The sequence below is a fragment of the Triticum urartu genome, chromosome 1A, assembly GCF_056163025.1.
Source record: "Triticum urartu cultivar PI428250 chromosome 1A, HENAU_Tu73, whole genome shotgun sequence".
In the NCBI taxonomy this organism is placed as follows: Eukaryota; Viridiplantae; Streptophyta; class Magnoliopsida; order Poales; family Poaceae; genus Triticum; species Triticum urartu.
In genome coordinates, this window is record NC_141873.1 from 392,382,703 (window position 1) to 392,454,791 (window position 72,089).

General features: G+C 44.4%; 2 protein-coding genes and 1 pseudogene across 2 annotated transcripts; 2 read left to right on the plus strand and 1 right to left on the minus strand.

Moving 5' to 3' along the window:
• The first annotated feature begins 29,122 nt into the window (after nt 1-29,122).
• LOC125514019 (uncharacterized protein At5g01610) lies at nt 29,123-33,851 on the plus strand. The gene is made up of 3 exons (XM_048679269.2): nt 29,123-29,337; nt 30,598-30,652; nt 33,319-33,851. The coding sequence occupies exons 1-3, from the start codon at nt 29,251-29,253 to the stop codon at nt 33,687-33,689; spliced, it is 513 nt and encodes a 170-aa protein (XP_048535226.1). The 5' UTR covers nt 29,123-29,250; the 3' UTR covers nt 33,690-33,851.
• A 183-nt stretch (nt 33,852-34,034) lies between these two features.
• On the plus strand, nt 34,035-38,608 carry LOC125514005 (cell division control protein 48 homolog E pseudogene; annotated as a pseudogene).
• A 561-nt stretch (nt 38,609-39,169) lies between these two features.
• LOC125514011 (cytosolic endo-beta-N-acetylglucosaminidase 1) lies at nt 39,170-44,080 on the minus strand. The gene is made up of 11 exons (XM_048679258.2): nt 43,362-44,080; nt 43,117-43,254; nt 42,740-42,849; nt 42,537-42,648; nt 42,351-42,458; nt 41,932-42,044; nt 41,780-41,861; nt 41,129-41,209; nt 40,716-40,771; nt 40,352-40,487; nt 39,170-40,073 (listed from the first exon to the last, which is right to left on the minus strand). The coding sequence occupies exons 1-11, from the start codon at nt 43,821-43,823 to the stop codon at nt 39,339-39,341; spliced, it is 2,133 nt and encodes a 710-aa protein (XP_048535215.2). The 5' UTR covers nt 43,824-44,080; the 3' UTR covers nt 39,170-39,338.
• Between the last annotated feature and the right edge of the window lie 28,009 nt (nt 44,081-72,089).

A 72,089-nucleotide genomic window follows, 5' to 3' on the forward strand; every position in this document is an offset into this window, starting at 1 on the left:
GAAACGATGAACTCATGTTTTCATTCGAACAAAAATATGATGTTAGGTAATGTAAATGTTTTCAAAGAGCACACGGTTCACTCACGAAAGCCGTGTGTCCACTAAATCGTGGCCGATGCACCCCCCCCCCTCTGCCACGTGCACGATCTGAGTCATGCGTTCTGATTGGTCAAAACCCAAACCCCACGGATCGTACGTCTACACCTTTGGATTCTCCTTGATCGAACAGCAATCCTCATCCCTTTCGACTGCACATGTAAATGTTTTCAAATAGTCCCTCCCCAAAAAATGTTTTCAAATAGCACACGGTTCACACACGAAAGTCGTGTGCCTACCAAACTGCAGCCGATGCCCCCCCTTTGCTGCGCGCGTGATCTGAGTCGTGCTTTCTGATTGGCCAAAACCCAAACCGCACGGATCGTACATCTGCACCGTTGGATGCTCCCAGACCGAACGACAATCCTCATCCCTTTCAAGAGGAAATGCAGTCCGACTAGGAATTGATTTATATGCCAACATGCATGGTAAATGCCAAAAAATGTCTTACATATAGCACACGAGACCTGAAATACGCCAGCAAACCAAACCCGTGGTAAAATTGTGGTTGGTTTACGTGGGAAAAATTTAGAGGAGAAACGATGAACTCACGTCTTCATTTCAAAATTAGTACATCTTCATTTCTAACGAAATTATTTTGTTTGTGCACACGAGCGCTTAGAGGCAACCGTTTGCATAGGCCTTTCCGCGCGCGCGACGACCGTGGATATTTTTCACCCTTTTCATGTAGGTCGCTAACACTCGGAGTCCCCAACACCCCCCTCCCCCTGCCGTCCTCACCCGCGTTTCACTCAACAAGTCCACCCAATCTCCTTCGCCAGTCCCCCTCCCCCAGATCCACAGCAGAACCCTCTCCGGCACCGCCGTGCTCACCCCGGCCGTGTGCCCGCGCTTTGGCGTCAAGCCTACCTCCACTGTTGTTCCCAACACATGACGGCCCGCGCCTCACCGTCTTCGTTTGCTCGCCAGCCACCCTCGAGCATATCAATGCAGTAACCCTCGCTTCTCCTGTGGTCCGGCCGGGTTTGCATTAAGAAGCCTGTTAGTTATTTCTCTCCATCTCGGTGAGGCATATTTCCTCGCAATCCCTCTTCTAATTTCGTCTCATATGTTCCCAAATTGTCTCTAAAATAACAAAGAGTGTATATATATGTTCATTATTTACCTTCCTTACTACATATAAGTTGTATTTGTTCCAATAAGTTACTGCCTATTTACTGATCATGAGCGCCCGAGTCACACAAACTTAATAAATTATTTATACATTTTCTAAATTATTACATGGCATGTTTAGAAAGCTTGATACCAAGTTGTTAGTTTATGCTTATCCTCCTTTCCTGAGTTTCGCATGTGTTCTCTATAGATGCCGAGTAGCAGTGACAACACTCATGGTTCAGGCCATGTATCTTCATCTGATTCGGACAACCCTAGATCTTCAGCAGATTATGAGGGATCAAGTAGTCTTGAACGGGATAGAGCTGCAGCAATTACCCTTCTAGTCAGGACATGGAGGAACGCTCCAAGGAAGCCTACACACCAGCCTAAAGGTGTATATGAAGTAACCAAGATTGATTTAAAGTCTTGGGCTCCAACTAAACTAGATAAAGCATGCATGAGGTTCAGGAGTGTGTGTGGATTTGTTGGCAGGGCAAGGCTCAACATTAATCTTTCGGGGTTTTGTAAGGCTGACATAGAAACATGGCGAAGGATAGTCCGGGAGATCATGGATCACTTAAACGTTCCAGAGCAGTGGAGAATGCAGGTGGAACACGCTGCACTGAAGAAGACTGGGGATGCTTGGAGAAACTGGAGCACATGTTGTACAAGAAGTACTTGAGTGAAGGCAAGGACCCAATCCACGCATACCCCCAAATCACAAAGGCAGACTGGGCAGAATTCAAAAGGGTCAGGGCAACTAAAGAGTTTGCTGAGAAGAGTTTCAAGCAATCGGAACTTTAGAAGAAGAACATACACCCTGATGTCTACTACACAACCTTCTTCTTGTAGACGTTGTTGGGCCTCCAAGTGCAGAGGTTTGTAGGACAGTAGCAAATTTCCCTCAAGTGGATTACCTAAGGTTTATCAATCGGTAGGAGGCATAGGATGAAGATGGTCTCTCTCAAGCAACCCTGCAACCAAATAACAAAGAGTCTCTTGTGTCCCCAACACACCCAATACAATGGTAAATCGTATAGGTGCACTAGTTCGGCGAAGAGATTGTGATACAAGTCGTATATGGATGGTAGATAAAGGTTTTTGTAATCTGAAAATATAAAAATAGCAAGGTAACTAATGATAAAAGTGAGCACAAACGGTATTGCAATGCGTTGAAACAAGGCCTAGGGTTCATACTTTCACTAGTGCAAGTCCTCTCAACAATAATAACATAATTGGATCACATAACTATCCCTCAACATGCAACAAAGAGTCACTCCAAAGCCACTAATAGCGGAGAACAAACGAAGAGATTATGGTAGGGTACGAAACCACCTCAAAGTTATTCTTTCCAATCAATCCGTTGGGCTATTCCTATAAGTGTCACAAACAGCCCTAGAGTTCGTACTAGAATAACACCTTAAGACACAAATCAACCAAAACCCTAATGTCACCTAGATACTCCAATGTCACCACAAGTATCAGTGGGTATGATTATACGATATGCATCACACAATCTCAGATTAATCTATTCAACCAACACATAGAACCTCAAAGAGTTCCCCAAAGTTTCTACCGGAGAATCACGACAAAAACGTGTGCCAACCCCTATGCATAGGTTCATGGGCGGAACCCGCAAGTTGATCACCAAAATATACATCAAGTGAATCACGTGATATCCCATTGTCACCACAGATACGCACGGCAAGACATACATCAAGTGTTCTCAAATCTTTAAAGACTCAATCCGATAAGATAACTTCAAAGGGGAAACTCAATCCATTACAAGAGAGTACAGGGGGAGAAACATCATAAGATCCAACTATAATAGCAAAGCTTGCGATACATCAAGATCGTATCACCTCAAGAACACGAGAGAGATGGAGATCAAACACATAGCTACTGGTACATACCCTCAACCCCGAGGGAGAACTACTCCCTCCTCGTCATGGAGAGCACCGGGATGATGAAGATGGCCACCGGAGAGGGATTCCCCCTCCGGCAGGGTGCCGGAATGGGTCTAGATTGGCTTTCGGTGGCTATGGAGGCTTCTGGCGGCGGAACTCCCGATCTATTCTGCTCTCTGATCGTTTTAGGATATATGGATATATATAGGCGGAAGAAATACGTCAGGGGAGCCACGAGGGGACCACAAGGGTGGAGGGCGTGCCCTAGGGGGGTGGGCGCGCCCCCTACCTCGTGGCTCCCTCGTTTCTTTCCTGACGTGCACTCCAAGTCTATCAGGTTGCTTTCCTTCCAAAAATAAGTTCCGTGAAGTTTCAGGTCAATTGGACTCCGTTTGATTTTCCTTTTCTGCGATACTCTAAAATAAGGAAAAAACAGAAACTGGCACTGGCACTGGGCTCTAGGTTAATAGGTTAGTCCCAAAAATCATATAAAATAGCATATAAATGCATATAAAACATCCAAGGTTGATAATATAATAGCATGGAACAATCAAAAATTATAGAACGTTGGAGACGTATCACACCCCCACCGTATGGGTGTGGCAGGATACTATGGCATGAAACAGATATGGGAACAGGAGGATAAAGAAGTACTAGCGGCGGGTGGGAATCCGTCCTTTAGTGAAATCAGGGGCAAACGCGCCCGAGACTACTTGCGGGCATGTGCAAAGAGGCGTGATGACGGAACTTATTACTTTGAAAACGCACGTGACACCAAACTGTATGAAGTGATGTTAGAGGCTTCCAAGATCCCTGGAAGGTTCTACATGAACTCAGGGCCATGTGACATTCTGTCCATTGCTCTGGAAACAAAAGAGCCCCCTGGTCGTGCAAGGGGTATAGGTGTTAATGTCCCGCACAAGAGGGCTTTCACACTCAGCAAACAAGAGAGGCTCAGCATGAAAAAAGCGAGGAGTGAAATGAAGAAGAATGCATTGTATGAAAGGTTGAGCAAGGAGATTTATCCGGCTGTTCGAAAGGATGTTGAGGAGTCAATGATGATGCAGAAGACTCTAACACTGACATATAGCCAACAGATGGGAGGGGAGACGGGCATGGAGGATGCTACTTATTGCGCGACAACACTGCACAAGAGTAGATGTGCATCAGCTGACCCCAACGACACTAAGACTGCAGCTGCTCGTGATGATGCTATATTTGATCTATCTGGAATGAAAGACGGACTGAAGGGTGTGCTTACACATTATGAAGGTACATTAAAATGTGCAACAACCTGGGTTTGCCCACCCTTCTTGGAAGATGGCCTCTTCTTGGACAATGTGCCATTGAAGCCGGGCTGTGTGAAGTGCTACGTGACTGAAGTAAAGCCTGGATTCAATGAATTTGCCCTGAAGAATGTTCTAGGAGACTTTGATGAGCAAAGGACCTTGGGAGAAACACTGTTACATCACATCTAGTGGCCACGAAAGGAAATAGAGTTCATCGATGAGATCCCTGAAGCCCTCCAAGAGAAACCACTGTTGCCCCTCAACTGGTGACGCTCTCCTTGCCACAGTAGCTCTCGCGGGCTAATGCATCAACCTGTGATCCGCCGGCCTGACTTTGTGGCGTACAGGCCATGTCATCCTCCGCCCCAAAGCAGCGAGTGGCAATGCCTAGAACAGCTGAAGACGCACCACCGGTTCAGATGCTGGCCGCTGAAACAGCAGGGGGAGACCCAGCTGCAGCACATGCTCAGCAGACCAACCTGGTGGAACAGACTGCTAAGCAGTCTGATGCTTCAGAACCGCATGCTAAGCAGTTTCTAGGTCCAGAACCGACTGCTCATCAGTCCGTCGGTTTGCAGTCGCGTGATCAGCATACCAATGCGTCAGCACTTCTTGCTCGGCAAACCAACGCGTTGGCACGGCCTCCTCAGCACACCGACAAGTTGGCACCACCTGCGCAGAAACCTGACATAGCTTCAACGCATGGTCAGCAGTCCGATGCCTCTGCTCATACAGCCCAGCAGTCCGTCACAGCAGCACCGCCAGCTCAGCGGTCTGACATAGATAAACCGTCTGCTAAGCAATCCGTCCAAACTTCACCGTCTGCTCGGCAGTCTACCTTGTAGGCAACCAGACGTTCTCTCATAAATGCTTCAAGTACCAAGAAGGAAGTGGCCAAAAAGGCTACACCCACGACCACGAGGAAGCGCAGCGGGAGAGTGAAGAGGAAAGAGAACGATTGCCTCTTACTTAAAGCACTCATCGCCCAGAACCAAATTAACATCAGCTTGTTCGAATCGGGGAGTAATATTATTTCTGATGCCATGGATGATGAAGAAGTACATTTGTTGCTTGCTAAAAGTAAAGGGGACGTACTTGAAGCACGCAATTACGTCCATGGCCATCCATTTCTTGTTGGCGAATACTTTGATGAGTGCAGCTCCAGTTGCCGCGAGTTACATGAATATTGCATGGATCAAATGTCAGCAGGTCTTCATGGTTTGCTAGTCCACTACAATAGAGATCATTTCTGACACGATGCTGGTTCCATCAATGTGAGTTCCGAGGACTTACATCTCTTCTTCAACTTCAACGTGCTCGATGCCACTCTTGTTAGATGCCTGATTTTGTAAGTACTTAACAAACTCTTATCAACTTCTCCATACAAGGCTGTAAATGTTAAAGAACCAACTGCATTTTATTCCTCTCAGGGGATTGAACACGCAAAGAAGAAAAAGGGAGGGTGTGTATTTCATAGATCCTGAATTAGCAAATGGCACAACAATACATGGTAAGGACCTACGGGACTGGGCCGTTAACACGATCGTCCGTCTCTTCGAAAACACGTCCCATGCAGAATCATTTCTCTGGCCATATCATGAACGGTAAGTCAAGTAAACAACCACGCACACACTTATTGTCTTTCAGATTTCGACATAATTCGTAAGTTCATGGCTTTCTTAATATGTAGCGATCACTGGATATTGGTATTCATTGTTCCAAACAAGAACACGGTTTACTACATCGATTCTCTCAGAGAGTCAACAAACGCCCAGGATCTGACGCATCTTCAGCAATTCATGGATAGGTATTGAATTCTATGATGTTGAAATTAATTTTCATATCTGGTTCAATAATTGATGTTGTCAAAATTCATCATCATTTGCAGTGTGCTCGCATCGTGGAAAACTAAACCAGGGAACCTGTTCAAGAGGGAACTATGTAACGGCCCGAGACCGATGCTCTAGACGCCTTCCATGTTTTTCGTTGTTGCCGTGTGTTTTATTTGTTTGTTACATTCATCATGTCATCATTTGCATTTCATCGGCACTCCGTTGGTGTCATATGTTCAAAAGCTTGCATCCGTTCGTAGTTGCCGTGTTCCCCTTTGCCTTCGTTGACCGTTTTGAGACCAACCGGGTTTTTCGAGTCCCTCTTTTCTGACCACCTAGCCTCACTGCACAGGGCACAGACCCCCCTCGCGTGCGTCCGAAACTCCACCGAACCCGAACTGGGTTGTCGTTACCGATGGGTCCGGATCATCTCCAAACATCCCTAAAGTATCTTTGCTTCTTTGTTGGACTCTCTAAGTTGTTTATCTCGGACCATCCGATTTTGATCGAAGAAACCAAATCGCCCATCACCTAGATTTCCCTACCTATTTATAACCAGACCGAACCCTAACCCGAGGAGCCGTCCCATCCATCCCATTCCTTCCGCCGCTACCCGCTATCACCTCCTCCTTTTCTCCACCAGGCCAATCACCTCACTCTGACCATCTCCCTCGATTTGCGACGTCGCCCAATGTAACGCCCCGAGACCGTTGTGCCAGTTGTCGTCCAGTTATTCGCCGTTGTTGCCATGTCATTTGCTTGCGTGTTGCATCTTATCATGTCATCATGTGCATTGCATCATCATGTTTTAAAATTTGCATTCGTCCGGGTTCTCCGAGTTCTCTCCGTTGTCCGTTCTGAGCCCAACCACACTTGCACGCGCCCGCGGCCATGTCCGAGATAGTATTTTATAAGTGGCCGGAAAAATGTTCTCGGAATGGGTTGAAAGTTGGCATGCGGTGTTGTTTTAGTGTTAGTAGGTCGCCTGCCAAGTTTCATCGCATTCGCAGTTCGTTTGATAGCCCAACCGTTAAATTATAGCGACATTATAGTCGGTCTAACGTCGGACGTTTTCGGTCTCCGGAAACAGTCGCCGGGCCTCCCTCTCTTCTCTTCTCTCAGCTCGAGACCGTCTGCACAGTCTACCTCTCACCGCCAGGCCCTACCTAACCTCTCTCGTCAGTCCGCGGACCTCCTCCCGCGCGCGTCCGAAATCTGTCCCGGACCCGACCCAGACTGTCGCTACCGTTGTGTCCGGATCATCCCCGAACGTCTACAAAACATCACCATTTTCTCATTTGGTCTCCCTAGCCTATTTTTCTTGACCGCCCGATTATGATCGGAGGGACGAGTTAACCCCTAACCTAAACTCTTCTGATATAAATATCAGATCAAACCTAACCTATCCTGTCCCATCCATCCGTGTCCGCCGCCGCCACTGTTCTCTCGGGATCTATCCCGCATCCTCCTCGCTTTCATACTTCCACCAACCAGAGCAGTGCCTGTTCTATCGACCCATCCATCCATCGATCCCCACCAACCCCCCGCTCCTCCTCAGTTTCCACGTCCGACCAATCAGCCTTTTTATGCCCGATTCCCAGATCGAGCTCCCGAGCTCCTCAACGTCGCCGTCCGGCGAGTCACCAGACCAGCCCCGACGGAGTTGCCTCGTCCCGCGCCTCCCTTCTCTTCTGACCCTCCTCCCGTTTTCCTTCTTCCCCTGCCTCTCTGTGTAATCTCCCTCTCTCTCTGTACTGCATCGCTGTAGGAACGACGCCATGGCCGTTGAATGGAGCATCGCCCTCCAGCTTCCTCGCAATCTGCGCCAGGTGCCCCTTCCCTGCACCTGAAATCAGCTGGTGCCACCATCTTCAGTGACGGGCTCTCGCCGGCCGGATCCGACGCAGTCCCCGCGTCCCCGGCCATCTCCGATGTTCCCGCGCCTGCGGAACCCCTCGCCAAGTTCCCCTCCTCGAGCCGCTCCTGTCCGCTGCTGCTCTTCTTCATCAAGCCCACCGCCACCGGGAACGGGCTTCCCGCGCCCTGGATCCATTCGTGCTGAGCTTCCCCATGCCTGAGAGCCCGCGACGGCCTTCTTCCTCGTCAGAGTGCCCCGTTTCCTGCCTCCTCTGCAACCGGGGAATCCTCTGCTCGTTGTGGTCGTGGGCACGTTGACCACTCCCTGCCTCCTGGTTTGATCACGCCAAGGCCCAGTGCCAAGCCAGTCGGCCTCCAGATCCACCGAACTGGGCCGCCTCCATCGACAGGCGCCAAGGCCCAGCGCCGCCCCAGCTTCATCCAGCCCAGCGCAAGGCCCGAGGCCCAGAAACGCTATCGCCGGCCTCCTCTGCTTCCAGCTGGGCCAAAGCCCATGGTGAGCTGCCCCCACCTATACATCGCACTGGGCGCAACATGCTATTCCGCGCCCATGCTCCTGTTCTAGGTTCGGCCCGCGATTTTTTTTCTAGCGCCTGGGATTTTCCTAATTATCCAGAGTTTGCCAGTTTTGCAGAAAAGCCCTTGTGGATCATGCATATAATAACTCATAATTGGTGCATCAGATTAAAATGAATTATATATGAAAGTTGCTTAGAATTTTGTCTAGTTTAATAATATCCAGCTTTCATCCATGTTTAAAATGTTTAAAATGTTGTTTGCATATATTTGCTCCTATGACATGTTAAAATGCTTTAATTCATAACTAAATAACCGTAACTCGGAATTTAATAAACTTTATATGTAAATGGGGTAGAAAAATGCCTAGATTTACTTGGTGCACTCATCTTGCATGTTTAACAACTCTAAAATAATGTTTAGGGCAGAACAGTACCAAATCTATAATATGCTCATGAGGAGTTTCCGGAATTGTTGTTCGTTGCTTCCGGCCTCATTTAAACTTGCCTAGATTAGATAGTTTTCATTTGCTTCACCCTCTTGACATGTTTAACAACATTTAATATTGTTGGGTACATAAACAAGATCGAAACTAAATAACTTGAATGTGGTGTTTCGTCAATATGCAACTCGTTGCATATTGAGCTCCACTTAATTTGTAGGATTGTTTTGTGCATTTTGCCATGCCATGTTTCATTAAACCGGACATGCATCATACTCGATTGTGCATCATGCCATGTTGATGTGTTGGTTGTTTACTATGTTGTTTGCTTCTTTCCGGTGTTGCTTCTTCGGGTTGGTTCCGATAACGTCGTGTGTGTGAGGATCCGTTCGACTACGTCTGTTTATCTTCTTCATGGACTCGTTCTTCTTCCTTGCGGGATTTCAGGCAAGATGATCATACCCTCGAAATCACTTCTATCTTTGCTTGCTAGTTGCTCGCTCTTTTGCTATGCCTATGCTACGATGCCTACCACTTGCTTATCATGCCACCCATATTGTTGAACCAAGCCTCTAACCCACCTTGTCCTAGCAAACCGTTGATTGGCTATGTTACCGCTTTGCTCAGCCCCTCTTATAGCGTTGTTAGTTGCAGGTGAAGATTGAAGATTGTTTCCTTGTTGGAACATGGAGATGCTGTTCCTTGTTGGAACATGTTTACTTGTTGGGATATCACAATATATCTTATTTAATTAATGCATCTATATACTTGGTAAAGGGTGGAAGGCTCGGCCTTATGCCTGGTGTTTTGTTCCACTCTTGCCGCCCTAGTTTCCGTCATATTGGTGTTATGTTCCCGGATTTTGCGTTCCTTACGCGGTTGGGTTATAATGGGAACCCCTTGACAGTTCGCTTTGAATAAAACTCCTCCAGCAAGGCCCAACCTTGGTTTTACCATTCGCCACCTAGCCTTTTTTTCCCTTGGGAGTCGCGCATCCTGAGGGTCATCTTTATTTTAACCCCCCGGGCCACTGCTTGTCTAAGTGTTGGTCCAAACTAGAGCCACTTGCGGCGCCACCTCGGGGAAACTTGAGGGCTGGTTTTAGCTGTACGTAGTGTTCATCCGGTGTTGCCCTGAGAACGAGATATGTGCAGCTCCTATCAGGATGTCGGCGCATTGGGCGGTCTTGCTGGACTTGTTTTACCATTGTCGAGGATGTCTTGTAACCGGGATTCCGATTCTGATCAGGTCTTCCCGCTAGGAGGTCTATTCCTTCGTTGACCATGAGAGCTTGTCATGGGCTAAGTTGGGACACCCCTGCAGGGATTTGAACTTTCGAAAGCCGTGCCCGCGGTTATGGGCAGATGGGAATTTGTTAACGTTCGGTTGTAGAAAACCTGTAGTTGACCTTAATTAAAATGCATCAACCGCGTGTGTAACCGTGATGGTCTCTTTCCGGCGGAGTCCGGGAAGTGAACACGGTGTTGGAGTTATGCTTGACGTAGGTTGTTCTAGGATCACTTCTTGATCATAGTTTCTCGATCGTGCTTTGCCTTCTCTTCTCGCTCTCATTTGCGTATGTTAGCCACCATATATGCTAGTCGCTTGCTGCAGCTCCACCTCATACCTTTTACCTTACCCATAAGCTTAAATAGTCTTGATCGCGAGGGTGCGAGATTGCTGAGTCCCCGTGGCTCACAGATACTTCCAAAACCAGCTTGCAGGTGCCGATGAGTCCGTGCAGATGACGCAACCAAGCTCAGGAGGAGCTCGATGAAGATCTTGTCCTTTGTGTTGTTTCGTTCTAGTTGATCAGTAGTGGAGCCCAGTTGGGATCGATCGGGGACCTTTGTCGCATTTGGGGTTCTTCTTTTATTTTGGTTCCGTAGTCGGACCTTGAGTGCATTTGGATGATGTAATGCTTTATTCATGTATTTGTGTGAAGTGGCGATTGTAAGCCAACTATGTATCTCTTTCCCTTATGTATTACATGGGTTGTGTGGAGATTACCTCACTTGCGACATTGCTTTCAATGCGGTTATGCCTCTAAGTCGTGCTTTGACACGTGGGAGATATAGCCGCATCGAGGGCATTACAAGTTGGTAATCAGAGCCTTCCCCGACCTTAGGAGCCCCCACTGCTTGATTGAATTAGCGGACGAGTTGAGTCTAGAAAAAATGTTTTGAGTCATTTAGGAATTATATATCAGAGAGTTTAGGAATTCTTTTTACTCCCCAGTCCCTTCATCACTCTAGTGAGGCATCCTGACGTAGAGTTTTGACTCTTCTCTTCTCAAATTTCACTAAAAAAAATTTAGGATCATGCGGGTATCTTGGAATCGTTCAGATGGTTTTGTGACGAGAACATTGTTCTTGGTGCCTCCTGTTCCCGGGAGTTGAGCTCTGAGGTGTTGTCGTCACAATTTTATCATTGCAGTTCTGGAATACCTGAGTTTAGTACGCCGACATCGAAAATCTCTTTTATGCAGTTGTTGGTGAGATAACCTCGACGCCACCCAGTACTGGGGCGGGAGTTCGGGAGTATTGCCATAACTCGTATAACGAATGCTTTTCGAAGGTTGAGGTAGATGATTTTCGAAGGTTTCTTGGTTATGTGTTGAAGGATGGATACAGCTGGATGTAGGATTTGCTAGTTTTGGGTGAGATATTATGCTTCCCCTGTATCCCCAACACCTGATTGCATAACCGGAAAATTCGGGAGTTTATAAGTGGGAATTCAAGTAGCTCTTAGGATATCTTTCCGACAGATGTATGATATGAAATTGGGGTTCGACGTCTAGTGGTCCGCCTATTCACGGTCGGTTTTACAGTGGTCTCGTTGTGTCTTAAAGAGTCCTTGGCTATGCCGACTCGGGGACGCTTCGTATGTCATGTGCACTGCCTTGTACATGATGGTGCTGTACGATCGAGCCCATGTAGGCCCCACCACGAAAACTTCAGACGAAATCTCTATCATATGTTTGTTCCGGCTTATTCCGCAAGCCAATCCTTTGTTTTGTTTTGAGTTGTGGTATTCGAGTTGCTTCAAAGTCAAATGTTGATTCCATACCTTCCCCTAAATGGTGTTCTCATACTTCGATGTGAATACTAATCCTTCTCGATCATCGAGTTTGTCATTTCAATTTCTTGTTTAACCGGCGTGTTTTCTCTTCAAGTGTATCCGATCATTTCAACAACCGCAAGATCAAGTATCAGTTCTTCTCAACGGTGTTCATTTCATCCATTCCAAATTGTCTTTGTTTTTCCCACCCTCCCTCCCTTTTTTTTTCTCCAAGGATTCAGATCTCTTAATCAATTATCCATTTATTGTTGGAAGTCTCTCCATTCTTACCCGGTGGTCCTCAAGAAGATGTTCCACTAGTTCATCATTCTTCGTGTTTTTTCTTCTCCGGTGGATTCAAGTCAAGCTTTGTTGATCATATCCTTTCCTCGTTTCAATGTTTTCTCATACCGGTGCACCTCATTACCATCCACTTCTCGCTATTCTATTATTCCGGAGTGCTCAAGATTTTTCGAAGATTCATGTTACCACTCTGCTTTCGTACAAACTCTTTTGAGGATGTTATATCATTTAAGCCTTTTAATTCAACCGGTGCAATCTCTCTTTTCAAGCAATCGTTCTACGGTGTTCCTTTTGAGTGGGCCCTAACCCACAGGTCTTTTCCCAGGATCTTACCTGACTCTTCTTATTTTCCCGGAGCTATCCTCAAATTTCTTTTCGAAGTTTGACGTAAGAATGATTTATCATCAGTCAAATGCCTTCTCCTAGATCTTTCACAATTCTTTTCATCGTTGGCTCAACCTCTTCGCTTTTGATTCTTCCGGAGTGCCTAAACAATTCTTGACGGTGTTTCTCGTCGTCATTCTCAGATTCGGAGACCGAAGAAGAGTTTCTTTTAAATCTTGCCCCATTCTCTGCCATCCTCTCATAATTGTTTGATTATGAGAATTCGTTTCACCTATCCGGAGATATTCAAGAGTCTTCTCAGTTTGATCATCCGGAGTCCATAATTTCAGGTTTTTCATTCTCAGCTTTTAGCTATCATTCTACAAATTTTACCGGTGCATCATCCGAATATCCTCTAATCGGCTCGTGATCTCTTCGTTCTCATGTATCTAAATCCTCTCAAGCATCTTCGTTCATTTTATAATTCTTCCCAGCGATTTGTGCCTTTTTCCAATTCCATTTTCAAATTCTTACCGGTGATTCACCCCTTTTACTTCGTTCGTTTTCAATTCTTACCGATGGCTCGTTCAAGATTTCTCTTCCTTTGTTATTGTATCGATTCATTTGTTATTTCTATCCTAACGGTGGTTCGTGCAAGAGTTCTCGTCATCCATTATCGTATATATTCATTTGTTCTTCCCAATCCTACCGGTAACTTGTTGAAGACATTCTCAAGTCATGCTATATCTATCTTAATCCTTTTTAGAGGGATAAGTAGTGTGCCAAATCCATTGTTTATCATCAATGTAATTGATGAAGGATAAGCATAATGTAATTCTTATTCTTGTTTTTCACCCAAGTGATTAATTCCTTATTCCGGAGGTTCATCTTATCACATTCTCGGTTCGAAATGCTTATCTTTTCTTTTCCGGAGTTCTGAGGTTTTTCCATTTTATCTCGTCGCCAAGCTCCATCTAAATAATCACAAGGCTTTACCTTGTGTTTTCAACTTCTTTTCCCTTTTGTTTGATCATCCTTTTGTTACCGGAGTTCATCATGGATGCTCTACATGTTGGTTCATCAAGCACGTAATTCCTTCTCGAAGTGCCCATCGAGATTATTTTCAGAGGAACTCAAGCATTCTTCATATTGTAATCCGGAGTGCAATTCTTTCTTCCGTATCATTGGAGGTGGTATTATGTCATTCTTGATAATTTGAGTTCATGTTTCATGATTCAAAAGTTGTCAGGAATGAGGTATTTTAAATCCATCAACCTCTTCGTTGGAGTTATCTGGGTTATATTTCACCTAAAGCTTCTCCTAAGGATTGTCGCTATTTATGGTGCTCATGTTTGATCCAAGTTCTTCATTTATCCTACCCGGGGAAATAAGCTTCTCAACTCCTTGTTGACATCAATCCAATCTTTCGTTTCCGTTAGTGGCAGAATTTCACCTCTTGATTTTGAGTTGTATTCCATAAGACCGTATCAAGCTTATTCTTTTCGTTGTTGGTTTTCCAACAACTCCGTTCTAGAATTTGTTGTAAGCGTGCTCCCTCGAGGTCGTGTTTCCCTTCGTTCATTCCATTCCATTCTTATCTTTGTTCCGGAGGCATTGTGATATTGCTTTCTTCAACCATCATCCTGTTGCCAAAGTTTAGGTTCTTTTCATGCTTATCCATTTAACCGGAGTGCTTTCAACTTCATTTAACTCCGTTGTATTCTTTTCTCGGAATGGCTTAACCTCTTCAAGGTTCGTGGTTTCACTCGTTTGTCAAAGAAGCAACTTAGTTTTACCTCTTCTCTTTCTCTTCCGTTTTTCCCTCCGGTGCCATTCTAGATCTCGGGACGAGATCCTCTCGTAGTGCTGGAGTGTTGTAACGCCCCGAGACCGTTGTGCCAGTTGTCGTCCAGTTATTCGCTGTTGTTGCCATGTCATTTGCTTGCGTGTTGCATCTTATCATGTCATCATGTGCATTGCATCATCATGTTTTAAAATTTGCATTCGTCCGGGTTCTCCGAGTTCTCTCCGTTGTCCGTTCTGAGCCCAACCACACTTGCACGCGCCCGCGGCCATGTCCGAGATAGTATTTTATAAGTGGCTGGAAAAATGTTCTCGGAATTGGTTGAAAGTTGGCATGCGGTGTTGTTTTAGTGTTAGTAGGTCGCCTGCCAAGTTTCATCGCATTCGGAGTTCGTTTGATAGCCCAACCGTTAAATTATAGCGACATTATAGTCGGTCTAACGTCGGACGTTTTCGGTCTCCGGAAACAGTCGCCGGGCCTCCCTCTCTTCCCTTCTCTCAGCTCGAGACTGTCTTCACAGTCTACCTCTCACCGCTAGGCCCTACCTAACCTCTCTCGTCAGTCCGCGGACCTCCTCCCGCGCGCGTCCGAAATCTGTCCCGGACCCGACCCAGACTGTCGCTACCGTTGTGTCCGGATCATCCCCGAACGTCTACAAAACATCACCGTTTTCTCATTTGGTCTCCCTAGCCTATTTTTCTTGACCGCCCGATTACGATCGGAGGGACGAGTTAACCCCTAACCTAAACTCTTCTGATATAAATATCAGATCAAACCTAACCTATCATGTCCCATCCATCCGTGTCCGCCGCCGCCACTGTTCTCTCAGGATCTATCCCGCATCCTCCTCGCTTTCAGCCTTCCACCAACCAGAGCAGTGCCTGTTCTATCGACCCATCCATCCATCGATCCCCACAAACCCCCCACTCCTCCTCAGTTTCCACGCCCGACCAATCAGCCTTTTTATGCCCGATTCCCAGATCGAGCTCCCGAGCTCCTCAACGTCGCCGTCCGGCGAGTCACCAGACCAGCCCCGACGGAGTTGCCTCGTCCCGCGCCTCCCTTCTCTTCTGACCCTCCTCCTGTTTTCCTTCTTCCCCTGCCTCTCTGTGTAATCTCCCTCTCTCTCTGTACTGCATCGCTGCAGGAACGACGCCATGGCCGTTGAATGGAGCATCGCCCTCCAGCTTCCTCGCAATCCGTGCCAGGTGCCCCTTCCCTGCACCTGAAATCAGCCGGTGCCACCATCTTCAGTGACGGGCTCCCGCCGGCCGGATCCGACGCAGTCCCCGCGTCCCCGGACATCTCCGATGTTCCCGCACCTGCGGAACCCCTCGCCAAGTTCCCCTTCTCGAGCCGCTCCTGTCCGCTGCTGCTCTTCTTCGTCAAGCCCACCGCCACCGGGAACGGGCTTCCCGCGCCCTGGATCCATTCGTGCTGAGCTTCCCCATGCCTGAGAGCCCGTGACGGCCTTCTTCCTCGTCAGAGTGCCCCGTTTCCTGCCTCCTCTGCAACCGAGGCATCCTCTGCTCGTTGTGGTCGTGGGCACGTTGACCACTCCCTGCCTCCTGGTTCGATCACGCCAAGGCCCAGCGCCAAGCCAGTCAGCCTCCAGATCCACCGAACTGGGCCGCCTCCATCGACAGGCGCCAAGGCCCAGCGCCGCCCCAGCTTCATCCAGCCCAGCGCAAGGCCCGAGGCCCAGAAACGCTATCGCCGGCCTCCTCTGCTTCCAGCTGGGCCAAAGCCCATGGTGAGCTGCCCCCACCTATACATCGCACTGGGCGCAACATGCTATTCCGCGCCCATGCTCCTGTTCTAGGTTCGGCCCGCGATTTTTTTTCTAGCGCCTGGGATTTTCCTAATTATCCAGAGTTTGCCAGTTTTGCAGAAAAGCCCTTGTGGATCATGCATATAATAACTCATAATTGGTGCATCAGATTAAAATGAATTATATATGAAAGTTGCTTAGAATTTTGTCTAGTTTAATAATATCCAGCTTTCATCCATGTTTAAAATGTTTAAAATGTTGTTTGCATATATTTGCTCCTATGACATGTTAAAATGCTTTAATTCATAACTAAATAACCGTAACTCGGAATTTAATAAACTTTATATGTAAATGGGGTAGAAAAATGCCTAGATTTACTTGGTGCACTCATCTTGCATGTTTAACAACTCTAAAATAATGTTTAGGGCAGAACAGTACCAAATCTATAATATGCTCATGAGGAGTTTCCAGAATTGTTGTTCGTTGCTTCCGGCCTCATTTAAACTTGCCTAGATTAGATAGTTTTCATTTTCTTCACCCTCTTGCCATGTTTAACAACATTTAATATTGTTGGGTACATAAACAAGATCGAAACTAAATAACTTGAATGTGGTGTTTCGTCAATATGCAACTCGTTGCATATTGAGCTCCACTTAATTTGTAGGATTGTTTTGTGCATTTTGCCATGCCATGTTTCATTAAACCGGACATGCATCATACTCGATTGTGCATCATGCCATGTTGTTTGTGTTGGTTGTTTACTATGTTGTTTGCTTCTTTCCGGTGTTGCTTCTTCGGGTTGGTTCCGATAACGTCGTGTGTGTGAGGATTCGTTCGACTACGTCCGTTTATCTTCTTCATGGACTCGTTCTTCTTCCTTGCGGGATTTCAGGCAAGATGATCATACCCTCGAAATCACTTATATCTTTGCTTGCTAGTTGCTCGCTCTTTTGCTATGCCTATGCTACGATGCCTACCACTTGCTTATCATGCCACCCATATTGTTGAACCAAGCCTCTAACCCACCTTGCCCTAGCAAACTGTTGATTGGCTATGTTACCGCTTTGCTCAGCCCCTCTTATAGCGTTGTTAGTTGCAGGTGAAGATTGAAGATTGTTTCCTTGTTGGAACATGGAGATGCTGTTCCTTGTTGGAACATGTTTACTTGTTGGGATATCACAATATATCTTATTTAATTAATGCATCTATATACTTGGTAAAGGGTGGAAGGCTCGGCCTTATGCCTGGTGTTTTGTTCCACTCTTGCCGCCGTAGTTTCCGTCATACCGGTGTTATGTTCCCGTATTTTGCGTTCCTTACGCGGTTGGGTTATAATGGGAACCCCTTGACAGTTCGCTTTGAATAAAACTCCTCCAGCAAGGCCCAACCTTGGTTTTACCATTCGCCACCTAGCCTTTTTTCCCTTGGGAGTCGCGCATCCTGAGGGTCATCTTTATTTTAACCCCCCGGGCCAGTGCTTGTCTAAGTGTTGATCCAAACTAGAGCCACTTGCGGCGCCACCTCGGGGAAACTTGAGGGCTGGTTTTAGCTGTACGTAGTTTTCATCCAGTGTTGCCCTGAGAACGAGATATGTGCAGCTCCTATCAGGATGTCGGCGCATCGGGCGGTCTTGCTGGACTTGTTTTACCATTGTCGAGGATGTCTTGTAACCGGGATTCCGAGTCTGATCGGGTCTTCCTGCTAGGAGGTCTATTCCTTCGTTGACCGTGAGAGCTTGTCATGGGCTAAGTTGGGACACCCCTGCAGGGATTTGAACTTTTGAAAGCCGTGCCCGTGGTTATGGGCAGATGGGAATTTGTTAACATCCGGTTGTAGAAAATCTGAAGTTGACCTTAATTAAAATGCATCAACCGCATGTGTAACCGTGATGGTCTCTTTCCGGCGGAGTCCGGGAAGTGAACACGGTGTTGGAGTTATGCTTGACGTAGGTTGTTCTAGGATCACTTCTTGATCATAGTTTCTCGATCGTGCTTTGCCTTCTCTTCTCGCTCTCATTTGCGTATGTTAGCCACCATATATGCTAGTCGCTTGCTGTAGCTCCACCTCATACCTTTTACCTTACCCATAAGCTTAAATAGTCTTGATCGCGAGGGTGCGAGATTGCTGAGTCCCCGTGGCTCACAGATACTTCCAAAACCAGCTTGCAGGTGTCGATGAGTCCGTGCAGATGACACAACCAAGCTCAGGAGGAGCTCGATGAAGATCTTGTCCTTTGTGTTGTTTCGTTCTAGTTGATCAGTAGTGGAGCCCAGTTGGGGTCGATCGGGGACCTTTGTCGCATTTGGGGTTCTTCTTTTATTTTGGTTCCGTAGTCGGACCTTGAGTGCATTTGGATGATGTAATGCTTTATTCATGTATTTGTGTGAAGTGGCGATTGTAAGCCAACTATGTATCTCTTTCCCTTATGTATTACATGGGTTGTGTGGAGATTACCTCACTTGCGACATTGCTTTCAATGCGGTTATGCCTCTAAGTCGTGCTTCGACACGTGGGAGATATAGCCGCATCGAGGGCGTTACACCCAACCACTGCAAAGTCGAAGCCTCCTCCTTCCTGATCAACCCAACCATCACCCGATCCTCTCGGCCTCCACCTCTCCAGCAGCGCCCGCAGCCAGCTTCTTCCCCGAGTTCCCCGCTCCCGTGCGTGTCCAGCACCAAGGAGATGAGCACCTCGAGCTCTCTGTTGTGTTAATCACGTCGCTAGTTTATTTGTTTTTCTGTTAAGTGGGCTACATTAGTTAGTAGGCCCATCAAGTTTGCTTATTCATTGAGATTTGCTTTGGGTCAGAGGCGTGATGCGTTCACTCTGCGACCAAGGGTTTAGCGCTGGGTTTGTTAGGCCATGCCGTGGAGATCGTGGGATGGCGCGATCGTAGCGCGGCGTGGCGATGGAGCCGGGTCAGCCGGCGATCCGCATTGTAAGCCCTGAATAAGATGAAGAGAAAACAGAAAAGCTGGGAGCCAGTTTGGGCACAGCGCAAAAAGAAAAACCTGAGCGTGTGTGCGTGTACCGTTCTTGGTCTTCCATCTCTGTTAGCGCGAGCGAGTTGCCGATTTGCAACGACACTCTCGATCCAGCGCGCAGGCGCCCGAGCGCCTCCTCACCTTGTCCCCGCGCCACTCGTCGCTAGAAGCCAGCAGGTCGCCGCACCTCTCCTCCGTCTCCTTCCTCTTGATCTCTCTCTTACCCGACTCCCCTTCCTCTCAGTTTGCCTAAAGGAGGAGCCCCGCCTCCGCCCGAGGGCCTCGCCCGACCTCGCACACCTCCACTGGCCGGTGACCTCACCTGAACCTCTTCGACGAGCAGCCCGCCAGGCCAGGCCAGTCCGCTCCGTCCGGCCGCCTCCTGCCGTCCCCATCGCCATTGGACTGCACCGCCGCACCGGAGCTCCTTCCACGACACCCGTGCCCGAGCTCCTCGCAGCCCCAGTGCCATGACCTCGCTGACAAGCAGCACACAGGCCCGTCGCCCTTGCTCTCCGCTTCCCTGGTCTCTCTCTTCCTTCGCCCTCTCAAGTCTCTACTGCTCAGTCCCTCTTCCCTCGTCCGCAGGAGACCAACGCTATGGCCACCGCTCCATTGCTCCGAGACCAGCTATCGTTCCTTGCTGGCAGCCGTTGTTTTCCTAGGCATCAAGCCATGTGCCTCCTCTGCATCGTGTGAAGCCGCCAGCGCCAAGTCCCGCTCCCCTGCGTCCTCTGCATCGCAGCCGCGGCAAGGCCTTTGCTTCTACTGTGTTGACCGCGCCTCCCCTACCTGCCCGTTCGATCTAGCTGCATCGCCCCGAGCCGGCCTCTTCTCCCTGTGGGCCACGCAAGCACGTTGTGGCCCAAATCCTTCAGTCCGCCCCGGCCCAGCCTCTGCACCAGCGGGCCGTGGCCCAGTGGTGAGCACTCTAGCGCCCCCCGTGTGCAGCCTGCCACTATTTTGGCCCGTAGCGAGTCTCGGCCCATGTCCTGTTTTTTTAGTCTCTGCAAATTTACTATATCTCCAGGGAATAACAGTTTTACAGAAAACCCCCTATTGTTCATGCATTTAATATCTCACAAACCATGCATCGGATTAAAATGATTTTAATATGTATAATTCTTAGAATTTCATGTACTCTCACAATATGCCACTTTCATCTATGTTTAAAATGTTTAAAATTTTACTTGATTAAATTTGCTCAAATAACATGCTAAAATGGTTTATTTCATAACTAAATAACCGTAGCTCCGAATTTAATAATCTTTATATGTAAATGGGGTAGAAAAAATGCATAGATTAACATGGTGGCATTACTTTGCATGTTTAACTACTCTATAATATGGTTTAGGGTAGAACAGTACCAAATTGCTACATTTCATATGTTTTTTTTCTGGAATTGCTGTTTGATGTTTCCGGCCTCATTTAAACTTGCCTAGATAGGTAGTTTTATTATGCTTCATCTCTTGCCATGATTAACAACATTTAATATTGTTGAGTAGCTTAAATGAGAGCAAATTAAATAATTGAATGTGGTGTTTTGTCAATATGCAACTCGTTGCATATTGAGCCCCACTTAATTTGTAGTGTTGTTTGTTGCACTTTGCCATGCCATGAATCATTAAGCCAGACATGCATCATACTTGATTGTGCATCATGCCATGTTTATGTGGTGGTTGTTTACCATGTTGTTTGCTTATTTTCGGTTGTGCTTCTTCTCGATAGTTCCGGTTGTCATTGCGATTGTGAGGATTCGTTCGACTACGCCCGTTCGTCTTCTTCATGGAGTCAATCTTCTTCCTAGCGGGGTTTCAGGCAAGATGACCGTCACCTTGGATCTCACTACTATCTTTGCTATGCTAGTGGTCTTGATGATATCGCTATGTCGCGCTACCTACCACTTGTTTATCGAGCCTCCAATTTCCATGACAGCCTTTAACCTTTTTACCCTTCCTAGCAAACCGTTGTTTGGCTATGTTACCGCTTTGCTCAGCCCCTCTTATAGCGTTGTTAGTTGGAGGTGCAGTTGCAGGTTGTTCCATGTTGGGACATGGTTAACATGGGATATCACAATATCTCTTATTTAATTAATGCATCTATATACTTGGTAAAGGGTGGAAGGCTCAGCCTTATGCCTGGTGTTTTGTTCCACTCTTGCCGCCCTAGTTTTTGTCATACCAGTGTTATGTTCCTTGATTTTGCGTCCCTAACACGGTGAGGGGTATGGGGCCCTGTTGACAGTTCTCTTTGAATAAAACTCTTCCAGCAAGGCCCAACATTGGTTTTAACATTTGCCATAATAATACTTGCACTAAATAATTAATTTGCATAGGGCGTCATGAACACGAGTTTTTTTCCTACATAGCAGGGGGGCCAGTGCTGATGGTGTTGGTCCCAAACGGGCAGCCCGCAGGGCCACCTCGGGGAAACTCGAGGGCCGGTATTACTCGTAGCTTGTCCCATCCGGTGTACCCTGATAACAAGATCGCGCAACTCCTATCAGGCTAGGTTGGTGCATCGGGAGGTCTTGCTGGACTTGTTTTACCATTATCAAAATGTCTTGTGCACCGGGATTCCGAGTCTGATCGGAGGGTCCCGAGATGGAGGATTGTCTCCGCGGATCGCGAGCTTGTCATGGGCTAAGTTGGGACACCCCTGCAGGGTTTAAACTTTCGAGAGACGTGCCCGCGGCTATGTGGCAGATGGGAATTTGTTAATATCCGGTTGTAGAGGACTTGAAGTAAACTCGATTAAAAAACGCCAACCGCGTGCGTAACCATGACTGACTCTTTTCGGGGAAGTTCGAGAGGAGAACACGGTTGGGTTATGTTTGAACATAAGTAGTTCAGGATCACTTATTGATCATTACTAGTTTGCGACCGTTTGCGTACTTTCTCATCTTACTCTTGTATTTATAAGTTAGCCACCATACATTGCTTAGTCGCTTGCTGCAACCTCATCACTTATCCTTTTCGTACCCATTAAGCTTTGCTAGTCTTGATACCCATGGTAATGGGATTGCTGAGTCCTCGTGGCTCACAGATTACTACAACAACAGTTGTAGGCACAGGTAGTGCGAAGCTCTGATGTGAGAGCGATGCTTGATTGCTTTTGGAGTTCTTCTTATTTGATCAAGGGATAGGTTCCGGGTCAGGGAGCCTGGGATTAGCAGGGTGGATGTCATTCTTCTTTTTCGTTTGTGTTCATCCGTAGCCGGATCCTGCTTTTATGTATGATGATTGATGTGTATTGATGAACTGATGTATTCATGATGTAGCTTGTGGCGAGTGTAAGCCTTTATCTTGTATTCTCATCTATTCAGTACATGGTATGTTGTAATGGTATCCACCTTGCTAGGCGCTCGAAATGCGATAGTGCCCCAATCATGAGTTCATCATGTGATTGGGATAGAATCGCATCTTGGGTGCTACAAACTACCTCTGCAGCACGAGATCGTTTCTACGGTAACACACCGAAATCCGTTATTTTCGGAAAATTTATCCAACAGTCTGCAAATACCTTTCCTTACGCCAGTCAAATGTTTAAGCTTCTAAATAAACCTCTTTCTATTTTGTCTAAAGAAAAAATAATACATCTAACACCGGTTAGGTTGTTCCTAACAGGACAAATACATGACTAATTTTGTACAAAAAATTTCAATGTCCTCAGCAAGAAGCAGGGACCAACCTTTGTGGATACTATGTTTGCAGACACATGATCTCCATTTGCAAATCTGCTGATAGTTGTGACGATCCTCGCGAATTAGTACCAGTAAGTCTATCTTAATTAATATCTTCTACTCCACTCATATGGCACATTCTGATCTTAAAAATACTACAGCTCATCTTAAAACCGAGGACCCCTGAACCGCTCCCGGCTGGTGAATTGTTGATGGTTTGGAGATTTATCAGCGACTTCTTCCTGGATCACTACATCAATCCCACTGGTGATAATGAAGATTTCAGCATGCCTTCTCCTGAAACATTGAGTAAGAGTTAGCTGCTAAAAATATAACGCATGGATCCATTGTTTTCCATCTGATGAGGTCTTCGTATTTCGTACACTATGATTAATTATGTAATGCATATATGTGTGAACAAATCATTGGAATTTAGCTACCATATATTCAATTGCAATTGTTGCAAAATCTGATGAATGTTCTTCATGTGGACACTATTTGTTCAATTCAATATTGTGGCGAATTTGCTTTTTGCATGCCGATTCAAAATGGGATATTTTTGTTTATTTGTTCAATTGAATATTGTGGCGAATTTGCTTTTTGCGTGCTGATTCAAAATGGGATATTTTTGTTTTAACCTGGCAATTGCTCCGCACACGGTTCAACTAAATGAGTGTGTGCGATCCACATCGGAAAGCATACGTCAATCGTAGCGGAACCGTCGGTGATACACAGCAGATCACAAACGATTTGCTGCGCTATTACATGTGCGTAGGGTCTCCGGAACCCTTTGTGATATCGCGTTATCGCACACGGGAACTAGGATTAAACCGTGCCGAATGCAAAATACAATCCCAGTCGTAATTTGTCAGGAAACATGTGGGATCCCAAACGAAAAGCACACGTCACTCTTGCGGCAACGTCGGTGATACTCAACAAATCACAAACGGTCTGCAGTAGTTGTATGTGTGCGAAGGGGCTCCTGAACTGTTTGTCATAAAACATTATCGCAGACGGTAATTGTTGGCAAACGTGTGTGATGGAGTTTAGCATGGCAAACGGGTTACGCAGAAAACTCGTGTGCGATGGGGCACAAATCGTGCACAGTTCATATGTTGGCTCGTGTGCCTTACATACTGTTTCCCAAAAGGTTCATTACGACAGACCGCATGGTTTCACTGCGTCATTAGAAATGCTTAATCACCAATACCACACGTGCGAAAAAATTTAGTGTGTGCTGCATGGCACACGATTACATTTTGGAAGGCTTCTGGTCACTGCTCCATACCCCCGACGGTTTCTGAGTCATGTGGCAAGGACACCTTATCGCACACACTCACTTGGCGACGGTCCCAAATGCTGTCGCGGAAAGGGGTTAAAAACCGTTTGTATAGCACTGACGCGTGCCAGTGATGATCGAATCCCCCTCCAGTAGGATGCCTGAAAAGGCCCCAAGATGGGATCTCACGGGAACAAAAGGGTGCGGCAGCGTAAAAGTATTTTCGTGGACTCTGATAACCCACAAGTATAAGGGATCAATTGTAGCCTCTTTCGATAAGTAAGAGTGTCGAACCCAATGAGGAGCTAAAGGCAGAACAAATATTCCCTCAAGTTCTATCGACCACCGATACAACTCTACGCACGCTTGACGTTCGCTTTACCTAGAACAAGTATGAAACTAGAAGTACTTTGTAGGTGTTTTTGGATAGGTTTGCAAGAATATAAAGAGAGCATAAATAAAAAGTAGGGGCTGTTTAGATAAAGACACAACTAAGTTAGTCTCAGTAAAGAGATTTTTGTTACGAGAAAGTTATTTGTCCCTAGGCAATCGATAACTAGACCGGTAATCATTATTGCAATTTTTTATGAGGGAGAGGCATAAGCTAACATACTTTCTCTACTTGGATCATATGCACTTATGATTGGAACTCTAGCAAGCATCCGCAACTACTAAAGATCATTAAGGTAAAACCCAACCATAGCATTAAAGTATCAAGTCCTCTTTATCCCATACGCAACAACTCCCTTACTCGGGTTTGTGTTTCAGTCACTCACGCAACCCACTATAAGAGAATCATGGACGTATTGCAACACCCTACAACGGGGATCCCTCACGCTTGCGCGACACGGAGAGCACCATAGGACAGCACCAATAATAAAACATGCAACTCAAACCAATCTTGATCATCAAATAGCCCATAGGACAAAACGGATCTACTCAAACATCATAGGATAGCCATACATCATTGGGAAAAAATATATAGCGTTGAGCGCCATGTTTAAGTAGAGATTACAGCGGGTAAGAGAGAGGTTACACCACTGCATAGAGGGGGGAAGAGTTGGTGATGATGGCGGTGAAGTTGTTGGTGAAGATTGCGGTGATGATGGTGGGCCCCGGTGCCACTCCGGCGCCACCGGAAGCGAGGGGGAGAGAGCCCCCTTCTTCTTATTCTTCTTCCTTGACCTCCTCCCTAGATGGGAGAAGGGTTTCCCCTATGGTCCATGGCCTCCATGGCATGGGAGGGGCGAGAGCCCCTCCGAGATTGGATATGTCTCTCTCTGTTTCTGCATTCTCATATTCTACCCCTTCACCGTTTTATATATTCCCGGAGATCCGTAACTCCGATTGGGATAAAATTTTAACACGATCTCTATCCGGATATTAGCTTTCTTGCGGCTAAATAAGGGCATCAACCGCCTTACGGGGTGGCCACGAGGGTCAGGGGCGCGCCTACCCCCCTAGGACGCGCCCCCTGCCTCGTGGCCCCCTCGGGCATCGTCTCGCGTGGATTTTTCTTCCCAAAAATCATATATATTCCAAAAAAAATCTCCATCAGTTTTTATCCCGTTTGGACTCTGTTTGATATGGATATTCTACGAAACAAAAAACATGCAACAAACAGGAACTGGCACTGGGCACTGGATCAATATGTTAGTCCCAAAAATAGTATAAAAAGTTGCCAAAAGTGTATGAAAGTTGTAGAACATTGGCATGGAACAATCAAAAATTATAGATACGACGGAGACGTATTAGACTCCTCTGAGGGTTTTGGAATATATGTGAATATATAGGATGAAGAGGTAGGTTAGGGGATCCCCGAGGGGGCCAGAAGGTAGGGGACGCCCCCCCCCCCACCTAGGGCGCGCCCTCCACCCTTGCTGCCGCCTCATGGCTCTCCTGGCTTGGACTCCAAGTCCTCTGGGTGTCTTCTGGTCCAAGAAAAACCATCATGAAGTTTTATTCCGTTTTGGACTCCGTGTGGTATTCCTTTTCTGCGAAACTCAAAAATAAGGAAAAAACAGAAACTTGCACTGGGCTCTAGGTTAATAAGTTAGTCCCAAAAATAATATAAAATATCATAATAATGCATATAAAACATCCAAAAGAGATAATATAATAGCATGGAACAATCAAAAATTATAGATATGTTGGAGACGTATCAAGGTGATACTTGAATGAGTATCCTATGGTGTGGACATCTCGTGGTGTTTATCAGTTCTAAAAGGGGTTATGAACTCTGAATCAAGACCAACAGTCTTGTCAGAAATCAAAGAAGTTGGAACAATATAGTTCTTATGACTATCATCTCCATTTGTATTGACATCTATATCTACACCAATCTTAGAAGCTACAGAGATGAAGGAATGATTATTGAAATTAGAGAAGTAGGGGGCATGGCTAGTGATCTTACTTTGTTCTTTGAAGACCTCCATGTTTTGTACTTCCTTAAACTACTGAGCCTTCCGAAGGATGGTTATGTTGTCTCCAGCATGCCTAAAGCTCATTCTAGAGGCTTGCACTGGTCCCCATCTCTCTCTTTTGCCAATAATATTTGCAGAGAGGTCTAGGAACTCAGCTTCATAAGGAGGCTAGATCTCTCCCTCTGCTCCATCTTTGACATTTGCGGAGTGGTTTCCTGGTGCTCTTCACTTGTTCCATTCCATTCTTCCCCAGAGCCAAATTCCTCATCAGCCCAACCTTCCATCTTCCTAAGCAGGTCAAACCCATTTTGCATATTTCCAAATTCCCCTAGGAGAAAGTCTAGGGGTTTTGGTTTGGTGTTCTGCAGGTTCTCTGGGGCCTGGTTCTTGAGCAAGGCTGTGGGAGTTGGAGGTACTAACTCATCTTGGCAATGGTGTTTTGTGGGGGTTTTGGTGTGGTTTCCACCCCAGAACCATTGCTGTTTTCTTTTTTAGCATTAGCATTTTTGAGTCTTGTGAAGAACATTTGCTCCAGAAGAAGGGTCATTTGTTGTCCCAGGGTCCTTGGCCACTTGGTTAGTAGCAATTGGAGTCTTTTTATGTCTCAACACTTCCCTCAGCAACTGGTGTCTCTACTTCTACCTGAATTCTATATAGTTGTCCATGGATACCAAACACTCTTTCTCTTGGGATTTTGGAGTAATCCTTACAGGAAATCTTGACTCTAACTATCTCATAGAAGCTTTGGAAGTTGTATTGCCAATCCACATCTAACAACACACCAAAGGTGGAGGTGATTTGATCCAATAGGGACCACTCACACCACTTTGGATTTAGTTTCGTGAGTTTAAGCCACACTTCCTGAAGATCATCCTCAGCAGTCACATTTCCAAGCCAAACATCCACCTTGACAATGGTATTCTATTTTATTAAACCAAAACAGGGGTACCCAGTCACCTGTTCAACATTTATCTCAGGAGGAAAATTGACCAGGAATGTCTACTCATCTAAGGCATTGGTGGGTCGTGGGTGCGTCAGGCTGCAAGTGGAGGTGGGATTAAGTGGGACTAATTAGCCCATCCCACTTAATTTACTTTAGTGGGTGCCCATTGGAAAGAAAATAATAATAATCGGGCTAACCCACCTATCCCGTTGGGAGCCCACCTTTGTCCTGTTAATTAGAGATCGACCCTGGTGGGTCGTGCCCCAAGGAGCAGGGAAGAGGACGGTGCCGCAGCTTGGTCCGGCCGTCGCCAGTCCGCCATCGCACCCCTGCTTCTTCCTCCTCCCACCGCGCCACCGCCGGCGGCCTCCTCATCACCGAGGCCACTCGCGTTGCGTCGGCGCTGCAGGACGAGGAGCCATCGCTGTTCAGGAACATGCCAGGGATCTGGGCGTCGTGAAGCTCGTAATGGACGCCGTGCACGCCGAGGGCGCTGTCTTCTTCTGCTAGCTCCAAGACGCCGGGGCCGTCGTCAGCGATGCCATCCGGCAAAGGCATTAGGTGAGCCCCCAGGTGAGCTTTGAGGGCCGCCGCGAGGAACTCACGTCGCCAAGGAGGGTGGCGGCCGAGGACGCGCCCGACATCATTGACGCGTTCAGACGCGTCGCCAGGAACACCACCGATGTCGATGCGTGCGCGGGAGGTCGTTGTTACAATTTTCTTCAAGTGAAGGAGCCCAGCTCCCCTGTTTCAGTTCTAAAATCAGATATCAACCTTACTGTGCCATGGCAGGCTTCGACGATGGCGAGCTCCAACCCATCAATGGTTATTTCGTCGACGACGACGGCGGCCCGGAGAGGCAGTGCTGGGTTGCACCGGAGGTGGTGGATGCATGCTGCTTTGAATGTGTTTTCAGATGTGACCATATTGCTCTGTACTGGCGTACTACTGTTCAGTAAACTGCTCTGATTTGTTAAGTGAGAATCCCATTTATTCCCACTTAAGCTATGTTTATTTCGGTGGGATGCTCACTTTTTCAACACCAAACTGTATTAGGACTAGGTGGATTGTGGTGGGACTTCCATCTATAGTCCCACCTGCAGCCTGATGGGTGCGTGTTCATGTATTTGGTCCTTGTGTTGGAGTTGCATGATGAAACATAGATAGAACCGGCGTGGTAGGTTGGAGCCTCGGAGGATACCACGTCAGTTTCGTGGCCTCCTCCTCCTCCATCCCGTGACGTGCCACCCACAATCATATGCTAACCTGACGCCGTCAACTTCTATAGTGTTAAAAACAGATAATGTCGTTACCAGAAAGACCAGGCCCACAGACCACCCCTACGGTCACGAATCTCAACGCATCATTGACCGGCTTGCATACGCCCAAGTCCATACACCGCGTGCACAGCCGCGATATCTCCGCGACACCGCCGCACGACTAGCCTCGTCGTCACTGTAAAGCTTAGATAAAGTCCGGTAGGTCGCGGCAGCGCTCTCAACTCCATCGCCTTCCTCCGATTCCGGCGATCCAGACCGAATCCGGCCGATTCGAGGCGGACTGGGGGTTCGGGGCGGGGAAGAGGGGAGGAGGGGGAGATGGACCAGGTGCTGAACAAGGTGGGGAGCTACTGGTTCAGCAAGAGGGCCAGCAAGGAGATCGACTCCATCGGCGACGACCTCAACGTACGCCCTCCAATCCCTGGTCTGCATTGCGCTTACACTAGGAAGGTCTCCGCCGTCTGCGCCGACGCCTAGTCGCTAAATCGAGGATAAGCTAGACTAAATCGAGGATTATTCGCCTGGGTTTGCCACGAGATCCGAGATGTCCAGGAGGATGGATAATTTCGATTTGTGCATCGTATTAGATTAATCCGTTTCCTTGCGCCGCGGAGATATGATTCCATCTTTGTCTTTCCAGGGTTTTCAGCTGGGAGATTGCTTCTAGATCTAAGTAATGTATTTATTGTGTCATAATTCTCCAACCAGTGTTGAAGTTCCTTGGTAATTGACTCAACTAGATTGGGTTTACAGGGAAAGATGTGATTTAGCATGAGCCTTGTAGTAAGCAGAGTCTACCTGTAACCTCGCATGGGTAATCGATTTATCATTTATGTTAGGCTGTAATAGTGCGTGAATATGCATTCGCCTATTCGATCTATCTCATGCTATTTAAATGTTTCCAGTACTAATGTAGACAGGATAGTATGTGCAAATCTTGAATGTGCACATCGTCTCTCTCCACTTTATCTTGTGGGTCATACTAAAGATGTTTAGCTCGATGTTTCTTTGCTACATGTGTATTTAAACTTGTAGTATTTATGATAAGAAGAATGTCCATGGTTTCCTTCATAGAGTTACAAATCTGATTGACACAACAGAGGAAATTCTTAACCACTTTCCTATAGCATAAGTATAACTAAAGAACCAATAAATAATTATTGTTTCCAGCTCATGCTACTGGGTTAGGCAACCTCACATTCAGATTCCTGAAACTCTGACATGATTGTTACGACTTTTGACTTGAGGAATAATGCATGAAAGACACGCAAAACAATGCTACTATTTTTTTATTGGAATCTAAGCTAATGAATCGTTAGAAATGAGTTTATATACCTGTACGAACATCACCTCTGAAAGTGTGTCAGGCTATTTTGGTGCAGTGCGTCCTACCAAATACACATGTCCGCAGCGATGCACATGAGTGATAATACTAGTTATCTCTGTTATGTTCTGCTGTTAGCTTTGTAGCATTGGAAGATTTTTATTTTACAGTAATTTATCTTACTTAAATGTGTTTTCAGTATCAATATGAATGTACTATGTGAAGCATCTCCCACTGTTTTGATGATTTACGTTGTATTTCCAGACCCTGCTTATAGGAAAGCCAAAGCTCTATATGCATTTCCAGCTTCTAACATAACATTATGTACATTTTGAATCCAGTCGGTCTCTTCCAGTATTGGCGGGGGAGCTAAATGGATGGTGAACAAGATCAAAGGTATGCCATGTCTACTCTGTATTTTCTAATGGCAAACTATGTTGTAGCAAATACCAAATATCCATACGATATTACCTATATGGTATACTGCTGGTACAACACTCCAGCAGTATTTAAAAGTTTACTATTATAAGTATGGCACAATATACTTCTTAGTATATAAATTTTGATGAAGCTCATTAGCTGATGCACATCGATATCTAGTATTGATAGAAAATAGCAATGCTTGTTTACACTTCATAACTAAATGGGGCAGCCTGGTGCTATGTTACATGGTACGGGGATACGAATACGGGGATACGGGTACGGCGATACGGGAAAACGGCATTTTCTGAAAATAGACTTACGGGGATACGGCGAGTATATGTACAAATGCGCAAATAATTCAGTGGTTCAAGCAGCAGCACACAACAGTAGTTTAGTACTGAATAATTAAATAAAACATGGAATAGAAATATGAAGTAAATGTGCTAACTTGAAGGCCAAGGCGTCAAGCTTCAGATGATTCATCTCCTACCATCTCTTGCTCAAATATTGGCTGCGGCTTCACGATCTTCCTCGTGAAGTTGCTCGAGGACAGGATGAGCAATCTTGTTACATATCTTCACACCAGAACCTGAAATCTTCAAAAGATGTGCTCTCACTCTTGAATAACTCCCTAGGAAAACCTCATCACAAAAGTGGCATTTAAATCTTGAAATTCCTCCACGACCAGAGTCACCACCAGCAGTGTTGTATCTTGTAACATGAACCCACAGGGGATATTTAGGATTGGTATGCTGGTTCTCCTCAGCGGCGTTACTCCCAGAACGACAAATAGAGCATGGACAGATCGACATAGACGCCATTCCCTAATGCTGCGGCACTGCCGGCGGCCCAAAAGAGAGATCAGCCCGGCGCTGCGTCTCACTGCCGGCGTCTGGCGGGAGAGATCCGCGAGACGCTGCTTGCTGCCGGCGGCGCGGACAGATCGCAGATGCGATGTGGCAACTGCCAGGTGACGGCGGCGATACGAATGAGTCGTGCGTGAGGGTTTGTTTTAGCGATCATATGTCCATATGAGGCAGCCCACGTCAGCCTCCTGATGGGCTGTGGTTCAAATCTTTACATCCCTACGTATCCCTGAGGTATCCCTTCGTATCCCAGCCGTTTTGCAATTTTTTTCCTTTTTTTTTAATTCAGAAAAAGTGGATACTTCGGGATACGTGTATCCCCTGCGTATCCATGCGTATCCCCGTTCTGGCCACGTTTTTTGCACCGGTACGGCACCTCCCAGCCGTATCCCTGCAACATAGGCCTGGTGCATGTAGCTCCCGCTGGTGCAGGGTCCGGGGAAGGGTCTGACCACTTTGGGTCTATTGTACGCAACCTTTCCCCACATTTCTGCAAGAGGCTGTTTCCAGGACTCGAACCCGTGACCTCTTGGTCACAATGCAACAGCTTTACCGCTGCGCCAAGGCTCCCCTTCCACTTCACATCTAAATGGGACTTCTTAAAATTGTGATTTATGTCTGGTTGTGGTTTATTTACATTTTTGATATTTCTGATAGCTGTGTGTTAGTGATATTGAGCAATGGCCATCTATAATTTTAAGGCGCTAACATGTGCTCCCTCCATTTCAGAATAATAAAAAGATGTATTTTTTAGAGCTGGGCACACAAATTTAGTGTTGGTGACGTGTCTATATGGCCCATCTCTTTTTCCTCACAAAGTCATTAAGTTCTCCTTTTCCTCCACAAAGCAAGGCCTTGCAAGCACACTCTTTTTTATGACACTTTTTAAGGGCAAGTAGGAAGACATTGACTAAAATTGCATTGGAACTTTGGAAGTGTAGGACAGTTATTTTGACAAAACTTGGAGAGGCTAAACGGACGTCTATTTTGAAACGAGGGAGCAAGAGGAAACCAAGACATACTCAGATAATTGAAAATATATCACTTACCAGTTATGCACCACCTTTTTAGGGATAAAAAATAATAGCAGATTGTTCATTTTATTGGAGTAAATCTGGAAGGGGCGGCATTTGTTAGTTTTTGGAGCAGTACAAGGTTTTGACGAGTGAATGCCTTGCAGGAAAATATCCACTCATATTTCATATGCCATGTGGTCTAGTACCCAGTTAATTCTGGTTCCCTTTATGTGATAACCAAAAATGTGGGTTTAATTGTATTAACTAGAAACAAAGCAGTATCATGATGATGTATTCTTGAATACCAAAGGCATGCCAGAATCATCCCGAAACTCTGATGAGTTTATGCTCTTATCGGCAACCCTAGTTGTTGTATTATTTTGTTTGCTTTAATGATCATCAATTTCAGGTGACATCTTTTGATTGGCCAAAATGTCAGTTTTGGTAACCATGAGTCACATCTATGTAAAGTAATGCTAGTAAGGGTCCATCTGCATTGCGAGCAAGGCGTTACATGAGAGATTACCTTGAGGGTCATGTTCATGATCTTACTATGTCTCCCCATCTTTTTATAGACATAGCCACTTGTTTTGTTCCTTTCTCTCTGTCTGATTGTCTTGCAACAAAAATTGCTTCTGAAGCAAGCAAAATAGGCAAAAGCTTTGGCATGTTGAGAAGGCTGAAATTTCCAATGTTTACTGGTCTTTTTCTTCAAAAACACGTTTGCTGACCTGAGTACAACGTGTCTTGGTCGCAGGGAAGCTGCAGAAAGCATTACCAGATCTTCTCAAAGAATATGACATGCCAGCAGGCCTCTTCCCACGGGACACAACTAATTATGAGTTCAATGAAGAGACAAAGAAGCTGACAGTGTACATCCCGTCAGCTTGTGACGTCGGGTACAAGGACTCATCGGTGGTGCGGTTCTTCACCTGTGTGACCGGCTACCTCGAGAAGGGAAAGCTTTCTGACATCGAGGGCATGAAGACCAAGGTGCTTGTATGGACCAAGGTGACCTCCATCAAGACCGAGGGCTCAAAGGTCCATTTCACTGCCGGCATGAAGAAGACCCGCAGCCGCGATGCGTATGAGGTTGTCAGAGATGGCATCATCATAGACAAGTTCTAGAGCATACCTGTACCTGGGCTGGCAGGTGCAATGTAATTACTTAGATATGCTACATTGGAATCTGTTGTGCTATCGGATCGGCCTATTAACCAACTGTGTTGCTCAAATCTCCCATCCATGACTTTCTCTATATCTTGACAATGTGTGCTTGTTTTGCTGTCATCCTGATTCTTACACCAGACCAGAAAGGGCGACCGGACCGGGGCGCCATGTTGTATCCAGTTTTTAGTTTTGAATTCCTCTTGATCTTTGGGTGTGATGTGGCCTGTAAACGCCATCAAGTTTGGATGCAGGTGGCAATGCAGGAAATGGAGAGAAAAATAGATTATGGGTGTGATTTTTGCTTGTTTTCTAGGGGAGGGCTTCATCGACCTCAAACCGTGCTTGTGCTCTAGTCTCTACATTTTTGCTTGTTATCTGATTGAGGCTTTGCCCAACACATTGCATCCTTGTACGTTTTGTTTGTTGCTTTTTGGCCCGGTAGATGACTTTGTTAATTCAAAGTTGGTCGTTGTAATTTTATTTTGGGCGGTAGATGACTTTGTTAATTTAAAAGTAGGACCTTGAGCCTTAGTTCTACTCTGCGTTCGGAATTACTTGTCTCGGAAATGGATGTATCTAGAACTAAAATACGTCTAGATACATTCATTTTTGTGACAAGTAATTCCGAACGGAGGGAGTAGTAGAAAATAAAACAAACAAATGCATATTATAACAGATCATAAACGCAAAATACTATGAACTGCCTAAACCTAGAGTTTGCAAACAGGAAAATGTCAGAAATGCGCACCAATGCGCAGCTGTTATGATTTGCATATTGCATATTTGCAAAGCTTAGAACACACTCCCCTCTCTTTTCGCCTCCTCCTGCTATCCACCCATCATCTGTACGAAAGCCAGATCGAGGCCGCCGCTTCTCTTTCTCAGCCCTAATGATAGGAACCGAGATCAATTCGAGCGCAAGCACACAAGATAATCAAGAGAACCGGGGAATCAGAGGAGTGATTGGGTTTTAGATACCCCGAATCATGTCACACATACAAGTTCTCTTGGACCGAGCTAATTCTACCAAGTAGCTAGGGTTCTAGAGCTAGTTACAATATTTGAAGAAAAAAATGATGCCCGATCCACGGCAGGAAATGACCCACGGCAGTTAACTGAAGGGCAGTGAACAAGCTTCAGTTATTAACTGTTAAATTTGTCGGACGGTAAACAGGAGAGCTGAGCGTCAACGTGAGCCGTTCGTTGATCTGGCGAGCTTCAATCGTAGCCATCCATCGAATCGTTGTACTTTTCCTGAGCTTGTTTCTTCAGTCCGTGTCTCGTTGTCGATTTCTTCAGTTATCTTCAGGTTCAGATTAGCAGGGTCCTGAGCCTGACACCGAGTCCTCCTCGATCGACCGTCTCCTACCTGGACTGGAGTGGACTCTCGTTCACTTCCCATGGCCAAAGAAGACCCACTCCGCCGGGACGCCGGATTCCTCCTCCCTATCAACTCGGGCTATACAACTCCGACACCAACCCCCTGCTCCAGGAACAGGGAGAAAGATGCTATAAAGGGTCAGCCGATCTCCTCAACTTCCTCCTCACATCGCACAGCGAGATCAAGGATCCAAGGATCGTTTACCCACTTTCCCAAGGAAAACAACTGAATCCAATCGAGACAAACGCGCGTCCCATCCCATGGCGAGCCAGGGCGACGCGAGCGGGAAGAAAGACTACTCCACGGCGATCCTGGAGAGGAAAAAGTCGCCGAACCGGCTGGTGGTCGACGAGGCGACCAACGACGAGAACTCCACCGTCGCCCTGCACCCGGACACCATGCACAGCCTCGAGCTCTTCCACGGCGACATCGTCCTGCTCAAGGGCAAGAAGCGAAAGGACACGATCTGCATTCTACTCCCAGACGACACGTGCGACAAGACCAAGGTCCGGATGAACAAGGTCGTCAGGAAGAACCTGAGGGTCCGGCTCGGCGACGTCGTCTCCGTCCATCAGTGCCCGGACGTCAAGTACGGGAAGCGCGTGCACGTACTCCCCGTCGACGACACCGTCGAGGGGATCGCCGGAAACCTGTTCGACGCCTTCCTAAGACCCTACTTCCTCGAGGCCTATCGTCCCCTCAGGAAAGGAGACCTGTTCCTGGTGAGGGGCGGCATGACGAGCGTGGAGTTCAAGGTTGTGGAGACCGACCCCGCAGAGTACTGCATCGTCGCCTCTGACACGGAGATATTCTGTGACGGCGAGCCTGTCAGGCGGGAGGATGAGGAGAGGCTCGACGACGTCGGCTACGACGATGTCGGCGGAGTCAGGAAGCAGATGGCCCAGATCAGAGAGCTGGTTGAGCTCCCGCTGCGCCACCCCCAGCTGTTCAAGTGCATCGGTGTGAAGCCTCCAAAGGGCATCTTGCTGTATGGGCCACCTGGGACCGGCAAGACCCTCATTGCCAGAGCGGTGGCTAATGAAACAGGGGCCTTCTTCTTCCTGATCAATGGCCCGGAGATCATGTCGAAGATGGCCGGAGAGAGCGAGAGCAACCTCAGGAAGGCGTTTGAAGAGGCCGAGAAGAATGCGCCGGCCATCATCTTCATCGACGAGATCGATTCCATAGCCCCAAAGAGAGACAAGACCAATGGAGAGGTCGAAAGGCGTATTGTCTCGCAGCTGCTCACTCTCATGGATGGGCTCAAGTCCCGCTCACATGTTATTGTCATGGGTGCTACCAACCGCCCGAACAGCATCGACCCTGCTCTCAGAAGGTTTGGCAGGTTTGACCGGGAGATCGACATTGGAGTCCCCGATGAAGTTGGGCGGCTTGAGGTTCTCCGGATTCACACCAAAAACATGAAGCTGGCTGAAGATGTTGAGCTGGAGCATGTCTCGAGGGACACTCACGGGTATGTCGGCGCTGATCTCGCCGCCCTTTGCACCGAGGCTGCTCTCCAGTGCATTCGCGAGAAGATGGATGTTATCGACCTCGAGGATGACACCATTGATGCGGAGATACTGAATTCTATGGCTGTCACGAACGACCATTTCAAGATTGCATTAGGGACAAGCAACCCTTCCGCCCTTCGTGAAACTGTCGTTGAAGTTCCAAATGTCTCTTGGGAAGATGTCGGTGGTCTTGAGGGTGTCAAAAGGGAGCTGCAGGAGACCGTCCAGTATCCGGTGGAGTACCCAGAGAAGTTTGAGAAGTTTGGCATGTCTCCCTCCAAAGGTGTTCTGTTCTACGGCCCTCCGGGCTGCGGCAAGACCTTGTTGGCCAAGGCGATTGCTAACGAGTGCCAGGCTAACTTCATCAGCATCAAAGGACCGGAGCTGCTTACCATGTGGTTTGGTGAGAGCGAGGCCAATGTGCGTGAGATTTTCGACAAGGCAAGGCAGTCGGCACCATGTGTCCTCTTCTTCGATGAGCTCGACTCGATTGCCACCCAGAGAGGAAACAGTGTAGGCGATGCCGGAGGTGCCGCTGATAGGGTGCTGAATCAGCTTCTCACTGAGATGGACGGAATGAATGCCAAGAAAACCGTGTTCATCATCGGCGCCACCAACAGGCCAGACATCATAGACCCTGCCTTGCTGAGGCCGGGGCGCCTTGATCAGCTTATCTACATTCCTCTGCCCGACGTCGAATCCAGGCTCCAGATCTTCAGGGCCTGCCTCAGGAAGTCTCCTGTGGCCAAGGACGTCGACCTGAATGCGCTCGCCAAATACACACAAGGGTTCAGCGGCGCGGACATCACGGAAATCTGCCAGCGTGCGTGCAAATACGCCATCAGAGAGAACATTGAGAAGGACATGGAAAAGGAGAGGCGGCTGAAGGAAAACCCTGAAGCCATGGAGGAAGATGAGGTGAACGAGATCAAGGCTGCTCACTTCGAGGAGAGCATGAGGTATGCACGCCGGAGTGTGAGCGATGCTGATATTCGCAAATACCAGGCCTTTGCTCAGACGCTGCAGCAGTCCCGCGGTTTTGGCAGCGAGTTCCGGTTCCCTGACCAGCCGGCGGTGGGTGCTACAGCTGCGGCCAATCCTTTCGCGGCAGCTGCCACGGCAGCTGAAGAAGATGATCTCTACAGTTAAATTGTCTGTTGTGTCTTACACTTACTGTATTATATTAGGAGTATGCATCTATAAGACATAGGAAGATCATGTAATCATATTTTTAAGTGCAGCGTTGTGATGTATATAATGAAGATTGTACCCTCCAAATGAAAGAAAAAAAACATTTGTCTCCCATTCCAGTCTGTGTGTCAAGGATATATCCATTGGCCTGTGGTACAATTCTCTTGTTCTCTACAGGCCGCATCAAGGGTATTAGCAATTTAGCATTATATGTGATGCTATTTTTTCTTCTTTTAAATGTACTAGTTCAGTTTTGTTTCGGCATCTTAATTAACCTTCTGTTATACTGCAGTTTTTCTTTCCTTTTTTTGCAAAAGATTATCTCTACTGAGAAATGCCAGAGCCTCTCCAGAATGTTGACAAATTAGTTTAGCTGAAAGGCTCTGCAATGCGCCAATACCAAATTTTGGATTCTCCAACAAAGTAACTGAAATGATCTGTTCATTAGTACCTGGTTTGGCATCTGTCCCCCTAGCTGTTCAGTATTGGCCCCTTTACCACATTCGCAATCAACAGCGCTCCACGAATTCTGAAGCGTGGGATGGCCATACTCTCAAGCTTAACTTTGGAAGAAATTTTAGCCCAGGACAAATCTTGAGCCTCCAGCATTAACCTGGTCAATCTCATGGTTGCCCTGAAAGATATACCAACAGCGGAGTTTACTCAACCAGCTCTGTACATTAATTACAGGGGAGTGACTCGAGCCTTTATTTCTCCCATATAGAAAATACAAGTCCCTTCAGAAGTTGAGGTTTTCCTCTGGCTAGTAAGTAATAGTATCTCATAACAAAATGATGACCATGGGCAATCTGAATTGTCTTTTGTTCAGAAACTGAACTGTGCATCCATCACCTGCTCTTTGATTATGTAGTTGTTCTTCCGAAAAAAGGATTGTGTAGTTACTACTAACAATATCTTGGAAATTATCCTTTTCTGGCTTCTACACTGGCCATTGATTATGAACCTGTGGCTGAGTTTTGGGTTTCTGATGAACATGAAAAATTAGAAACGGCCTCGATTTAAAACATGTTGTTTGGATGGATATCAAACAGGTGTGGTGGCTTAAAGAAAACAGATGCTTCCTGTCTCCAGATCCATTTGAAACCCCTGCAAATTGGATGGGAGTGATGCCGTCAGGCTTTGGAGGGAGCTGGAGGCTCTAAACCTAGCCTCTCTCAACCAGCATAGGATTTCAGACCCGCCACCGACCCCATTTGCTCCTGGATCCCCTCAACAACTACCCCGCTGGAGTTGAAGTGAATCCCAAAGAGCTTCCACATTTTCTAAACATTAAACAAGGCTTTCTCCACAAGCTAAATAAGCACTGCTTGTGTAATAAGCAACCAGCTTACTGGTAATATCAAGAGACAATTCAAGTAAATATGATCACAAGTTCACAGCAGCTTCTCACACCAACCCGATCGGTTTATTTCTTTGTTCCTTCCTTCAGGGTAAAATGGAATATGGTAATGGAGGGAATCGTTACATTGTAATTGTATCCATGTTACACACCAGTCTCAACTACTCAACTGGCACCAAAAACAACTTTGGACATTCCTCGAGTCCTTGGCGACTACCATCACGCCCACATGCTTGAATGATAAATTTCAGGCTGGTGACTTCGTCGGGAACTTGGAGGTCTGACATATAGAAGGCTTCAACAGTTGCGACACCAAGAAAGCTTCTGGAAACCTTGGCATTTGAATCCCCAATCAACTTCTCCACATATATGTTATACTTCATGAATGATGCTTGATGGCTGGTATTCAACTTCCAGCTAATTTTCAGACTCAGAAGCTTAGATGTGTTGGAATTATTTGACCAAGAGATGTACTTGCCTTCAGTCACCCATGATTCTGCTGAAGGGAACTGTGTGTTTTCGTCCATGTTCCGGATGCTTATGTGGCCCAGTGATGCATGGTAAGGCCACAACCTATTTGCATCTTCCTCTGAGCTTTCATCTTCATTTGCTTCTGAATTGATTTTGCCACTAGTTTTCAGTGTGCAGACAATGTTGATTCCAATCAATGTGTAGCTGGCACTGGACTGGACAGTTGCTCGGTAGATGACCCAGTTTTGGTTATCTGGAGCATGTGGTTCTACCTTATCAGATTGAACATATGAGCTGTACAAGCGATGCTGTTTCTTTCTACTGAATATCGCTATGTCCTCTGCAATGAGAATTGAGGTATTCTCCTTGTTTCTGGATAAAAAGTCCAGGGACAATCCTAGGTCAGAGTTTGCTTCAGCGTTGACCTGAATCAATCACCAGGAAGGAACTCTTGTCATTTTGCTGAGAAGAAAAGAGCTTACTGAAAAAGCAGATCAGTAAGGTAAGGGTGTGCATGTAGTGTTAGCATGGACATACTTTTCCTTGGCACTTAGGGACCTCGTGTCAATGTTAGTAATAAATAACAAGAAACATTTGTATAGTGTGATTGAAACATTTGTATAGTGTGATTGGGAATGAAGTGAAGGTTTCACAGAGCATGAAGTGCCTATGCTCAATGATCAGTTGGAAGATATTTTCTCACCGAATAAAAGAGATGTACATATCCATCTTCCATGGAAAGTCCTCCATTAAAAAGCTGCTCTGAGAAAATTGCATTCTTCCTGAGATTTCCTTGGACTGTCACACAATCCCCTCCACTGTACGGCTCATCCTTGAAACTATACATCAACCAGCAAAATATGGTCATAAATTAGAAAAGGCTGTAGAAGCAATAATATGACATGTATATAAGCCCAAGTTCAGTTAGCACAACAAAATAATGAACAGTCAGTCTGCTTGCCCAACAAAGTAGAGGGAGTACACCTTTCTAGCTCTAGCATAAGAAATGGAAAATAATAAGAATGCAAGGCACAAATATTTATATCTAAACTTAACGGTGATCTTACTTGATAGAAGTTCGTACTGGTGGTTGAACTTCATCTCCAGTGTACTTAAGCATAGGCTGGTAAAGAAGGGGCCATCATGACACGTTAGTTCAGGATGGGTTGACAAAGAAGTCACCTTTAAACCCCTTAAAGAAAGCAGCAATTTTTAGAGGTAGGCATGGCAATGGTGTTTTTCAAACATAGCTTCACCCCTGCAGTTTAAACCCTTTCTGGTAACACATCATATTTTATAGAGGCGCAGAGAAAGAAGTGCTAAATGATCAATGTATCAGTCAGGTAGGAAATTTCAATTCAAACCATGCAACACAGCATGTATAAGGTGCTTTTAAATTTAATCATTTTGTGTCAAGGTGTAAAGTGTGAACATATATGTAAAAGACATGATCCATCAGGATCTGTTGGCAGTATAGTACCTGAAAACTCTGGCAAGAAATATTGTTCCATGGATCACCTGAGACTTGTAGACCTTCAGAGGAGACCTGGTAACCATGACCCTGGAGGAAATCAAAAGTTTAAAGCCATTTAATATAAAAATATAAAAAGGAGAAATTTCGACAATTGGATAGAGAAACTGAAACTATGAATATATGATATGAAGGAAAAAACATTAAGCAACTCATATACTATTCCACTAGTTAAACTCGGTATTAGGTATATATTGTTGCATATCAAATCATTGCACATTGTGCTAATATTGGCACTGTAAATATATACTAAGTGATAAAGTAGTATATATATTACCACACTGTAGTATATGAGACATGGCTATAACTACACCTGCTGAACAAGTAGATTGAAGATATGAGCACTTAGGAACTACCACTAGAACGTGGCAAGGCTTTAATAGCTATTCATTCTAAAAAGTCAGCATCAAGAATCACTGTATCATCATTCCTGGGGTTAGAGGTTTTGTAAACAGCTTCAACATCATATGACATGCCTAAGATGCAGATTCTATCATTAATTATATTCTGAGTATGGTTATGTACTGTCTTCTGCATCCAGTATAATTAATAACAATGTTCTGATAATTGGTGCTACAGTAATAATCACTGGAGATGTACCTGATCAAAATCTGAGTAGAAGGGTAATCGTTTCGGATAGCCCCGAAGAACATCCCATGATTTTTCAACGAGGCCCCACCAGCTGCACTATTACTGGGTGAATACTTTCAAAAAGTATGTCAGAACTTGGGAGAGTGTTAGCAGTGCGTTACCGATTTTGTGCACTCTGAAAGCCAGGTTGTTGCTTAGTTTCATATATCCATCCAGGAGCGAATATGGCAGTTGAGACATCATCTTTTTTGAGTAGATCAAGGGCAACATTTGTCTAGCAAAATGGACAGTTGACAGTTTAATAGAATGCATTTGCATTCGGGCAAAATAGTTAGAAAGGCTGATCTACTACATTACTGTAGTATTCAATCAATGTTGTATAGTCAGCATGTTTTACAACACTTGAGCATTGGAGTATGTATCTATTTAACACTTAATATGCAGGGCAATAGTTGAGTTACACTCAGAATACCTTACTAATTTAGTTGCCAGTTTCGAAACATAGTACAGACAGGAAAGAATGCAATACACTGCAGCAAGAATCGTGAGTTGAACCAAAAAGAGAGAAGATTTCACGTACATTCCATTGCCCACCACCGAAAGTATTTCGGCCGAAAACATCAATACCCATGTACACATCATACTTCCGGTCACCAGCAGTTGCAGCTGAATCTCGTGGATATTTTTCCTACCAAAATCATCCCAATTTTTGCAGGTAATCATTAAGGGGATATTGCGGGGGACCAGAAAAGGAAAAGAGGGTTACCTTCCATGTATAATTGACAAATAAGCCATCACACAAATCAAAGAATGGCTTGTTATGCTCGTTGAGCTTATCTTGCCAGTCGAGATCGCCACCCACTGTAATTGCATCATACCTGTAGTAGCGCCAAGTCAAAGACGCCAAATAGTTCATAAAACAAGTTTCACAACTAAAACCAGTCATGCTTATTGCACAGTAGGAAATACCATATGACTAAAGATCCAGGAACAGCAGCATGCATTCTCTTGGTTAGATGATTGACAAACTCTTTCAGGTTATCGATGAACTGAATGTCGAGCTTAACCTCAATATTGATCTGAAAGATAATTCAGCATCAGCAACAGACATATCTCCAAGAACGGCAGCATAGACCAGATAAAATTCTTATGGCGAATAAATTACTCTGTAGTGGTCCAATTTAGTCACAAAACGAGAACATTTCACTCTCTCATGTATATCAAGTTTCTCAAATCCAATTTGCATGGGATCATATTGTGAAAAAATGCATCGTTTCTTTCACCAAGTACTGTATCGCTTCAGAAATCAGAACCCCAAATTAAAATATAGAGCATGTAAAGATTACCAGCCAGCCATCAAAGCCTAAGGCAGCAGCCAACTCTGCAAGCCTCTCGGCATACATCTGTGCTGAATCCTGTGTTGCAAACATCTCCCTGCAGATTTCTGCACCTTTATCCCACTCTGTGATGAACGTTCCCAAAACCTTGTCTCAAAAACCGGCAAAACAAAATTACACGACCACTTGAGCGAAGTCAAGAAGCAAGCAGGAGGAAGGCCGGTAATACCAAGCGTGGAGGCAAGAAAACGAACCTTGACGCCGTGGAGGTGGGCGGCGTTGGTCCAGCATGGCGGCGGGAGAGTGACGAGGTAGTGAGAGAAGTAGACGAAGACGTCGACGAGGTGCCAATGCCAGAGCGCGTAGGCATCGGGATTAGCGCCGCCCTGCGGCGCCGCGTCTTCGCGGTAGCCGCCCTGGAAGTCATGGCAGACGAGGAGGCGCCGCCGCGGCGGGAGCGGCGCCCCGGGGGAGGGGAGCGGCGTGGAGGCGCGGTTGAAGGGGAGGTGGAAGTTGGAGTCCTCGGAGAGGTAGGAGCGGGAGGCGAGCGCGGCGAGGTCGGTGATGGGGTAGGAGATGGGCGGCGCCGGCCTGGAAGCGTCGAACGGCGGCTCCCACTGACGCCGCTCTCCTTCGGAGACGGCGGCGTCGTCCGCGGCGGGAAGAGTCATGATGTCGCGGAGGAGACGGAGGAGGCGGCGCAGGGAGAAGGGCATGTGCTCCGCCGCCGTTGAACCGGCGGCGGACGGCGATGGTCTGCCCACCAAAAGTTATTGTCGGTCAATACGCAATTCAGCCCCTGGACTTGGCAACTATTAGTACGAATTTTATGGTGATTTTAGTCCAAAAATGAGCTCATCCCCTCCTCCAATTTAAATCCTTCGATGAAATGAGATCAATTTCGTGTTACTGAGCACTTGCTAGTTGTTGCTACACACACACGCATCCCACGCGAGGAGGTGAAGACGGACGAAGGACTAAAATAGTCGATCATTTGGAGATTTGGGTGATGGGGGGCTGTTGTTTGTCTGGGAAGCAAAGACTGAGCCACTATCCCAATTTAATCACCCCATGTGATGATCTGTTAGTCACATGCATATGCACGCTATGCTGTTCAATCCTTGTCTATTAGGGCATGTACAATGGAGGCAGCACTATGCTGCTGCCCCAGTATCCACGTCGGAGTAAATATATGAAGCACCAGTTCCAATAACCAGCATGGTCCATCTTGTACTCTCTCTTTATCATCATCTTCTTTCTTTAAACCAATGGCTGCGCATGTCCTGATGCTTTACTCCTTGCTTTTGCTTCTTCTCTCTCCCTTTTCTCTTCTTTTTGGCTGAAGCACCAGGCTCCTCTGCAAGAGACCGCTAGCCTCTGCAAGCAGCACTCTTTTTCTCTCTCTCGTCATGCATCCGACGTGGAACGGCGGGGCAACACTCCAGCGTGGAGCATTGGCCATGCCCTTAAGGATGACGCTAGGCATTGGTCAACCCACGCGAGTAAGGGATCGGTCGCTTTGAGATCCAGCCGTTCGATTGGCCTTGCATGCAACATGTGGATCAGTGGGTGCTCGTTCCCCTCTCATTTTGCACGCGTCTATACTCTCCCGCATGCCTCGTTGTCGAAGATGTAAGGAGTCATAAGGCTCATGTGTTTCTCCATTGCGGCGGCTGGGGGCCGCAACATCGTCGGGGTCGCACCTAGCACTTCATGCTCCATTTGTAGCATTGCCATCGGCCACGCGTCGTTGGTCATAGCTCCGCTGGCCCGAGCATGCAACACCTGCGTGTCGTCGATCATAACTCGCAGCATCATCGTCGGTGGTGGTAGCATCGCCGACTAATGGATGCAACACCGCAACACGGGTCATGACATCATTGGTTGGGGGTAGGCAACACCATGCGTCACCGATGGCAGCACTACCATCATCGTTGGCAGCACAACGCATTGCCTGTCACAACCCCGCAGTCGCCACTTGCAGTAGTGACGGTTGGCACACACCGCCTGCTCGCAAAGCCCTTGTTCGCCACTCACATCGCCTTGTCACTGCGCCCACCGCCCTGCTAGCTTGCTCGAAGTACCCCTGCTACACACTCGCATCGCCATGTCACCATGCTTGTAGCGCATGCCGGTAAGTTCGCAACACCCCCTCTGCCTCGCCGGTGATCTCGCAGAACCATGACCGCCGCTTCCAGCACTGTCGTCCCCGGCTCTGCAGCAACGGTGCTAGATTTACTACGACCCCCCACCCAGCTCCGCGATAGCACCTTGCCCTCGTCTTCTTCACCCTCTTGAAAGTGCATCTCAATAATACTCTACTTTTGATGATTAATGACAAAACCATCTGAGAGAACTAATCATTTTAGTGAGTTTATTTCAGGATTTTGGACTAATTTTCATATACTAGTCCATGGCTATAACCTATAAGTAGGACATGATTGGTGACCCTACAAACAACTTTTCTAGTTGTTGTCCTCATCAAGCTCATCATTTGAACTTCCTAGGTATTTTGGCGAATTCAAGATTCATATTGAGTATAGGACAACCGTACTATGAAGAGGGGTGCAAGAAAATACTTTGGGTTTGAATTCCAAGAACAGAGACTCAGCCAAAGCTATCCCAAAATCCACTCCCTAGACATCTTTGAATTAATTCTCTAAGCCTCAGTACTTTTGAAGATTTTTTGCTAGTACTGTCGAGCCAGTTAGGGTTATTCATGCTTAGAGATCAAACCCATACACAACTATTAGAACCACCATCTTGTTGTTTCAAAATTGTAGACCCCTATAATCCACTTTGACAAAAACCTCCTATTTTGGTTGGCACTTCCAAGTCGTCTTGATTTGCTTCTCTTTACTCATGGTATAAGTTTGATGCCTCCGCTTTTTTTTCATCCAAAACTTCCAAGCTATGGCTAGCACTTTTCTGTAGATTTATCAAATCTCGCAGTGACTCTGTTTTGTATGGTACTACTGACCAATCTATTTTACTAGTACTTCCGAGCCATTCTATCATAGTAGGAAGGTGCTTCCTTTTTGTGTTTATAACCACTTCTCATTCACCATCGATACCTCCTAGTGATGTATTTCTTCTAGTTTCTGTACACTACCTTGGCGGCTCAAATTTATTTGAACTGGTTTGGTAGTTCCAGTAGGTTTCTATTGGTGCGTTTGATCCTATGCTACTTTTTTGTGTGACAACTAGGTTTTGGATCTCCTTTATATATTCTCTACCATACCCTTTGTGGATCAAAGCATCCATCCCATACCTTCACAACTCATTCCACTCATTGCAACCACTCCACTCCAACGCATCCCACTCCACTCCACTCAACCCATCAACCACATACAGGAAGATAGATCCAAGGCAGGAGAAAAATAAAGAAGTGTTGAGTGATTCCTTGGTTTACTTCTTGTTTTTTGACAAACAAGAAGCCTCCCTTTCTTGAATCCCTACTCCTCAAGATCATCTCTTTCACCAAATTATATTCTTGTGACAGAGATAGTGTTCCTTCGGATTCTTGAGAAAAGCTTTGATTGATTTTTTAAAGGGGTTCTTACAAAGTGAATTTACCACTACAGCAGGAAGGTCCTAAGACGACACATGTATCGGAGTGTGCAATGCATGAATCGCAAACAGTATGGTAATAAAATCATCACCAATAAAATGAACCGTGTGTGATGGTTGATCTATCAAGCATGATTCATATAAGAGTTACATGTGCGATACATGGCATACAATTAATTCATATGGCTATTTGCGATGGGCCAAAATAACGCAAACGGTTGCCTAGATCCAGATGTGTGCGACCGACAACATACAGGTAACCCAGATGAACTATTTGCGATGATCCAAAGAACACAAACAATTCAGTGTAGCAAGATATGTGCGATACTCGGCAAACAGGCCAGTAATCAGATTTATGTGGGAAGACTGATAATAACACAGACGATTCCTGCTAATAAGTTGTGCATGTTGTGGGCAAACGCTTACTGGTAAACAATTGTCTGTGATTGTTGAAAACATCACCAGCGTGTAGTTTAATCGTGTGCGATGCGATTTGCTCTATCTGCACAACATCTAATTAAACATCCAATTACATAACTGACTACGCATAACATTTGTGCAGTGAAGGAAATATGCCCTAGAGGCAATAATAAAGTTGTTATTTATATTTCCTTATATCATGATGAATGTCTATTATTCATGCTAGAATTGTATTAACCGGAAACTTAGTACATGTGTGAATACATAGACAAACAGAGTGTCACTAGTTTACCTCTACTTGACTAGCTCGTTGAATCAATGATGGTTATGTTTCCTAACCATAGACATGAGTTCTCATTTGATTAACAGGATCACATCATTAGAGAATGATATGATTGACTTGACCCATCCGTTAGCTTAGCACGATGATTGTTTAATTTGTTGCTATTGCTTTCTCCATAACTATACATGTTCCTATGACTATGAGATCATGCAACTCCCGAATACCGGAGGAACACTTTGTGTGCTACCAAACATCACAACGTAACTGGGTGATTATAAAGGTGCTCTACAGGTGTCTCCGATGGTGTTTGTTGAGTTGGCATGGATCAAGATTAGGATTTGTCACTTCGATTGTCGGAGAGGTATCTCTGGGCCCTCTCGATAATGTATATCACTATAAGCCTTGCAAGCAATGTAGCTAATGAGTTAGTTACGGGATGTAGCATTACGGAACGAGTAAAGAGACTTGCTGGTAACGATATTGAACTAGGTATTGAGATACCGATGATCGAATCTCGGGCAAGTAACATACCGATGACAAAGGGAACAACGTATATCGTTATGCGGTTTTACTGATAAAGATCTTCGTAGAATATGTAGGAACCAATATGAGCATCCAGGTTCCGCTATTGGTTATTGACCGGAGACATGTCTCGATCATGTCTACATAGTTCTCGAACCCGTAGGGTCCGCACGCTTAACGTTTGGTTACGGTCGGTATTACGAGTTTATGTGTTTTGATGTACCAAAGGTAGTTCAGAGTCCTGGATTTGATCACGGACGTGACGAGGAGTCTCGAAATGTTCGAGACGTAAATATCGATATGTTGGAAACCTATGTTTGGACATCGGAATGGTTCCGGGTGAAATCGGGAGTATATCGGAGCACCGGGTGAAGGAAATATGCCCTAGAGGCAATAATAAAGTTGTTATTTATATTTCCTTATATCATGACAAATGTTTTATTATTCATGCTAGAATTGTATTAACCTAAAACTTAGTACATGTGTGAATACATAGACAAACTGAGTGTCACTAGTTTGCCTCTACTTGACTAGCTCGTTGAATTAATGATGGTTATGTTTCCTAACCATAGACATGAGTTGCTATTTGACTAACATGATCACATCATTAGAGAATGATGTGATTGACTTGACCCATCCGTTAGCTTAGCACGATGATCGTTTAGTTTGTTGCTATTGCTTTCTCCATAACTTATGCATGTTCCTATGACTATGAGATCATACAACTCCCGAATACCGGAGGAACACTTTGTGTGCTACCAAACATCACAATGTAACTGGGTGATTATAAAGGTGCTCTGCAGGTGTCGACTATGGTATTTGTTGAGTTGGCATAGATCGAGATTAGGATTTGTCACTCCGATTGTCGGAGAGGTATCTCTGGGCCCTCTCGGTAATGCACATCACTATAAGCTTTGCAAGCAATGTGACTAATGAGTTAGTTGTGGGATGATGCATTACGGAACGAGTAAAGAGACTTGCCGGTAACAAGATTGAACTAGGTATTGAGATACCGACGATCGAATCTCGGGCAAGTAACATACCGATGACAAAAGGAACAATGTATGTTGTTATGCGGTTTGAACGATAAAGATCTTCATAGAATATGTAGGAACCAATATGAGTATCCAGGTTCCGCTATTGGTTATTGACCGGAGATGAGTCTCGTTCATGTCTACATAGTTCTCGAACTCGTAGGGTCCGCATGCTTAATGTTATATGACGATTTGTATTATGAGTTATGTGATTTGATGACCGAAGTTTGATAGGAGTCCCGGATGAGATCGGGGACATGACGAGGAGTCTTGAAATTTTCGAGACATAAAAATCGATATATTGGAAGGCTATATTCGGACATCGGAAAGGTTCCGAGTGATTCGGGTATTTTTCGGAGTACTGGAGAGTTACTGGAATTCGTATTGGGCCTTAATGGGCCATACGGGAAAGGAGAGAAAGGCCTCAAGGGTGGCCGCGCCCCTTCCCCATGGACTGGTCCGAATTGGACTAAGGGAAGGGGCGCCCCCTTCCTTCCTTCTCCTTCTTCCTTCCCTTTTTCCTATTCCATGTGGGAGGTGGAATCCTACTAGGACTAGGGAGTCCTAGTAGGACTCCACACTTTGGGCGCGCCCTATGAGGGCCGACCTCCTCCTCCCTCCATCCTTTATATACGTGGCCAGGGGGCACCCCATAGACACACAAGTTGATCATTGATCTCTTAGCCATGTGCAGTGCCCCCCTCCACCATAATCCACCTCGGTCATATCGCTGCGGTGATTAGGAGAAGCCCTGTTCCGGTAACTTCATCATCACCATCACCACGCCGTCGTGCTGACGAAACTCTCCCTTGGCCTCAACTGGATCAAGAGTACAAGGGACATCACCGAGCTGAACGTGTGTAGATCACGGAGGTGACGTATCTTCGGTGCTAGGATCGGTCGGATCGTGAAGACGTACGACTACATCAACCGCGTTGTCATAATGCTTCCACTTACGGTCTACGAGGGTACGTAGAAAACACTCTCCCCTCTCGTTGCTATGCATCACCATGATCTTGCGTGTGCATAGGATTTTTTTTTGAAATTACTGCGTTCCCCAACAGTGGCATCCGAGCCAGGTCTATGTGTAGATGTTATATGCACGAGTAGAACACAAAAGGAGTTGTGGGCGTGGGTATATACATATTGCTTGCCGTCACTAGTTGATTCTTGATTCAGCGATATTGTTGGATGAAGCGGCTCAGACCGACATTACGCGTACGCTTACACGAGACTGGTTCTACTGACGTGCCTCCCACACCGGTGGCTAGTGGGTGTCTGTTTCTCCAACTTTAGTTGAATCGGATTCAATGAACAGGGTCCTTTCTGAAGATCAAAAAGCAATCACTATACCGCGTTGTGGTTTTTGATGCGTAGGTAAGAACGGTTCTTGCTCAGCCCGTAGCGGCCACGTAAAACTTGCAACAACAAAGTAGAGGACGTCTAACTTGTTTTTGCAGGGCTTGTTGTGATGTGATATGGTCAAGACGTGATGAGATATAAGTTATTGTATGAGATGATCATGTTTTGTTGAAGTTATCGGCAACTGGCAGAAGCCTTATGGTTGTCTCTTTATTGCATAAGATGCAAGCGCCAAATAATTGCTTTACTTTATCGCTATGCTATAGCAATAGTTGCAAGAGCAATAGTTGGCGAGACGAGCATGTGATGACACGTTGATAGAGATCAAGATGATGGAGATCATGGTGTCATACCGGTGACGATAGAGATCATGACGGTACTTTGGAGATGGAGTTCAAAGGCGCAAGATGATCATGGACATATCATGTCACATATTTTGATTGCATGTGATGTTTATCCTTTATGCAACTTATTTTGCTTAGTTTGGCGGTAGCATTATAAGATGATCTCTCACTAAGTTTCAAGGTATAAGTGTTCTCCCTGAGTATGCACCGTTGCGACAGTTCGTCATGCCGAGACACCACGTGATGATCGGGTGTGATAAGCTCTACGTTCACATACAACGGGTGCAAGCCAGTTTTGCACACGCGGAATACTCGGGTTAAACTTGACGACCCTAGCATATGCAGATATGGCCTCGGAACACTGGAGACCGAAAGGTCGAGCGTGAATCATATAGTAGATATGATCAACATAATGATGTTCACCATTGAAAACTACTCCATCTCACGTGATGATCGGACATGGTTTAGTTGATTTGGATCACGTGACCATTTAGATGACTAGAGGGATGTCTATCTAAGTGGGAGTTCTTTAGTAATATGATTAATTGAACTTTAATTTATCATGAACTTAGTCCTGATAGTATTTGCATAACTATGTTGTAGATCAATAGCTCGCAATGTAGCTCCCCATTTTTTTGATATGTTCCTAGAGAAAAACTATGTTGAAAGATGATAGTAGCAATGATGTGGACTAGGTCCATGATCTGAGGATTATCCTCATTACTGCACAGAAGAATTATGTCCTTGATGCACCGCTGGGTGATAGACCTATTGCAGGAGCAGATGCAGATGTTATGAACGTTTGACAAGCTTGGTATGATGACTACTTGATAGTTTATTGCACCATGCTTTGCGGCTTAGAACTGGGACTTCAAAAATGTTTTGAACGCCACAGAGCATATAAGATGTTCCAAGCGTTTAAATTGATATCTCATACTCATGCCCGTGTCAAGAGGTATGAGACCTCTGATAGTACTTTGCCTACAAGATGGAGGTGAATAGCTCAACGAGTGAGCATGTGCTCCGAATGTCCGAGTACTACAATCACTTGAATCAAGTGGGAGTTAATCTTCTCGATAAGATAGTGATTGACAGAGTTCTCTAGTCACTATCACCAAGTTACTAGAACTTCGTGATGAACTATAATATGCAAGGGATAATGGAAACGATTCCCAAATCTCTTCGCGATGCTGAAATCAGCGAAGGTAGAAATCAAGAAAAGCATCAAGTGTTGATGGTTGAAAAGACCACTAGTTTCAAGTAAAAGGGCAAGAAAAAAAGGGAACTTCAAGAAGAATGGCAAGCAAGTTGCCACTCCCATGAATAAGCCCAAAGCTAGACCCAAGCCTGAAACTAAGTGCTTCTACTGCAAAGGAAATGGTCACTGGAACTGGAACTGCCCTAGATACTTGGCGGATAAGAAGGATGGCATACTGAACAAAGGTATATAGGATATACATGTTATTGATGTATACTTTACTAGTGTTTATAGCAACCCCTCGGTATTTGATACTGGTTCAGTTGCTAAGAGTAGTAACTTGAAACGGGAGTTGCAAAATAAACAGAGACTAGTTAAGGGCGAGGTGATGATGTGTGTTGGAAGTGATTCCAAGGTTGATAAGATCACCATCGCACACTCCCTTTACCTTCGGGATTAGTGTTGAACCTAAAATAAATGTTATTTGGTGTTTGCGTTGAGCATGAGTATGATTGGATCATGTTTATTGCAATACGATTATTCATTTAAGTCAAAGAATAATTGTTGTTCTATTTACATGAATAAAACCTTCTATGGTCATACACTCAATATAAATGGTTTATTGAATCTCGATAGTAGTGATACACATATCATAATATTAAAGCCAAAAGATGCAACGTTAATAATGATAGTGCAACTTATATGTGGCACTGTCGTTTAGGTCATATTGGTGTAAAGCGCATGAAGAAACTCCATGCGGATGGACTTTTGGAATCACTTGATTATGAATCATTTGATGCTTGCGAACCATGCCTCATGGGCAAGATGACTAAGACTCCGTTCTCCGAAACAATGGAGCGAGCAACTGATTTATTGGAAATAATACATGCTGATGTATGCGGTCCGATGAGAGTTGAGGCTCGCGGCGGGTATCATTATTTTTCGACCTTCACAGATGATTTGAGCATATATAGGTATATATACTTGATGAAAGATAAGTCTGAAACATTTGAAAAGTTCAAAGAATTTCAGAGTGAAGTGGAAAATCATCGTAACAAGAAAATAAAGTTTCTACGATCTGATCATGGAAGTGAATATTTGAGTTATGAGTTTGGTCTTCATTTGAAACAATGTGGAATAGTTTCGCAACTCACGCCACCTGGAACACCACAGCATAATGGTGTGTCCGAACGTCATAACCGTACATTATTGGATATAGTGCAATCTATGATGTCTCTTACCGATTTACCACTATCGTTTTGGGGTTATGCATTAGGGACAACTACATTCACGTTAAATAGGGCACCATCTAATCCGTTGAGATGACACTGTATGAACTATGGTTTGGCTAGAGACCTAAGCTATCGTTTCTTAAAGTTTGGGGTTGTGATGCTTATGTGAAAAAGTTTCAGCCTGATAAGCTCAAACCAAAATCAGAAACGTGCGTCTTCATAGGATACCCAAAAGAAACTGTTGGTACACCTTCTATCATAGATCCGAAAGGCAAGATCTTTGTTGCTAAGAGTGGATCCTTTCTAGAGAAGAAGTTTATCTTGAAAGAAGTGAGTGGGAGGAATGTAGAACTTGATGAGGTAATTGTACCTTCTCCTGAATTGGAAAGTAGTTCATCATAGAAATCAGTTCTAGTGATTTCTACACCAATTAGTGAGGAAGCTAATGATGATGATCATGTAACTCCAGATCAAGTCACTACCGAACCTCGTAGGACAACCAGAGTATGGTCCGCACCAGAGCGGTACGGTAATCCTTTTTGGAAGTCATGTTACTAGACCTTGACAAACCTACGAACTATGAGGAAGCGATGATGAGCCTAGATTCCACGAAATGGCTTAAGGCCACGAAATCTGAGATGGGATCCATGTATAAAGAACAAAGCATGGACTTTGATTGACTTTCCCAATGATCGGCGAGCCATTGGGAATTAATGTATCTTCAAGAGGAAGACAGACGCTGATAGTAGTGTTACTATCTACAAAGCTCAAGTTGTCGCAAAAGGGTTTTCGACAAGTTCAAGGTGTTAACTACGATGAGATTTTCTCACTCGTAGCGATGCTTAAGTCTGTCCGAATCATGTTAGCAATTGTCACTTTTTATGAAATCTGGCAAATGGACGTCAAAACTGCATTCCTTAATGGATTTCTTAAAGAAGAGTTGTATATGATACAACAAGAAAGTTTTTTCAATCCTAAAGGTGCTAACAAAGTGTGCAAGATCTAGCGATCCATCTATGGACTGGTGCAAGCATCTCGGAGTTGGAATATACACTTTGATGAGTTGATAAAAGCATATAGTTTTATACAGACTTTTGGAGAAGCCTGTATTTACAAGAAAGTGAGTGGGAGCTCTGTAGCATTTCCGATATTATATGTGGATGACATATTGTTGATCGGAAATGATACCGAATTTCTGGATAGCATAAAATGATACTTGAATATGATTTTTTCAAAGAAAGACCTCGGTGAAGCTGCTTACACATTGAGCATCAAGATCTATAGAGATAGATCAAGACGCTTGATAGGAATTTTCAATGAGTACATACCTTGACAAGATTTTTGAAGTAGTTCAAAATGGAACAGTCAAACAAGGAGTTCTTGCCTGTGTTGCAATGTGTGAAGTTGAGTAAAGACTCAAAACCCGACCACAACAGAAAATAGAAAGAGAATGAAAAGTCATTCCCTATGCCTTAGTCATAGGTTCCATAAAGTATGCTATGTTGTGTACCAGTCCTATTGTATACCTTAGCATGATTCTGGCAAGGGAGTACAATAGTGATCTAGGAGTAGATCACTGGACAGCGGTCAAAATTATCCTTAGAGGACTAAGGAAATATTTCTCGGTTATGGAGGAGATAAAAGAGTTCGTCGTAAAGAGTTACGTCGATGCAAGCTTTTTTACATTGATCTAGATGACTCTAAGTCTCGATCTGGATACATATTGAAAGTGGGAGCAATTAGCTAGAGTAGCTCCATGCAGAGTATTGTAGACCTAGAAATTTGCAAAATATATACGGATCTGAATGTTGCAGACCAGTAGACTAAACTTCTCTCACAAGCAAAACATGATCACTCTTTGGGTATTAATCACATAGAGATGTGAACTAGATTATTGACTCTAGTAAACCCTTTGGGTATTAGTCACATGAAGATGTGAACTAATGACATAAAGATGTGAACTATTGGTGTGAAATCACATGACGATGTGAACTAGATTATTGACTCTAGTGCAAGTGGGAGACTGAAGGAAATATGCCCTAGAGACAATAATAAAGTTGTTATTTATATTTCCTTATATCATGATAAATGTTTATTATTCATGCTAGAATTGTATTAACCGGAAACTTAGTACATGTGTTAATACATAGACAAATTGAGTGTCACTAGTTTGCCTCTACTTGACTAGCTCATTGAATCAATGATGGTTATGTTTCCTAACCATAGACATGAGTTGTCATTTGATTAATAGGATCACATCATTAGAGAATGATGTGATTGACTTGACCCATCCGTTAGCTTAGCACGACGATCGATTTGTTTGTTGCTATTGCTTTCTCCATAACTTATACATGTTCCTATGACTATGAGACCATACAACTCCCGAATACCGGAGGAACACTTTGTGTGCTACAAACGTCACAACATAACTGGGTGATTATAAAGGTGCTATGCAAGTGTCTCTGATGGTGTTTGTTGAGTTAGCATATATCGAGATTAGGATTTGTCACTCCGATTGTCGGAGAGGTATCTTTGGGCCCTCTCGGTAATGCACATCACTATAAGCCTTGCAAGCAATGTGACTAATGAGTTAGTTGCGGGATGATGCATTATGGAACGAGTAAAGAGACTTGCCGGTAACGAGATTGAACTAGGTATTGAGATACCGATGATCGAATCTCGGGCAAGCAACATACCGATGATAAAGGGAACAATGTATATCGTTATGCGGTTTGACCGATAAAGATCTTCATAGAATATGTAGGAACCAATATGAGCATCCAGGTTCCGCTATTAGTTATTGACCAGAGATGAGTCTCGGTCATGTCTACATAGTTCTCGAACCCGTAGGGTCCGTACGCTTAACGTTCTGTGACGATTTGTATTATGAGTTATGTGATTTGATGACCGAAGTTTGTTCGGAGTCCCGAATGAGATCGGGGGCATATTGAGGAGTCTCGAAATGGTCGAGACGTAAAGATCGATATATTGGAAGGCTATATTCGGACATCGGAATGGTTCCGAGTGATTCAGGTATTTTTCGGAGTACCGGAGAGTTACGGGAATTCGTATTGGGCCTTAATGGGCCATACGAGAAAGGAGAGAAAGGCCTCAAGGGTGGCCATGCCCTTCCCCATGGACTGGTCCGAATTGGACTAGGGAAAGGGGGCGCCCCTTCCTTCCTTCCTTCTCCTTCTCCCTTCCCTTTTTACTATTCCATGTGGGAGGTGGAGTCATACTAGGACTCCACACTTTGGGTGCGCCCTATGAGGGCCGGCCTCCTCCTCCCTCCATCCTTTATATACATGGCCAGGGGGCACCCCATAGGCACACAAGTTGATCATTGATCTCTTAGCCGTGTGCGGTGCCCCCCTCCACCATAATCCACCTCGGTCATATCGTAGCGGTGCTTAGGAGAAGCCCTGTTCCGGTAACTTCATCATCACCGTCACCATGCCGTCGTGCTGATGACACTCTCCCTCCGCCTCAACTGGAGCAAGAGTACGAGGGATGTCACCGAGCTGAACGTGTGCAGATCGCGGAGGTGCCGTATCTTCAGTGCTAGGATTGGTCGGATCATGAAGACATACGACTACATCAACCGTGTTGTCATAACGCTTCTGTTTACGGTCTACGAGGGTACGTAGACAACAGTCTCCCCTCTCGTTGCTATGCATCACCATGATCTTGCATGTGCGTAGGATTTTTTTTGAAAATACTGTGTTCCCCAACACCGGGAGGTTATCGGAACCCCCTGGGAGGTATATGGGCCTTATTGGGCCTTAGTGGAAGAGAGGGAAAAGAAGCAGAGGAGGGGGCGCCCCCAAGCCCAATCTGAATTGGGAGGAGGCCGATCCCCTTTCCTTCCTTCTTCCTCCTCCTTCCTTCTCTCCTATAACCAACAAAGGGAAGGGGGGAATCCTACTCCCGGTGGAAGTAGGACTCCCTTGGGGCGCGCCTAGAGAGGCCGGCCCCCTCCCCCTCTTCCACTCCTTTATATACGGGGGAGGGGGCACCCCATGGACACACAAGTTGATCATTGATCTTTAGCCGTGTGCGGTGCCCCCTCCACCATAATCCACCTCGATAATATCGTAGTGGTGCTTAGGCGAAGCCCTGTTCCGGTGGCAACATCATCACCGTCATCACGCCGTCGTGCTAACGAAGCTCTCCCTCGAAGCTCTACTGGATCGTGAGTTCGCGGGACGTCACCGAGCCGAACGTGTGCAGATCGCGGAGGTGCCATATCTTCGATACTAGATCGATCGATCGTGAAAACGTGCGAGTACATCAACCGCGTTGTCATAACGCTTCCGCTTACGGTTTATGAGGGTACGTAGACGATACTCTCCCCTCTCGTTGTTATGCATCACCATGATCTTGCATGTGCGTAGGAATTTTTTTGAAATTACTGCGTTCCCCAACAGTGGCATCCGAGCCAGGTTTATGCGTAGATGTTATATGCACGAGTAGAACACAAAGGAGTTGTGAGCGTGGGTATATACATATTGCTTGCTGTCACTAGTTGATTCTTGATTCGGCGGTATTGTTGGATGAAGCGGCCCAGACCAACATTACGCGTACGCTTACGCGAGACTGGTTCTACCGACGTGCTTCGCACACAGGTGGCTGGTAGGTGTCAGTTTCTCCAACTTTAGTTGAATCGGATTCAATGAACAGGGTTCTTTCTGAAGATCAAAAAGCAATCACTATACCGCGTTGTGGTTTTTGATGCGTAGGTAAGAACGGTTCTTGTTCAGCCCGTAGCAGCCACGTAAAACTTGCAACAACAAAGTAGAGGACGTCTAACTTGTTTTTGTAGGGCATGTTGTGATGTGATATGGTCAAGACATGATGCTAAATTTTATTGTATGACATGATCATGTTTTGTAACACAGTTATCGGCAACTGGCAGGAGCCATATAGCTGTCACTTTATTGTATGAAATGCAATCGCCATGTAATTGCTTTACTTTATCACTAAGTGGTAGCGATAGTCGTAGAAGCAATAGTTGGCGAGACGACAACGATCCTTCGATGGAGATCAAGGTGTCAAGCCGGTGACGATGGTGATCATGACGGTGCTTTGGAGATGGAGATCAAAGGCACAAGATGATGATGGCCATATCATATCACTTATATTGATTGCATATGATGTTTATCCTTTATGCATCTTATTTTGCTTAGTTCGGAGGTAGCATTATAAGATGATCTCTCACTAAATTTCAAGGTATAAGTGTTCTCCCTGAGTATGCATCGTTGCTACAGTTCGTCGTGCCGAGACACCACGTGATGATCGGGTGTGATAAGCTCTACGTTCACATACAACGGGTGCAAGCCAGTTTTGCACACGCAGAACACTCGGGTTAAACTTGACAAGCTTATCATATGCATATATGGCCTCGGAACACTGAGACCGAAAGGTCGAGCATGAATCATATAGTAGATATGATCAACATAGTGATGTTCACCATTGAAAACTACTCCATCTCACATGATGATCGGACATGGTTTAGTTGATATGGATCACATGATCACTTATATGATTAGAGAGATGTCTATCTAAGTGGGAGTTCTTAAGTAATATGATTAATTGAACTTTAATTTATCACGAACTTAGTCCTGGTAGTATTAGCATATCTATGTTGTAGATCAATTGCTCGCGTTTAGCTCCCCTATTTTATTTTTGATATGTTCCTAGAGAAAACTAAGTTGAAAGATGTTAGTAGCATTGATGCAGATTGGATCCGTGATCTGAGGATTATCCTCATTTCTGCATAGAAGAATTACGTCTTGCAAGCACCGCTAGGTGACAAACCTGCTGCAGGAGCAACGCCAGATGTTATGAACACCTGGCAGAGCAAAGCTGATGACTACTCGATAGTTCAGTGTGCCATGCTTTACAACTTAGAACCGGGACTTCAACGACGTTTTGAAATGTCATGGAGCATATGAGATGTTACATGAGTTGAAGTTAATATTTCAAGAAAATGCCCGGATTGAGAGATATGAAGTCTCCAATAAGTTCTACAGCTGCAAGATGGAGGAGAATAGTTCTATCAGTGAACATATACTCAGAATGTCTGGCTACCACAACCACTTGACTCAACTGGGAGTTAATCTTCCTAATGATCGTGTTATTGACAGAGTTCTTCAATCACTGCCACCAAGCTACAAGAGCTTCGTGATGAACTATAATATGCAAGGGATGGATAAGACGATTCCTGAGCTCTTCGCAATGCTAAAGGCTGCGGAGGTAGAAATCAAGAAGGAGCATCAAGTGTTGATGGTCAACAAGACCACCAGTTTCAAGAAAAAAGGGTAAAGGGAAGAAGGGAAACTTTAAAAAGAACAGCAAGCCAGTTGCTGCTCAAGTGAAGAAACCCAAGTCTAGACCTAAGCCTGAGACTGAGTGCTTCTACTGCAAAGGAACTGGTCACTGGAAGCGGAACTGCCCAAAGTATTTGGTGGAGAAGAAGGATGAAAAAGCGAAAGGTATATTTGATATACATGTTATTGATGTGTGCCTTACTAATGCTCGCAGTAGCGCCTGGGTATTTGATACTGGTTCAGTTGCTAACATTTGCAACTCAAAACAGGGGCTACAGATTAAGCGAAGATTGGCTAAGGACGAGGTGACGATGCGTGTGGGAAATGGTTCCAAAGTCAATGTGATCGCCGTCGGCATGCTACCTCTACATCTACCTTCGGGATTAGTTTTAGACCTGAATAATTGTTATTTGGTGCCATCGTTGAGCATGAACATTATATCTAGATCTTGTTTAATGAGAGACAGTTATTCATTTAAATCAGAGAATAATGGTTGTTCTATTTATATGAGTAATATCTTTTATGGTCATGCACCCTTGATGAGTGGTCTATTTTTACTAAATCTTGATAGTAGTGATACACATGTTCATAGTATTGAAGCCAAAAGATGCAGAGTTGATAATGATAGTGCAACTTATTTGTGGCACTGCCATTTAGGTCATATTGGTGTAAAGCGCATGAAGAAACTCCATTCTGATGGACTTCTGGAATCACTTGGTACTTGCGAACCATGCCTCATGGGTAAGATGACTAAAACTCCATTCTCCAGAACAATGGAGCGAGCAATAGAGTTATTGGAAATCATACATACTGATGTATGTGGTCCAATGAACATTGAAGTTCGCGGCGGATATCATTATTTTCTCAGCTTCACAGATGATTTGAGCATATATGGGTATATCTACTTGATGAAACATAAGTCTGAAACATTTGAAAAGTTTAAAGAATTTCAGACTGAAGTGGAAAATCATCATAACAAGAAAATCAAATTTCTATGATCTGATCATGGAGGTGAGAATTTGAGTTATGAGTTTGGACTTCATTTGAAACAATGTGGAATAGTTTCGCAACTCAGGCCACCTGGAACACCACAACGTAATGGTGTGTCCGAACGTCGTAACCGCACTTTATTAGATATGGTGCGATCTATGATGTCTCTCATTGATTTACCGCTATCATTTTGGGGTTATGCTTTAGAGACGGCTGCATTCACGTTAAATAGGGCACCATCTAAATCCGTCGAGACGACACCTTATGAACTGTGGTTTGGCAAGAAACCCAGGTTGTCATTTATTAAAGTTTGGGGCTGCGATGCTTATGTGAAAAAGCTTCAACCTGATAAGCTCGAACCCAAATCGGAGAAATGTGTCTTCATAGGATACCCAAAGGAGACTGTTGGGTACACCTTCTATCACAGATCCGAAGGCAATATATTCGTTGCTAAGAATGGATCCTTTCTAGAGAAGGAGTTTCTCTCGAAAGAAGTGAGTGGGAGGAAAGTAGAACTTGACGAGGTAATTGTACCTTATCCCTTATTGGAAAGTAGTTCATCACTGAAATCAGTTCCAGTGATTCCTACACCAGTAAGTGAGTAAGCTAATGATGATGATCATGAAACTTCTGATCAAGTTACTACCGAACCTCGTAGGTCAACCAGAGTAAGATCCGCACCAGAGTGGTACGGTAATCCTATTCTGGAAGTCATGTTACTTGACCATGATGAACCTACGGACTATGAGGAAGCGATGATGAGCCCAGATTCCGCAAAATGGCTTGAGCCCATGAAATCTGAGATGGGATCCATGTATGAGGACAAAGTATGGACATTGGTTGACCTGCCCAATGATCGGCGGGCCATAGAGAATAAATGGATCTTCAAGAAGAAGACTGACGCTGACGGTAATGTTACTGTCTACAAAGCTCGACTTGTTGCAAAAGGTTTTTGACAAGTTCAAGGAGTTGGCTACGATGAGACCTTCTCACCTGTAGCAATGCTTAAGTCCGTCCGAATCATGTTAGCAATTGCTGCATTTTATGATTATGAAATTTGGCAAATGGATGTGAAAACTGCATTCCTTAATGGATACCTTAAATAAGAGTTGTATATGATGCAACCAGAAGGTTTTGTCGATCTAAAAGGTGTTAACAAAGTGTGCAAGCTCCAACGATCCATTTATGGACTGGTGCAAGCCTCTCGGAGTTGGAATATACGCTTTGATAGTGTGATCAAAGCATATGGTTTTGTACAAACTTTTGGAGAAGCCTGTATTTACAAGAAAGTGAGTGGGAGCTCCGTAGCATTTCTGATATTATATGTAGATGACATATTGTTGATCGGAAATGATACTGAATTTCTGAATAGCATAAAAGGATACTTGAATAAGAATTTTTCAATGAAAGACCTCGGTGAAGCTGCTTATATATTGTGCATCAAGATCTATAGAGATAGATCAAGAAGCTTGATTGGACTTTCACAAAGCACATACCTTGATAAAGTTTTGAAGAAGTTCAAAATGGATCAGGCAAAGAAAGGGTTCTTGCCTATATTACAAGGTGTGAAGTTGAGTTAGACTCAATGCCCGACCACTACAGAAGATAGAGAGAAAATGAAAGGTGTTCCCTATGCTTAAGCCATAAGCTCTATCATGTATGCAATGCTATGTACCAGACCCGATGTGTGCCTTGATATAAGTTTAGTAGGGAGGTACCAAAGTAATCCAGGAGTGGACCATTGGACAGCGGTCAAGAACATCCTGAAATACATGAAAAGGACTAAGGATATGTTTCTCGTATATGGAGGTGACAAAGAGCTCGTCGTAAACGGTTACGTCAATGCAAGCTTTGACACTAATCCGGATGACTCTAAGTCACAAACCGGATACGTGTTTTTATTGAATGGTGGAGCTGTCAGTTGGTGCAGTTCCAAGTAGAGCGTCGTGGCGGGATCTACGTGTGAAGCGGAATACATAGCTGCTTCGGAAGTGATACGTCTCCGTCGTATCTACTTTTCCAAACACTTTTGCCCTTGTTTTGGACCCTAACTTGCATGATTTGAATGGAACTAACCCAGACTGACGCTGTTTTCAGCAGAATTGCCATGGTGTTATTTATGTGCAGAAACAAAAGTTCTCGGAATGACCTGAAATTTCACAGAACATCTATTCGGAAATAATAAAAAATCCTTGCAAAATATGAAGACCAGGGGGGCCACCACCTGTCCACGAGGGTGGGGGCGCGCCTGCCCCCCTAGGGTGCGACCCCTACCTTGTGGCCCACCTGGAGCTCCTCCGACCTCAACTCCAACTCTATATATTTGCTTTCGGGGAGAAAAAATCAGAGAGAAGGATTCATCGCGTTTTACGATACGGAGCCGCCGGCAAGCCCTAAAACCTCTTGGGAGGGCTGATCTGGAGTCCATTTGGGGCTCCGGAGAGGGGAATCCGTCTCCATCGTCATCATCAACCATCCTCCATCACCAATTTCATGATGCTCATAGCCGTGCGTGAGTAATTCCATCGTAGGCTTGCTGGACGGTGATGGGCTGGATGGGATCTATCATGTAATCGAGTTAATTTTGTTAGGGTTTGATCCCTAGTATCCATTATGTTCTGAGATTGATGTTGCTATGACTTTGCTATGCTTAATGCTTGTCACTAGGGCCCGAGTGCCATGATTTCAGATCTGAACCTATTATGTTTTCATCAATATATGAGAGTTCTTGATCCTATCTTGCAAGTCTATAGTCACCTATTATGTGTTATGATCCATTAACCCCGAAGTGACAATAATCGGGATACTTACCGGTGATGACCATAGTTTGAGGAGTTCATGTATTCACTATGTGCTAATGCTTTGTTCCGGTACTCTATTAAAAGGAGGCCTTAATATCCCTTAGTTTCCGCTAGGACCCCGCTGCCACGGGAGGGTAGGACAAAAGATGTCATGCAAGTTCTTTTCCATAAGCATGTATGACTATATTTAGAATACATGCCTACATTACATTGATGAATTGGAGCTAGTTCCGTGTCACCCTAGGTTATGACTGTTACATGATGAACCGCATCCGGCATAATTCTCCATCACTGATCCATTGCCTACGAGCTTTCCATATATTGTTCTTCACTTATTTACTTTTCCGTTGCTATTGCTATCATCACTACAAAATACCAAAAACATTACTTTTGCTATCATTACCTTTTGCTACCGTTACCACTACTATCATAGTACTTTGCTACTAAACACTTTGCTGCAGATATTAAGTTTCCAAGTGTGGTTGAATTGACAACTCAGCTGCTAATACTTGAGAATATTCTTTGGCTCCCCTTGTGTTGAATCAATAAATTTGGGTTGATGATGACCCACAAGTATAGGGGATTTATCGCAGTCCTTTCGATAAGTAAGAGTGTCGAACCCAACGAGGAGCGGAAGGAAATGATAAGCAGTTTCCAGCAAGGTATTCTCTACAAGTACTAAAATAAGTGGCAATAGATAGTTTTGTGATAGGATAATTTGTAACGAGCAACAAGTAACAAAAGTAAATAAAGTGCAGCAAGGTTGCCCAATCCTTTTGTAGCAAAGGACAAGCCTGGACAAACTCTTATATGATGTAAAGCGTTCCCGAGGACACATGGGAATATCGTCAAGCTAGTTTTCATCACGTTCATATGATTCGCATTCGGTACTTTGATAATTTGGTATGTGGGTGGACCGGTGCTTGGACAAGCATCCCACTTATGATTAACCTCTATTGCAAGCATCCGCAACTACAACAAAAGTATTAAGGTAAACCTAACCATAGCATGAAACATATGGATCCAAATCAGCCCCTTACGAAGCAACGCATAAACTAGGGTTTAAGCTTCTGTCACTCTAGCAACCCATCATCTACTTATTACTCCCCAATGCCTTTCTCTAGGCCCAAATAATGGTGAAGTGTCATGTAGTCAACGTTCACATAACACCACTATGGGAGAGACAACATACACCTCATCAAAATATCGAACGAATACCAAATTCACATGACTACTAATAGCAAGACTTCTCCCATGTCCTCAGGAACAAAAGTAACTACTCACAAAGCATATACATGTTCATAATCAGAGGGGTATTAATATGCATATAGGATCTGAACATATGATCTTCCACCAATTAAACCAACTAGCATCAACTACAAGGAGTAATCAACACTACTAGCAACCTACTAGGACCAATCCCGGACTTGGAGACAAGAATTGGATACAAGAGATAAACTAGGGTTTTGAGATGAGATGGTGCTGGTGAAGATGTTGATGGAGATTTCCCTCTCCCGATGAGAGGAGCATTGGTGATGATGATGGCGATGATTTCCCCCTCCGGGAGGGAAGTTTCCCCGGTAGAACAGCTCCGCCAAAGCCCTAGATTGGTTCCACCAAGGTTCCGCCTTGTGGCGGCGGAGTTTCGTCCGAGAAGATGGCTTATGATTTTTTCCCATCGAAAGACTCCATATAGCAGAAGATGGCCACCGGAGGGCCACCAGGGTGCCCACGAGGTAGGGGAGTGCCCCCACCCTCGTGGGCAGGGTGTGCCCCCCTGGTGAAGTTCTTCCTCTCAGTATTTTTTATATATTTGGAAAACATCTTCCGTGAAGTTTCAGGACTTTTGCAGCTGTGCAGAATAGGTCTCTAATATTTGCTCCTTTTCCAGCCCAGAATCCCAGCTGCCGGCATTCTCCCTCTTTATGTAAACTGTGTAAAATAAGAGAGAATAGGCATAAGTATTGTGACATAATGTGTAATAATAGCCCATAATGCAATAAATATTGATATAAACGCATGATGCAAAATGGATGTATCAACTCCCCCAAGCTTAGACCTCGCTTGTCCTCAAGCGAAAAGCCGAAATCAAAAAATATGCCCACATGTTTATAGATAGAGGTGTCGATAAAAATAAAATACGGACATGAGGGCATCACGATCATTCTTAGAACAACAACTTATATAATTCTTTGTCATATAATCTCTTATGCTAGAGTAATAATTCAATCACAATATCAAGTATGAATCGTAAAATTCATTGAAAACTAACAAACTACAATCTCGGTCATTGAAGCAATTGCAATTTATCATAACATCGGAAAGAGTCAATGTATAAGAGCTTTTCAGCAAGTCCACATACTCAACTATCATCTAATCTTTCATAATTGCTGACACTCATGCAATACATATGGGTATGGAGTTTTAATCGGACACAGAGAAAGATATGGGCTTATAGCTTTGCCTCCCAACGTTTTACCTCAAGGGTAATGTCAACAGTAATAGTTCATGAAAACTCACATCCAATTAGCCATATATACCAAGATCTTTCCAACATATTGTGCTTGCCAAAGGATAAAATGCAAAAAGGAAGGGTGAAGATCACCATGACTCTTATGCACTGTAGGAGATAAAAGTAAAAGATAGGACCTTCGCAAAGGGAAGCAGAGGTTGCCATGCGCTTTTATGGTTGGATGCACAAAATCTTAATGCGAAAGAACGTCACTTTATATTGCCACTTGTGATATGGACCTTTATTATGCAGTCTGTCGCTTTTATTACTTCCATATCACATGATCGTATAAAGCTTATTTCCTCCACACCAATCAATCATACATGTTTAAAGAGCAATTTTTATTGCTTTGCACCGATGACAACTTACTTGAAGGATCTTATTCAATCCATAGGTAGGTATGGTGGACTCTTATGGCAAGACTGGTTTAAGGGTATTTGGAAGCATAAGTAGTATCTCTACTTGGTGCAATGAATTTGGCTAGCATGAGAGGGAAAGGCAAGCTCATCATGTTGGAAGATCCAAGACAATACAATTTATTTAAGATGTAAGAAAACATAACCCATTATGTTGTCTTCCTTGTCCAATGTCAACTCTTTAGCATGTCATATTTTAATGAGTGCTCACAATCATAAAAGATGTGCAAGATAGTATATCTATATGTGAAGACCTCTCTTTCTTTATTACTTCCTATTAATTGCAACGATGACCAAAACTGTGTTTGTCAACCCTCAGCAACTTTTATTCATCATACTCTTTCTATGTGAGCTCATTACTCTCCATAAGACTCACACGATCTCTTTGTTTCTTTTTATTTCTTTCTCTTTTCTTTTATTCCCTTAAGATCCTGGCAAAATAATCAAGCCCTTGACTCAACACTAATCTTTATTATATAGCTCACGGACTCGATTACATAGGAGGATAATAAAACAAAACTCATGACTAGATCATACTAAGAACTTATATTATACTAGATCAAGATATTACCAAAAGGATCGAACTAAGAAAAAGGGTAAAGATAAAAGTGATGGTGATACGATACCGGGGCACTCCCCCAAGCTTGGCAGTTGCCAAGTGGAGTGCCCATACCAGATACTCAATTCTTCTTTGTTGATGGAGACGGTGGTGATTCTGTTGATGGCGTAGATTTCTTCCTTAATTTATGCTTGAGGACAGAATTTTGGCCCCTTAGGTCCTCGATCTCCTGCTCCAAGCTCAGTATCTTTTTGCATAGTTCCTGTTTGTTTTCCTGCAAGAGGCGAAAAGGGATAAACTCGATCTTAGGTTTCTTCACTCTATCAGGGAGGCTTGACTTTTTGAATTCCACATGCATGTCCCCAGGTTGAGGTAGTGGGACTTCATCTTCATCTAAGCTCGTCTCCTCCTTTCCCTTAGGTTCATAGTCCTCTTCTTCTTCTGTAGTCCAACCACAATTCTCCGCATCCCCATAGACTTTAGGGTCTGCAAGGCAATCAGCCACATAGCTCTCTCCTTCCGAATCCTGGGACGACATGTTGCTCAAATCTGCAGCAGGACAGCTCGAAACAAAGAAAGGAGATTTTTGCATGATACGGGAGTCAAAACCCCCGGGAGATTATATAATGAATTTTTACCGACCAAAATACGTGTCGTGTACGAAAACGGAGTCCGGAGAGCACACGAGGTGCCCACAAGGTAGGGGGGCGCGCCCAGTAGGGTAGGGCGCGCCCTCCACCCTCGTGGAGGCCTCGTGTCCTTCCCGGACTCCTACTTATTTTTCTATTTTTCTAAATATTCCAAAACGGAGAAATATTGCCTTAAAAACTGTTTTGGAGTCGGTTTACTTACCGTACCACATACCTATTCCTTTTCGGAGTCTGAAATGTTCCGGAAAGTGTCCCTTATGTATTCCTCCGGGGTTACGGTTTCAATAACATTGGTTTCAACATTTATAGGATTACCTGAGATATAATGTTTGATTCTTTGACCGTTCACCACCTTCGGATTTGTGCCTTCGAAGTTGTTGATTTTTATGGCACCAGAACGGTAGACCTCCTTGATAACGTAAGGACCTTCCCATTTAGAGAGAAGTTTTCCTGCAAAAAATCTTAAACGAGAGTTGTATAGCAATACATAATCACCTACATTAAACTCACACTTTTGTATCCTTTTGTTATGCCATCTTTTAACTTTTTCTTTGAACAACTTGGCATTTTCGTAGGCTTGGGTTCTCCATTCATCAAGTGAGCTAATATCAAATAACCTCTTCTCACCGGCAAGTTTAAAATCATAATTAAGTTATTTAATAGCCCAGTAAGCCTTTTGTTCTAGTTCAATAGGTAAGTGACATGCTTTTCCATAGACCATTTTATACGGAGACATACCCATAGGATTTTTATATGCAGTTCTATAGGACCATAATGCACCATCTAGTTTCTTGGACCAATTCTTTCTAGACCTATTAACAGTCTTTTGCAAAATTAATTTGAGTTCTCTATTACTCAATTCTACTTGACCACTAGACCGAGGGTGATAAGGAGATGCAATTCTATGGTTAACATCATATTTAGCAAGCATTTTACGGAAAGCACCATGAATAAAATGTGAACCACCATCAGTCATTAAATATCTAGGGACTCCAAACCTTGGAAAAATAACTTCTTTAAGCATTTTAATAGAAGTGTTATGATCAGCACTACTAGTTGGAATAGCTTCTACCCACTTAGTAACGTAATCAACAGCAACTAAAATATGTGTATAACCATTAGAGGAAGGGAAAGGTCCCATATAGTCAAAGCCCCAAACATCAAATGGTTCAATTACAAGTGAATAGTTCATAGGCATTTCTTGACGTCTACTAATATTACCAATTCTTTGACATTCATTACAATATAAGACAAACTTACGGGCATCCTTGAAGAGAGTAGGCCAATAAAAACCAGATTGCAGTACCTTATGTGCAGTTCTATCTCCAGCATGGTGTCCTCCATAAGCTTCGGAGTGACACTTGCGTAGGATCTGTTCCTGTTCATGCTCAGGTACACAACATCTAATAACACCATCCACTCCTTCTTTATAAAGATGTGGGTCATCCCAAAAGTAATGCCTCAAATCATAGAAGAACTTTTTCTTTTGTTGGTATGTGAAACTAGGTGGTATAAACTTAGCAACAATGTAATTAGCATAATCAACATACCATGGAGCAGTATGAGAAGTATTTATGACATTTAGTTGCTCATCAGGAAAGCTATCATCAATAGGTAGTGGGTCATCAAGCACATTTTCTAACCTAGACAAGTTGTCTATAACGGGGTTCTCAGCTCCTTTTCTATCAACGATATGCAAATCAAATTCTTGTAGCAAGAGAACCCATCTAATAAGTCTAGGTTTAGCATCTTTCTTTTCCATAAGATATTTAATAGCAGCGTGATTAGTGTGAATAATTACTTTAGAATCAACAATATAAGGTCTGAACTTATCACAAGCAAATACAACTGCTAAGAATTCTTTTTCAGTAGTAGTTTCTTTGAGCATTGTCTAGAGTTTTACTAGCATATTGAATAACATTTAGTTTCTTATCAACTCTTTGTCCTAGAACAACACCTACAACATAATCACTAGCATCGCACATAATTTCAAAGGGTAAATTCCAATCAGGTGGCTGAACAATAGGTGTAGAAATCAATGCTTTCTTAAGTATTTCAAATGCTTCTACACAATCATCATAAAAAACAAATGGTATATCTTTTTGTAATAAATTAGTCAGAGGCCGAGAGATTTTTGAGAAGTCCTTAATGAACCTCCTATAAAAACCGGCATGACCAAGGAAACTTCTTATACCTTTGATGTCCTTGGGACATGGCATCTTTTCAATAACATCAACCTTGGCTTTATCAACTTCAATACCTCTTTCAGAAACTTTATGCCCCAAGACAATACCTTCATTAACCATAAAGTGGCACTTTTCCCAATTCAAGACAAGATTAGTTTCTTCACATCTCTACAAAACTCGATCAAGGTTGCTCAAGCAATCATCAAAAGAAGATCCATAGACGGAGAAATCGTCCATGAAAACCTCACAAATCTTTTCACAAAAGTCAGAGAATATAGCCATCATGCATCTTTGAAAGGTAGCAGGTGCATTACATAAACCAAAAGGCATACGTCTATAAGCAAAAGTACCAAAAGGGCATGTAAAAGTAGTCTTTGATTGATCTTTAGCTGACACAGGTATTTGAGAGAAGCCAGAATAACCATCTAGAAAGCAAAAATGTGTATGTTTGGATAATCTTTCTAGCATTTGATCGATAAAAGGTAAGGGGTAATGATCCTTTTTAGTTGCCTTATTTAATTTGCGGAAATCAATTACCATCCTATAACCAGTAATAATTCTTTGAGGGATCAATTCATCTTTATCATTAGGAACAACAATAATACCTCCCTTCTTAGGGACACAATGGACAAGACTTACCCACTGACTATCAGCAACAGGATAGATTATACCTGCCTCAAGGAGCTTTAGTATTTCCTTTCTTACCACTTCTTTCATTTTAGGATTCAGCCGACATTGATGATCACGAATTGGTTTAGCATCTTCTTCCAAATTAATTTTATGTTGACATAGAGTGGGACTAATGCCCTTAAGATCATCAAGAGTATACCCAATAGCAGCACGATGCTTCTTCAGAGTTTTCAAATCTTTCTTCCTCATGCTCTGAAAGGTTAGCACTAATAATAACAAGATATATCTTTTTCTCATCAAGATAAGCATATTTAAGAGTATCAGGTAACGGTTTAAGCTCAAACATGGGATCACTCTTGGGTGGAGAAGGATCCCCTAGGATTTCAACAGGTAAATTATTTTTCAGAATAGGTTCCTGTTTAAAGAATACTTCATCTAATTCCCTTCTTTCATTCATAAACATGTCATTTTCATGGTCTAGCAAATATTATTCTAAAGGATCACTAGGAGGTACGGCAATAGAAGCAAGACCAATAATTTCATCCTTACTAGGTAATTCTTCTTCACGGTGTTGTCTACTAAATTTAGAGAAATTAAATTCATGAGTCATATCATCTAAACCGACAGTAACAACATCTATTTTGCAATCTATGGTAGCATTAATAGTATTTAAGAAGGGTCTACCAAATATAATGGGACAAAAGCTATCTTGTGGGGAACCCAGAACAAGAAAATCAGCAGGATATTTAGTTTTCCCACACAAGACTTCAACATCTCTAACAATTCCCATTGGTGAAATAGTATCTCTATTGGCAAGTTTAATTGTGACATCAATATCTTCCATCTCAGCAGGTGCAATATCATGCATAACTTCTTGGTATAAGGAATAAGGTATTGCACTAGCACTAGCACCCATATCACATAAGCCATGATAACAATGATCTCCTATTTTAACAGAAATAATAGGCATGCCTACCACAGGTCTAGGTTTATCTTTATCACGGGGTTTGGCAATTCTAGCAGTTTCATTACAGAAATAAATAACATGCCCATCAATATTATCAGACAAGAGATCTTTAACAATAGCAATATTAGGTTCAACTTTTACTTGCTCAGGAGGTGTATATGTTTTAATATTGCTTTTACGGACTACAATTGAAGCTTTAGCATGATCCTTTATCCTAACAGGGAAAGGTGGTTTCTCAACATAAGAAGTAGGAACAATAGGATCATTATAAGTGGTAGTCTTTTCTTCAACTTTAATAGGTGCAGCTACTTTTACTTCTATGAGAGGATGATATTTAAACCACTTCTCCTTGGGGAGATCAACATAAGTAGCAAAAGATTCACAGAAAGAAGCTACTATCTTAGAGTCAAGTCCATATTTAGTGCTAAATTTACGAAAAATATTGGTATCCATAAAAGATTTAACACAATCAAAACTAGGTGTCATACCTGACTCCTTACCATTGTCGCGTTTAATTCTTTCCAATAAATTCCATTTGAATTCAATAGTCTTCATCATAAAAGAGCCAGCATAAGAAGTATCAAGCATGGTGCGATTGTTACCAGAAAGCCGAGCATAATTTTTTTGAATAATCATTTCTCTTGAGAGCTCATGATTGGGGCATGAATATAACATTGATTTAAGCCTCCCCCAAGCATGAGTGATGCTTTCTCCTTCGCGAGGCCAAAAATTATATATACAATTGCGATCACGATGAACAAGATGCATAGGATAAAACTTCTGATGAAATTCCAATTTCAATCGTTTGTAATTCTAAGACCTCATATCATCACATAGCCTATACCATGTCGATGCATCTCCCCTCAAAGATAAAGGGAAGACCTTCTTCTTAACAACATCTCCGGGTACACCTACAAGCTTAAATCATCCACAAACTTCATCCACATATATTAGATGTTCATCAGGATGTTTTGTTG

Excerpts from the sequence above, each read along its gene's own strand:
- LOC125514011 (XM_048679258.2), bottom strand. The coding sequence starts at position 43,823 with ATGCCCTTCTCCCTGCGCCGCCTCCTCCGTCTCCTCCGCGACATCATG. Across the intron at positions 42,459-42,536 it reads TTGTCAATTATACATGGAAG|GAAAAATATCCACGAGATTC; the intron begins GTAACCCTCTTT and ends TGATTTTGGTAG. Across the intron at positions 42,045-42,350 it reads TCGGTGGTGGGCAATGGAAT|ACAAATGTTGCCCTTGATCT; the intron begins GTACGTGAAATC and ends CCATTTTGCTAG.
- LOC125514019 (XM_048679269.2), top strand. The coding sequence starts at position 29,251 with ATGGACCAGGTGCTGAACAAGGTGGGGAGCTACTGGTTCAGCAAGAGG. Across the intron at positions 29,338-30,597 it reads CCATCGGCGACGACCTCAAC|TCGGTCTCTTCCAGTATTGG; the intron begins GTACGCCCTCCA and ends TTTTGAATCCAG. Across the intron at positions 30,653-33,318 it reads GATGGTGAACAAGATCAAAG|GGAAGCTGCAGAAAGCATTA; the intron begins GTATGCCATGTC and ends TCTTGGTCGCAG.